This window comes from Triticum aestivum, chromosome 4D (assembly GCF_018294505.1).
Source record: "Triticum aestivum cultivar Chinese Spring chromosome 4D, IWGSC CS RefSeq v2.1, whole genome shotgun sequence".
Lineage (NCBI taxonomy): Eukaryota > Viridiplantae > Streptophyta > Magnoliopsida > Poales > Poaceae > Triticum > Triticum aestivum.
This window is the reverse complement of record NC_057805.1, coordinates 514,443,711-514,515,799: the sequence shown is the minus strand read 5'-3', so window position 1 is coordinate 514,515,799 and position 72,089 is coordinate 514,443,711. Positions and strand designations below refer to the sequence as shown.

General features: G+C 43.9%; 2 protein-coding genes across 6 annotated transcripts; one reads left to right on the top strand and one right to left on the bottom strand.

Annotated features, from left to right (window-relative positions):
• Positions 1-14,823: 14,823 nt before the first annotated feature.
• LOC123099227 (uncharacterized) lies at positions 14,824-17,089 on the bottom strand. The gene is made up of 2 exons (XM_044521399.1): positions 16,961-17,089; positions 14,824-15,618 (listed from the first exon to the last, which is right to left on the bottom strand). Exon 2 carries the CDS (start codon positions 15,560-15,562, stop codon positions 14,987-14,989), a length of 576 nt encoding a protein of 191 aa, XP_044377334.1. The 5' UTR covers positions 15,563-15,618; positions 16,961-17,089; the 3' UTR covers positions 14,824-14,986.
• Positions 17,090-20,228: 3,139 nt separating this feature from the next.
• LOC123099226 (uncharacterized) lies at positions 20,229-31,790 on the top strand. 5 transcript variants are annotated; one of them, XR_006448124.1, is made up of 9 exons: positions 20,233-20,562; positions 21,486-21,566; positions 21,753-21,947; positions 22,268-22,369; positions 22,439-22,627; positions 22,740-22,848; positions 23,701-25,491; positions 30,226-31,215; positions 31,284-31,790. XR_006448124.1 is itself a non-coding variant. In XM_044521398.1 (2 exons), the coding sequence occupies exons 1-2, from the start codon at positions 31,113-31,115 to the stop codon at positions 31,517-31,519; spliced, it is 339 nt and encodes a 112-aa protein (XP_044377333.1). In that variant the 5' UTR covers positions 30,960-31,112; the 3' UTR covers positions 31,520-31,790. The 5 variants fall into 5 exon arrangements, 1 of the variants encoding a protein (XP_044377333.1); XR_006448125.1 differs by having other exon boundaries at positions 21,748-21,947; positions 22,271-22,369; XR_006448123.1 differs by having other exon boundaries at positions 20,237-20,562; positions 21,748-21,947; positions 23,701-24,083.
• Positions 31,791-72,089: the final 40,299 nt, after the last annotated feature.

The following is a 72,089-nucleotide window of genomic DNA, read 5'->3' as shown; positions in this document are numbered from 1 at the left end:
CCGAAAAAGAGCGGCCTGGGAGCGAACCGGCGCTAGATTGGCCCCTGGGGCCGACCTAGCTCCCACCCAGGCCCCCAGGTGGCGTTCCCCAAGCTGCGGCAAATTCAAACTTGATCATTCCCGCTTACAAAAAAAGCCACATGCCGGCGATCACATCGGCCCAGTTCGGCGATCATCTTGCCATAGTTCGGCGGTTGAATGGAAAAGTCCGGCTTACAAAAAAGAGAGGTCGGGCTCGTCCTCTGGCGTCGTCGGCGCGGGGGTGCGCGGGCTAGGCGGTGTCGGAGCTGCTTCTATGCTGGGCGGCGTCGGCGCGGCTTCTGTGCTACTGGGCGTCGTGGAGGCATCATCGCTCGGGCTTGACGGAGTCGTCGGCGTGGGGCTGGGAGTTGGCGGCGCCGTCGACGGCAGCTGGTTCAGGATGAGGCCGTGCTCCGCCAAGTACCACGCCTTGACCGCCTCGTCGTTGCTCTGGAGCATGGCCGCCCCGCCCAGCAGGAAAGCCAGGTCGGTGTTCCTCTTCTTCGCGGCGACGTTCGTCCGGAGTAGGTCGAGCTTGACGGCACTGCTCGTCATCAACGCCGACCACCGCGCCTCGGTCTTCTCTTCACGTAAGGCGGCCCGGGCCTGTGCGTCGGCGAGGCAATGCTCAATGGACTCCTGCACGCGCGCGGTAGCCGAGTCCGCGTGTTTCCCCTTCTTGGCCCCCTTGTTGCCCTCGGGGCGCCCTTCGCATGCGCCCGGCGTCGGCGCGTCCGGCTTGTACATCTCCTTGTCCTTGGCGAGGGTGCTCCAGACATCCGCCCACTTGTCGCACTTCTCGATCCGTTTGAAGACGTGGAGGTATTTGAAATCTTGGTTGCTGCTGTCCTGCCGGAACATGCCGAACATCCGCACAAGCTTCGCCGAGGTACTACCAGTGAGTGGTGCGCGCCCGACGAAATGGAAAAGGAGAGGCCGGCGATCCATACCTGATCCTCGACGCTAGTGCCGCTCTCCGGGCGAGCCGCAATCTCCTCGATGATCCCATGCCATTTGTTACACGCCGATTGAATGAGCCCCCAATAGTTCGTCATTGCTTTCGCCCCGCGCTGCATGTACACGCCTTTGAAGTAGGGGTCGACGAATTTGCGCTCGTCGAACTCGGCCTTGATGCGGTCCCAATACGTGTCGATGCTCTAGTTCATGCCGGTGATCGGGTCGAGGCAGACGACTTTCCACGCTTCGGCGAGGCACTCGTCCTCCTTGGATGCCCACTTGATGCACGGCTCGCCGGTCCTGGTCGCCCCCTTTCTCTTCTTCCGTTTCCTCGTCGGAGTAGGCGCCGGTTCCTCCTCCTCCTCCTCCATGTCGTCGTCCATGCCGCCGTTGAGGTCCACTGTGTCGTCCTGGGTAGTAAAGCCGGGGACGCGGTGGCGGCGGCCGAGCCGGCCGTGATGATGTCGGCTTCGGTCGCGTCGGTGTCGCCGAGATGCGACGTGAAGGCTTGAGAGAACGTTGATGTTTTTTCCCTACAGTCCTTCACGTGAGGAGTGGGTTGGAAGTAAAAAGGGTGGAATGAAAGTAAGTGATTTTCCACTCCCATTTTTTTGTTTTATTTATATTTTCTCTTTTTCGTATCTTTTTCTTTTCCTTTTTTCTTATTTATTTATTTGTTTCGAAATCATGATTTTTTTCACTATGTCATCTATTCAATTTAAATGTCGTGCAAATATTGGTCGGGTTGTTTTGTCATGTGTGTCTCGTGTCGTGTTGTGCGTATTGTGTCTACTTATCGGTCTGCTCGTGTGTGTATCTTTTGTTGGGACGTTTTCACGACACGATCTAGGGGTCCTGTTTCGAATTGGTTTTGTTAATTCTCATTTAGATGGGAGTTAACAATGTCTCATTTAACTCATATTCCGTTGGATATACGTGCTCCCGAGTTGTGCCGTTGTCGTCGTGTCGTATTTTTTGTTTGCCCCTTGTAAAGCAGTGATGCCGGATACGACTTTTTTAGTGGGCCATTTTCTGTTTTTAGTGTGCCTTTTTAGAGCTATGTGTCTTTCTATTATCTGTCTTTATTTATTTTGGTTCAAGTGGGTAGCTACAGAAGAGATTTTTTCCCTTTCGAATTTGCTAAATCTCATCTTTTGTGATGTCTCATCTAACTCCATAACCGACCGATTTGTTTGCTTTAAGATTCACACAAACTTGATCATGCGCGCCGATGTCAGCTTGGTTTTTTGTCGCACGTCCTCTTTGCCCCATTTTGTTTTGTGTTGGCTTGTTCTCGTGTTTCTTTTTACACGAGTCCATATATGTTGTAGTTTGAGGGGTGTGACCCATTTCTCTTTTCTTCGTTTTCGCTATGCATTTTGATCTGGTGGAGAATTTGCAGAGTCCACCCTTCACTCGAAAATGGTCTCGTAAGTCCACCCTCGACTAGCAATGGGCATGTATTTTGTTTTTCATTACAGTTGCAAATCTACACTCGACTTGCAACTGGGTTCATAATTTGTTATTGTCCCAGTTGCATGTCCCCCTCCACTCGCAAATGGTCTCGTAGTTGTCCCAGTTGCAAGTCCACCCTCGACTAACAATGGACATGCATTTTTTTATTTCATTGAAGATGCAAATCTACACTCGACTCGCAACTGGCTCGTAGTTTGTTATTGTCGCAGTTGCAATTCCATTCTCGACTCACGAATAGTATTATAGTTTTGTGTAGCTGTCCTGGTTGCAAATCCATTCTTGACTCGCAACTAGGCCCGTAGTTTGTTTCATCTCAGTCGCTAGTCCACCCTCGACTCGCAACTTGTATCGTAGTTTTTTCTAGTTGTCCCAGTTGCAAGTGTACCCTTGACTTGCAACTCGTATTGTAGTTCAGTGTACTTGTCCCAGTTGCAAGTCCACTCTCGACTCGCAACTAGGACCATAGTTTGTTTTGTCTCAATTGCAAGCCCAGCCTTGACTTGCAGCTCGACATGTATTTTGTTTTTCCTCCCAGTTGCAGGTTCACCCTCGCTCGCAATTGTATTTTGTGGTTTGTTTTATCCCAATTGCAAGTCAATCCATGACTTGCGACTAGGCTCATAGTTGTTCCAGTTGCAGGCCCATCCTCGACTAGCAACTGAAGCATGTGTTTTTTGGTTTTTTCATCATAGTTGTAAGTCCACCCTTGACTCGCAGCTAGGCACATAGTTTGTTTATCCCAATTGCAAGTAGACTCTTGACTCACAACTAGGCTTGTAGTTTTGTAGTTGTCTCGGTTGCATGTCCACTCCCGATTCACAAATGTGCTCGTAGCTCTTCTAGTTGGATGTCCATCCCTCAACTAGAAATTGGGCATTTGTTTTGTTATCCCAGTTGCACATCCACGCTCGACTCGCAACTGGGCTTTTGTTTGTTATTGTCCCGGTTGCAAGTCCATCCTTGACTCGCAAATGGTATCATAGTTTTGTGTAATTGTCCTAGTCACAAGTCCGCCTTTGACTCACTACTAGGCCCATAGTTTTGTTTCATCCCAGTTGCAAGTCCACCCTTGACTCGCAACTCGGATCGTAGTATCCTAGTTGTCCCAGTTGCAAGTCCACCCTCGACTCGCAACTGGGCACATAGTTTGTTGTTGTCCCAGTTGTAACTGCGTCCAACCTCGATACGCAACCAGGCTCGACCAATATTTGTCCTAGTTGCAAGTCAACCCTCCACACGCAACTGGGGTTCCGATCCTTTTTTCTCCCATTTTTGCAAATCCACCCCCGACATGCAACTGGGGAGCCTATCTTTTTTGTACCAGTTGCAAGTCCAACCTCGATACGCCACTGATCCCAACCCATTTTTCTCCAAGTTGCAAGTCCACCCACAACACGAAAATGGGTTGCAACTCCACCTCCGATATGCAACTGAGGTGGAGCCTGCCTTTTTTCCTAGTTAAAAGTCCACCCTCGATACACAACTGGCCAAAAACCCTATTTTTGTATAGTTGCCAGTTCACCCTCAATAAACAGCGGGGCCCGACCCTTTTATGTACTAGTTGCAACTCCATCCCCGACATGAAATTGGGAGGGCCCGCCTTGTTTTTTTTGTTCTAGTTAAAAGTCCACCCTCAATACACAACTTGACCCAAAACCCCATATTTTCCCTAGTTGCAAGTCCACCCTTGACACACAACTGGGTGCCCTTATTTGTCCTAGTTGCCACTCGACCACCGACATGCAACTGGAGGAGGGGAATTTTATTGTCCAGTTACAAGTCCACTTTTGATACGTAATTGGGTCCCACTCTCAGTTGCAAGCCTACGCTCGAGACGCAACTCGGGGAGGGGTGACAATTCTTTTTTGTCCCTAGTTGCAACTCCACCCCCGACATGCATTTGCGGAACACGTCCTTTTTTGTCCCAATTGCAAGTCCACCCTCGATACGCAACTAGGCCCGGCCCAGCTTTGTCCTATTTTGCAAGTCCAATTATACACTTGACATGCAAGTGGGGCCCCATTGTTTTTTTACCCCAGTTGCAGGTCCACCCTCGATACACAACTTGGGGCCCGACCCATTTTTCTCCTAGTTGCAAGTCCATCCTCGATATGCAAACAGGGGGAGTTTTGTCCGAGTTGAACCTCCACCCTCGACATGCAATGGGGGCACATTTTTTTGTTCCAGTTGCAACTCCACCATCGACATGCAACTGGGGACCAACTCAATTTTGTCCTAGTTGCAAGTCCAACTACACCTCTAACATGCAATTGAGGGGCCACTTTTTTTCTTGTTCCAATTCCAAGTCCACCCTCAGTATGCAATTGTGTGTGTGGCCAATTTTGGCTCAGTTGCAACTCCTCCCTCAATACGCAACTGCCCGACCCGTTTTTGTCCCAGTTGCAAGTCCACCCTTGACACGCAACTAGGAGCCGACCATTTTTTGTCCAATTGCAACTCCACCCCCAACATGTAGTTGGAGGATCCTTATTTTTTATTGTCCCAGTTGCAAGTCCATCATCGACAAGCAACTGGGCCCAACCTTTTTTGTCTTAGTTACAAGTCTAACTTCACATATGACATGAAATTGATGGCCCGCCTTTTTTATAAGTTGCAAGTCTACCCTTAGTACGCAGCTGGTTTGTTCCTCTGTTGTTTGTTTTATCTTAAGGGATTTCATCATTAACCTGGTGTGTGTGACTGTGTGTGTGTGTGTCGAGGGTCCCCAATTGCATGTTGATAACAGACTCGCAACTAGTGTGTGTGTGTGTGTGTGTGTGTGTTTATTCATGGCCCCTAGTTGCAAGTTGACCATCAACTCGCAACTAGGGGGATGTGTGTGTGTGTGTCAAGGGACCCCAACTGCATGTCGATAACCGAATTACAACTAGACACACACACACAGAGAGAGAGAGAGAGAGTGTGTGTGTGTGTTTTATTCATGCCCCCCAGTTGCAAGTTGACCACCAACTCGCAACTAGGTGTGGTGTGTGTGTGTGTGTGTGTGTTTATTCGTGGCCCTAGTTGCAAGTCCACCATCAACTCGCAACTAGGGGATGTGTGTGTGTGTTGAGGGTCCCCAATTGCATGTCGATAACCGACTTGCAACTAGATAAAGAGAGAGAGAGAGAGTTTTATTCGTGGCCCCCAGTTGCAAGCTGACCACCAACTCGCAACTAGGGGATGTGTGTGTGTGTGCGCGCGCGCGCGTGCATGCGTGTGTGTGTGTGTGTGTGTCGAGGGTCCCCAATTGCATGTCGATAAACGACTTGCAACTAGGGTGTGTGTGTGTGTGTGGATGTCTTTTTTTCAAGGGGTCTCCAGTTGCATGTCAAGCATCGACTTGCAACTAGGGGGTGTGTGTTTGTTAACAACCCCCAGTTGCAAGTAGCCCTTCGACTCGCAACTAGGGTGTGTGCGTGTGTGTTTATTCGTGCCTTCCAGTTGCCACTTGACCATCAACTCACAACCAGGGGATGTGTGTGTGTCGAGGGTCCCCAATTGCATGTTGATAACCGACTCGCAACTAGGGTGTGTGTGTGTGTGTTTATTCGTGGCCCCCAGTTGCAAGTTAACCATCAAGTCGCAACTAGGGGGATGTGTGTGTGTGTGTGTCAAGGGTCCCCAATTACATGTCTATAACCGACTTGCAACTAGAGTGTGTGTGTGTCTTTTTGTCAAGGGGTCCCCAATTGCATGTCAAGCATCGACTCACAACTAGGGGGTATGTGTTTGTATGTGTGTTTTATTTGTGGCCCCCAGTTGCAAGTTGACCATCAACTCGCAACTAGGGGATGTGTGTGTGTGTGTGTGTGTGTCGAGGGTCCCCAATTGCATGTCGATAACCGACTTGCAACTACATGTGTGTGTGTCTTTTTGTCAAGGGATCCCCAGTTGCATGTTAAGCATCGACTCGCAACTAGGCGGTGTGTGTTTGTTGAGGACCCCAGTTGCAAGTTGCCCATCGACTCGCAACTAGTGTGTGTGTGTGTGTGTGTGTTTATTCGTGGCCCCCAGTTGCAAGTTGACCATCAACTCGCAACTAGGGGATGTGTGTGTCGAGGGTCCCCATTTGCATGTCGATAACCGACTTGCAACTAGAGGTGTGTGTGTGTATGTGTGTGTGTGTCTTTTTGTCAAGGGGTACCCAGTTGCATGTCAAGCATCGACTCGCAACTAGGGGGGTGTATTTGTTCAGGACCCAAGTTGCAAGTTGCCCAACGACTCGCAACTAGGTGTGTGTGTGTGTGTGTGTGTGTGTGTTTTCTTTGTGGCCCCCAATTGCAAGTTGACCATCCACTCGCAACTAGGGTATGTGTGTGTGTGTCAAGGGTCCCCAATTGCATGTCGATAACCGACTTGCAACTACAGTGTGTGTGTGTGTGTGTGTCTTTTTGTTAAGGGGTCCCCAGTTGCATGTCAAGCATCGACTCGCAACTAGGGGGTGCGTGTCTGTATGTGTGTTTTCTTTGTGGCCCCCAGTTGCAAGTTGACCATCAACTCGCAACTAGGGGATGTGTGTGTGTCGAGTGTCCCCAATTGCATGTCGATAATCGATTTTCAACTAGAGGTGTGTGTGTGTGTGTGAGCGTGTGTCCTTTTGTCAAGGGGTCCCCTGTTGCATGTCAAGCATCGACTCGCAACTAGCTAGGGGTGCGTGTTTTTTGAGGACCCCCAGTTGCAAGTTGCCCATCGACTCGCAAATAGGGGTGTATGTGTGTGTGTTTATTCGTGGCCCCCAGTTGCAAGTTGACCATCAACTCGCAACTAGGGGATGTGTGTGTGTGTGTCGAGGGTCCCCAATTTCATGTTGATAACCGACTTGCAAGTAGTGTGTGTGTGTGTGTGTCTTTTTGTCAAGGGGTCCCCAGCTGCATGTCAAGCATCGATGCGCAACTAGGGGGGTGTGTGTTTGTTGAAGACCCCCAGTTGCAAGTTGCCCATCGACTCACAACTAGGGTGTGTGTGTGTGTGTGTGTGTGTGTGTGTGTGTGTGTGTTTATTCGCGGCTGGCAGTTGAAGGTTGACCATCAACTCGCAACTAGGGGGTTGTGCGTGTGGGTGTCGAGGGTCCCCAATTGCATGTTTATAATTGACTTGCAAGTAGGGAGGTGTGTGTGTGTGTCTTTTTGTCAAGGGGTCCCCAATTGCATGTCAAGCATCGGCTCGCAACTAGCGGTGTGTGTGTTTGTTGACGACCCCCAGTTGCAAGTTGCCCATCGATTCGCAATTAGGGTGTGTGTGTGTGTGTGTGTGTGTGTTTATTCATGGCCCCCTGTTGCAAGTTGACCATCAACTCGCAACTAGGGGATGTGTGTGTGTGTGTCGAGGGTCCCAATTGCATGTTGATAACTCGGCTCGTAGTTCCGTATTATTACAGTTGCAAGTCTACCCTCGACTTCGCAACTAGACCCATAGTTTTGTTGTTATCCCAGTTGCAAGACCACCCTCTGACTCGCAACTGGGCCCGTAATTCTTTTCATCGCAGTTGCAAGTCGACTCTCGACACGCAACTGGTACCATGAATTTGTGTTGTTGTCCCAGTGACAAGGCGACCCTCGACTCACAACTAGACTCATAGTTTGTTTTACATCCCAGTTACAAGTCCATCCTCGATTCACAACTGGCGTGTAGTTTGTTTTTCATCCTAGTTGCAAGTCCACCATCGACTCGCAACTAGGCTTATAGTTGTCCCTGTTGCAAGTCCACCTGCGACTCGCAACTCGTCTCGTAGTTTTGTGTAGTTGTCCCATTTACAAGTCCAGCCTCGACCCGCAACTCGTCTCGTAGTTTGTTTTCATCCTACTTTGCAAGTCCACCTTCGGCTTGTAGACCTTTTTTTATTCTTCGCCCCAATTGCAAGTCCACCATTGACTTGAAATTGGGCTCCTATTTTTTTTGTCGCATTTACAAGTTCACATCTACTTGCAACTAGGGTGAGCGACCAATTTTTATTTGAGCTACAATTCCATCTTCAATACGCAAAATGTGAGCCCTCACCCTGACAGTTAATATTTTTTATTTTTTCTTTGTTCTCCCTATTTAGCTGCTCAACATTGTTTCATTTTTATTTTTTCCACCCAAACCATTTTTTTCAACTGTCCCACTTGTAAGCCCATTTTCGACCCTTTTTTAAGACATGCAACCGAGTGAGAGGGAACCAAGTTTTCATGTGTATTTTCTTTTGAAAAAGCCACCATTTATATGATATTTTGTTCCAGCCCATTGAGTTAGTTCCCCATCTTTCGTTGAAATCTCATAGTTGTATACAAATAAGACACATCCTTTTTGAGGCATATCCTTTTGTAGATAAGGCTAGTTTGTTCACCAATGCAACAATTGTTTGGGTTTTTCTAAATTTGTTTTGAATTTTGTAAAAATGATAGCATTTTCAAAAATTGTGTTCACCAATTCGAAAAATGTTCGCGTTTTTCAAAAATTGCATTCATCAATTAAAAAAAATCTAGAATTTAGAAAATATTGAGGTTTCCAAAAGTTGTTCAGAATTTTAATAGATGTTCTCATTCTCAAGTTTGTAAATTTACAAGTTGTAATAGTTATATGGGAATTTGTAAGTTTCATGGACATTTTTATAAGTTTCCACTCACATGACCCTCGCATGCCCAGCCTGGGAGAGACATACATTGCCGCCCGCCCGTGTACGTACATACATACGTACACTGATACACACGTGTGATTCTTCAAGGTATACATGCATGTCAAGCAGCGGCAGCATAATGCGTATCATGCACACAAAAAAGCTGTAGCGCAATGCGTGCATGAAGTGAAGCAGAGACAGTACAATGCGTACCATGCGAAAAAAAGGCGGCAGCACAACGCGTGTTGTTATCGTGAGCAGCGCAGCAGCGGGGCTCCAACGAGGCAACCACACACACACGTACTACTCCTCTACTCCATGGCGTATATGTGCCAGGCGGAAACAGAATTGTTTCAAACAAAAAGAAAAATAACAAACAAACAAAAAACAAGAAGAGTGGGTTTATGCTAGGATGAGGTGGCGTTGATGTCATACTTAGATGTGACATAGATGCGGCCTAGACAGACCCTAAGTTAATTTATTCCCGTTCTCAAAGTTAGCATATCCATGCATGTGATCTGGTGCCATGTATTGTTCCATGTTGGTAAGTTTATTCCCCCTCTCAAAGTTTCCATTGTGATTTAGTATTATGCATGATTTATTTGACTAATATTTGGTCATGCTAGAGCAGATAATAACTATCCAACCAGTTATAAAGGCGATGCAAAAAAAAAAAAACAGTTATAAAGTGGGGTTAGAAATTGTAAAGTATGTTAGCTAGATAATTCAAGCACTTTTCAGATTTATATTGAGAAATTATATATGTTCGGCAGATGGTTAAAACAAATAAATGTCATCAGCAATGAAGTGTTGTTCCAAAAAAAAGGCAATAAAGTGTTGTTTTTTTAGTGATACCAGTGTTGTTTCAACTCTCTTGCTAAGTTTCAGTATCAAGTACAAAACGTCCTAATGGATATAGTTCTCTTGGAAATTATGATGTGCTTATGGTAGTAAAAAGGTTGTCATAGTATACGCAGGTATGCTGTTCTACTTAATGTTTGTATTGCGGCTCTCATGCGTAAACTAAAACAGGAATATGTTTGATAATTGAAACTCACGCTGATGTTCTGTATTTTTCGTTTTTTTAGTGTATGTAGGAAGTTCCTGTAGATTGATGTGACCACATAATTCATGCAAATTCTCACGTGCCGGCCACCGCTGATTTCGTGCAATCTGGATGCCTCTCGACGCCGGATTTCTTCCCACTGCCCACCTTTTCACCATCGTACTGGTCCATAAAAGGGCTCGCCTTCTTCATCAATGGTTCGCATCTCGCTTCTACCGCTCACCCCTGCATAGTGCGCCCGTCTCTCAAATTTCATTTGCGCCCACGGCAGTTCTTCGTCGGAGGCCACTGCCAGGTCCCCATCTCTAGTAAGGTAAGGTAGATATAGCTTCCTATCGAGGTCGTTGTCAAAGGACCGAGGGCGTCCACAGCGCATGGTAGTTCACCAACATCGACAGTAATCCCGCAGGAGGCTACACCAGAATGATGTTTGCGACTTCTTACTGCAGTACGTTAGTATCCCGTATACGGGCCATTATATAGGGTGAACTGCATGTGGTTTTAATAAATAGTTTTATTAGAGGTGTGCCAATGTTTACCGCTCTGTTTGTGACCATGCATTTGCATGGTTGTAATAATAAATGTTGTCATATTCAATTCTTTTACATATTGTTATGCCTCTCTTTAATTGATAGCGAATAACTATTTATTACTCTATTGTTTGGACCATAGTCTACATTGTCGCGACTTATCGATGAGCGCGGCGACTAAGCTAGTATAAGCGAAGGGAGACTCGTCAATCGGAGAGAAGTCCGGCGGCCTCATCAAGCTGTCTCGCTCACTCCTAGTCCTAGGTCGTCAGAGCTGGACGACCGCCGGACCGGACCCAGGTACGCCGTCATGGCTGCTGCGAACGGCGACTCAGCCTCCATTCTCTGTGCCACGACGCCGACGATGCGCCACATGATGAAGATCCAAGGCTACTCGTGGATGAGGAAGAGCAACCCCAACAGCTTCTACCCCAGCGGCACCACCCCGGAAACCACCGGTTTCGTGTCTGTCAAGGCCGTCCTCGACGCCGCCATCAAGGCCGTGGTTGAGTTCGACATGCTCGACCACCATGCCAACCCGGTGCCGCGCTACGCTAGGACCAGCGGCGAGGTGCGCGACTTGGTGGGCGCCGACGCCTACTGGAGCTGCGACGACTTGGTCGAGAGGGCCGACCTGGAGCGCCACCTCCTCAAGGACGACTGCTTCACAGTCATCGAGGTCCTCGCATATATATGGTTATGAAATATGAATACGATCCGCCAAGGTCCGTCGTCGGTCAGGGCGTGGTGGTGCCCCCGTCTGATTGGCCTCACCACTTCCGTGGCCTCCTCCGGAGCGGCGAGGGCGCGGACGTGAGGTTCCGGGTCGGCGGGGAGACCTTCGCCGCGCACGGGTGCGTGCGTGCTCGCGGCACGGTCCACAGTCCTCAGGGCGGAGCTGTACGGCGCAATGAAAGAGAGTGGCGTGCAAATCGACGGCATGCGAGCAGATGTTTTCAGGCATCTGCTGCATTTCGTGTACACCGACTCGCTGCCAGAAGAAGAAGAAGAAGGGGATGGGGTCGCCATGGCTCAACATCTCATGGAGGCCGCGGACAGGTACGGCATGGAGAGGCTCAAGCTGGTTAATTTTGCGAGGATAGATTGTGCAGGCACATGCAGTGGCGGATTTTTTGAAAAGCTTTATAGCATAGGAAAAATGGTAAAAAAATATTAAGAAAAAATATATATTGTTGGCCCACCCTGGCTTATTGGGCTAGATCCGCTACTGGGCCGCACATGGACGTGAGCACCGTGGCAACCACGCTGAGCAGCATCACTGCCAAGGGCTCAAGGACGCGTGCTTTGACTTGCTCATCAACTCTCCCACCAAACTAGACGAGGCCATGGCGACATGTCTCCAGAAGCTGCCCTGCTCTGTTGAAGGAGTTGATGTCCAAGCTCGCCGCCCACTCTTCTACTCTCACTCACAAGGTAGCGCACTTGTCTGCCTGCCTACAAGAAGTACTAAAACCTCCAAGCACAAGAAGAGAAAGCTTTGCTGACGCTTATATTCTGTACTAACTACTAAGTACTCCCTGATAAGTGTCGTGCTTTTAGTTTAAATTTAAAACTAAAATCATGACACTTATTTTGGGACAAAGGGGTACATGAACATGAGATATGATAATTACTTCAGTACAACTTTTACACTAGTTGGCGTTTTTTGTGCCTCGATCTAACGGCGCACATACGTGGTACTCGAAAATACGCGGATGAAAGTACTCAAAAGTACTAATGACAAGGTGGGTGGGGACACCTTTTAATCTAGGGGCACTTTAGTCCTAGGAAAAATATGACAAGGTGGCCCTCTCGTCCAATGCAAAACCGCCGCCCCTCTCGTCCAATGCAAATGGCCACCGCCGTGAAACTTCCCCTCTTCCATCACCATTACAACCGCGGCCATCTCCTAGCCTTCTCCTCTTCTCACGGCCGCAACTTTGCTCTTCTCAGCTTTCACATCCACCCCCCTCTTCCATCCACGCAAAAACCTCGATGGAGCAGCAGATTGAGTAGATCGCCGGCGGCGACCAGGTCAAGATGAGAAGGTTGACGGAGATCCGTTCTTGGTTTCACAACACAAGTCAGATGCACTGGACGGCAATGGCCACTTTGAAGCGAATGACGAGTAGGGAGAAGGCAAAGCTCCCCCCCCCTTCCCCACCCGCACAACCGATGCACTTCGTCGAGATCCTCCTCTGGGCGATGGAGCAGGCCGATTCGTCCGGCCCGTGGACCAGGCGGAGGTGGTGGGCGTTCAAATCCAAGGTAGAGCATCCACTGGATCAGGAACCCACGGTGCACGAGGTGCCGTTGCAGATTGTGGAGCCTCCAACCGAGTCAGAGATGACTCCGAAGCGCAAGAGGAGGAGGACAATGGTCGCGACATCGCTTTCCCGCCGTTCTCCACGCTTCCCTCGCCGCTCTCCTCGTCTGAACGGCGGCCGTAGCTATGTTTAGGGGAAGATTGCTGAATTTCATTCATCATTACTTGCCACTTGCTTAATTTGATTCTCTGCAATATGTTCTTGCTACCGGTGTACTTGAATCCGTAGCCTCTGGATGGTAGCTTAGTTTGACCGACGAGGCTGCAATGAGTCTAGGCATATAGCACACTACTAGAAAAATAGCTATAGCCAATATGAACACTAATGGCGCACTATACATGTGGCGCGCCATGTGTAGATACGCCATTAGTAACCAAAACAGTAATGGCGCACCAGGTGAAAAGTGCGCCATTACTAAGTTTGACCAAGGTTTGACCCAGTCATACACATAGTAATGGCGCACTTTTAGTAATGGCGCACCTTTACAAAGTGCGTCATAACTATGTGTATGACTGGGTCAAACATTGGTCAAACTTAGTAATGGCGCACTTTGCATAGGTGCGTCATTACTATGTCAAACTTAGTAATGACGCACCTATACAAAGTGCGCCATTACTAACTTTGACCAAGTCATACACATAATAATGGCGCACTTTGTGAAGGTGCGCCATTACTAAATGCACCCCTCTGGGACCGCCTTTTCAGTTTTAAAAATAATAGAAAAAAATGATGGAAATGTCAAAAAATAAAAGAATATAAGTTTCCCATGTGATATGTGGTCTAGTTGTTGGGAAAATTTACAAATATGAATTTCGACTTTATTTGCAAAATCTCTCTGGAATTTAGTAAAATGGGCATAACTTTTGCATACGAATTCGGATTAAAAAGTTTTTTATATGAAAAATCATCTACTCGAAAAGTTACATCCGAATTCAACTGGGGGAACCCCGTTGAAGATTTTTAGAATCACCAAAAACCTAACAGAATAAAAGATACGGGGCTTTTAAGATCTAGAGGGTTTAGGGCATGTCAGGAGAAGGGGGAGGTGTGCGGAGAAAGGGCTGGTGACGGCAAGGTGGAGCAGCCTAATTTAGTTGAGGACTGCAGCGCGGCTCCCGGACCGCACGGTGGTGGAGCTCGTTGTGGCTAGGGTTGTTGCGCGGCGACCGGCGCAACTAGATCTGCGTGTCAGGAGAAGGGGGAGGTGGGCGGAGAAGGGGCTGGTGACGACAAGGTGGAGCAGCCTAGTTTAGTTGAGGACTGCGGCGCGGCTCCCGGACCGCACGGTGGTGGAGCTCGTCGTGGCTAGGGGACGACCGACGCAACTAGATCTGCGTGTCAGGAGAAGGGGGAGGTGGGCGGAGAAGGGGCTGGTGACAGCAACGTGAAGCAGCCTAGTTTAGTTGAGGACTGCGGCGCAACAAGAGGAAATGGAGATATGGAGGATGGAATGATGGCGCACGGTGGGGGCTAATCACATTTCAATTCAATTCAGCTTTAAGTACAAGGTGATGTTTTGTTTATGGTATTTGCAAAGCTTTAATCATGAACACTCACAGATCCCTCCGTTTCTAAATATACAAGTCTTTTAAGAGATTTCACTAGTAGAAAACTACATACGTTCTAAAGTATGTCTATATTCATCCGTATGTATGTAGTCTTTTAGTGAAACCTTTTAAAAGACTTATATTTGGGATTTCTTTTCTAACATACTATATTCTTCTGGCATATATTCCCCCAAAAGAGCGAATACCTCCATGTGACTGTACAGTAAAACACAGAATGGATGTTTCTCAAAAAAAGAAAAAAACTGAAAGTAATTGCAAGTTGTACCCTACTAGCACAGAATGAGAAAACACTACCCAAGATACATATCATTTAAAATCCATTAATAACACATCCAAACATAAAGGAGGGTCCAAGAAATACATCGCAACATTTGATTCTAAACTATTTGCCACGCCCCTAAGAAATACTACTCATCACAACAGCCTCGAGCTGGCTGATAAGTCTACTCATCGTCCTCATCAGGATCATAGAAACGAACCGGGGTCTCCAGCACATTGGTGACCAGATGGACCAGCAACAGGACACGCTCCTCAAGCCAGGCAATGTTACCATCACCTTTGAGTACAGCATCAGCAGTATCCTTTAGCATTATGCTCAGCTTTTTGACTCGGGCTAAGACCAGATCGTCCTCGGCAAGCAATACGCCCAAGGCTAACATAAAGCGCTTCCTCAGATCTAAGAGGATAACTGCTGAGTTCTTCATGAGTAGGAGGGCTTCCAGGGCGCCCTGTTCCAGCTTGGCTTCCTGAACCTTAAGCTGGGGTAACACATCATGCTCGAGCATTTGGATTTCCAGCGACAAGCGTGCCACGACCGAGAGGTTTTTCAGCTGCGGGCATCCCCAGAACACAAACTCCTTGATCAGCGGGCAGAGGAGTGCATACGACTCGCGCGCTATGCGCACCGACTCCAGAGAGACAAGATCCACACCCATTATGCCTTCGGGGTGGCCCAGCTCATCGGAGCGGGCCTGCAGGTCTTGGATTTGGGCATGGGAGTGGATTTCGTAGAGCATCATTTCCTTTTGGCGGCGAAGAAGGCTGCAGCAGCAGAACAGTTGGTTGCTGCTACCAGCTGGCACAGACAGCACAAACAGAGGAGGATTTAATGTCAGGAAGAGACCATACAGCACCAATCCAAGCTTCTACTTAATTAGTTAGGACAGCATATATATATTTGCATTGTGCGACAGAATAGTTATTAATATGAAGTGAAAGCAATTCAACCATGTACTATACTGATAGGCAACTAAACAAAATGAATGAATACACTCAATCACCCAAAACAGAAAAATAATTAACAGAGGGAATATATATAATTTGGTTCAAAGTGCCATAGAGATGCCATCATTCATTGTATTATTGTGAGCAAGAAAATTGCATCTCCAGAATTAATGCCTCACCATCAAAGGAAACAATAAACTAAACAGCAGGGAAATAAAAAATTGCATCCCATGTGCAAGGGCATAGTGAGGACAGAAAACCAAACCAGCATTTACAGAACTCCTCAAGAAGAAGACTAGAGATTGGTTGGTTGGCAAAAGATACATCATCATTGGCAAATATTAGTATCACATAAAATAAATAAACTTCCAAACAACAGAGCTGGAAAGCAGCACATATGACTACAGGTTAAGTGCTGCCTGTGCATAAATATTTTAGGATCCCAAAAAATATTGTTACCTATCCAAACAGAGCTAGAACATGAATATGCAACAAATCTACTACGCTCAAACACAGTTGATAAAACAAAAAATTAAACATTCTGGCATAAACTGAAATCGAACAACATAGCATGAATTCCATCCAAATTAATATTCGTTTTCTAGCTTGATTTTGTTGTTTTTCGTCCTAATTCGAAATTTCCCCACCAAAAATAGCCCCAATTTTTTTTGTGATTTGTTGGCATGATGAAGTTTTGTTGATTTTGATCCATGGATTTGCTTGGTTTCGAGTGGATCTAGCATTTCCTCAAGTTTCCCCATCTTTCATACACAAAATCCCTCGGATTTTGCCCCCGAAATCATCAATTTCCGCCCAAAATCGCGACAGGCACAGTTGAAGAATTCATACACCATTTGAGAAACCAAAATCTGACCACAACCAACCAAGCAAACCCTAACTAAAACGTCAGATTGATTCCTTATTACGGATAATCGAACCCTAGCTAGGTGGTGTTACCAAACAAACAAACCCTAACTAATTAAATCCTACTATCCTAGTCGAGGTAGGGTTCCTCATACGAATGAATACTCAAAGCCAGGCAGGAAAGGATACAAGACCAACCACAATCGGAACGAGCAACTCCGGAGGCGGAGGGAGACCACGCTGGCTGGATCCGAGACCTACGAACCAGCGCCGCGCCTACCAACCAATCGTAACTCCAAGCTGATCGGGATGTACAAGCATGTGCTCACCTCGGGCAGGGATCTGATCTGGAGAGGAGGACGAGGCGTCGGTTGATGTGAGATTGGGTCGATAGACAGGTTGCGGGGAACGGCGGCGAGGCGATGGAGTGCGGGGGAGAGACGGAGGCGGGCGGCTTTTATAGGAGGGCAAGAGGGGTTCGGGGGTAAAAAGCACAGAGCCGTGCCTGGCCCGTTTAACCCAGGCCGTGCCGTGCCGTGCCGGGCCGGGCCGGCCCATTTGACCAGGTTTGATTGTGTATCCGCCTCGCATTTTCTGATTTTTACCAATTTATTAATAGTAGCAAAAATGCCCGTGCGTGGAAGTATTGGACATATAGTTTATTGCATGGTTACTTATATTTGTATCATGATATTTATTTATTTAACTAACACATCATGTTTTTCAATTTGTCTTCAAATCACCCGTGAGATTTACATATGTATCCACTAATGCATCATGTGTTTCATCAGTTTATCTTGTCTGCATGACACCCTCATTCAACTTTGGATCAAATATTTCTTTCTTTTAATAAAAACTGAGACATCCCTCGATTTTTTTGAAATTAAAAAAAAAAGAACAAAAAAAATTCTAGACCTAGCTAGAGTACCAAACCAAAAATAAAACAAGAAAACTTGCGACATATACACACAAACAGAAAAAAAACATTCAAGGATATTGGCTTATGGGTCCAGTGAGATTGTAAATTGTTGTTTATACTTCCCTAGATAGTAAATACTCAAACACATGCTTTGTCACACACATTCTCAACCACCGGATTAACATCTCTAGAAGCTTCAGATGGGCCCTACGTGTCATAAGGCCCAGTTCCATAAAGCTAAGCCCACGTCGATCTTTATAGCGAGTCCAACTTTCATTATTACATTAAAAAAATGAAAACTCCATCTTTATCCTTTCACCTAAACTGCTTCGGCAGATTTTCCATCTCTAGCTAGCGCCGCTCATCCGTCGTGCAATCTTCGCCCATCGTTTGGCGCTGGTTTGCATCCCTGCTATCTCCCAACTTACCAACCGGGGCACAGGATCACCAAGGCCACTGTCATAGATCAACTTCGTCGCACGGACATCCGAGCTCTCGTTCGCACTGCAAGAGCTAATACAAGGCTCCTGTGGTGGCCAAAATTGAAGACCGTTTGGTTAGAGCAAATGTGAACTCGTAGCTTCATTAAGAATGAAGACTGTTTGAATGCAAATTGCTCTTTAAAAACTATTTTGTTCAATAATTCTCATGTAAATAACTATTTTACAAAGATAAACCAACTATTTTTAAAATAAAAACATTGCAAAACCAAATTAAATCATTACTGTCTCATGATTACTCTCTTACACGCTCGTGAGTTGGAGATGGCCAAGCATCCACTACAAGAAATGTGTTAATCCATGACAGATTTCTGATGACGTTCTCAGGAACCGTCATGATTGATGACGGATTCTTCCTGTTCGTCATGAAATCCGTCACAGATTAATGTGACGAGAACAAACCGAGCGACAATGGCGCCCTTATGATGAACCGTCACGAGTCGACCAGTAGTACACCAAACATACCGTCATGGATGGCTCATGCTGCTGTGTCACACGTGTTCGACCCACATATGTAAGCCTTAGTTTTTCTAAAGTTGTTGAATCATCACGGGCGGCCTTCTGGTGTTTTTTTAGGAAAACGGAGTGTTGATGTTGCTGCATGTCCTGACGTAGCTTTTTTTAGGGGGAAAAAGGACTGCTGCTGTAGTGTTGTCTCGAGGTTGGGCTGCTCTAAGTCCTTCTTTAGAGAAAAACGTGATGGGCCTTCTGGTGCTTTATTCACGAAAACGGAATGCTGCTGATGCGTGTCCCGACGTTGCTCTTTTTGGCAAATCCTATTTCCCGTTGCAGGCGCCCGTCAATGTGTATTCTGTAAACGGGCCCCTGCAGCGCCCCGCACTGGGCCGTCCCGTTACTGTGTACTTTATTCCACAAAAAATAAGTGTGCCCTCGCGACTCGAACCAGAGACCTCCTGCACTGAGGTTCGATAGTATAACCATCCTGCCACACAACAAGATCTAATAAGCTTCAACCTTTTCTTTCAATTATTATTTACTTTTCCTTTTTATTTTTCCTTTTTTCATTTTTCCATTTTTCGTTATCTGTTATTTCTTTTCTTCTTCTTCCTGGTTTCTTCCCTCATTGATTTTCGTTTTTTTCTTTTCTAAAATATGTGAACATTTTCAAAATCGATGATGTATTTTTTCAAGTTTGATGAACTATTCTTTTCAAAATCTATGAACTTTTTTCTTTTTTCCTGAATTATTTTTAACAATTGATGATGTTGTTTCAAGTTCGATGACCTTTTTTCAAATTTGATGAACTTTTTTCAAAATCTATGAATTGTTTTCAAATTCAACGAACATTTTTCAAATTGGATGAACTTTTCTTAAATTGGATGACCTTTTTTTCCAAAAATGATGAACTTTTTTAAGTTTTGTGATTTTTTTTTAAATGATGAACTTTTTCCGAATTGGTGAACTTTTTTTCGAATTTTTGATGAACATTTTTCAATTTTTTGTGCATTTCTTTTAAAAAAATTGATGAACTTTTTTCAAAATCGTTGAAATTTTCTTTAATAGGGCAACGTTTTTTTGCATGTTCATGAACCTTGTCTGAAATTTGTGAAGTTTCATTTTTCTTATAGAAAATCATATATGAGCGGCTATGAAAGTTTTTTCAAGTGTTAGCGCTGCATTTTGTCAGTTGCAAAGACATGCCCTAGTGGTTAGCTGGACAAATGTAGGTAGTGCAGGTCACGAGTTTGAATTGTCGCTGTAACGTAATTTTTGGAATGTTTTTCACTCATTTTTTATCACCATTTTGTGCGGTGCCCCTTCGTGGGCTAGCCCAGGTCGCGCTGTAGCGAGCGTCGCTTCTCCTAATTGGCGCTCGCTTTTTAGAGGGGAAAGGACTACTGCTGCTGTGTCGTCCCGACGTTGGGCCGCGCTAAGTATATTTTTACTGAGAGAAAAACTGTGTGATTTCTTTAAATTAAAAAAAGGAAAAACTCCCAGAAGGCATTGAACTAGGGGACCTCACGCTTATATACCTAGGTCGCTACCGCTAGAGCATATCTATCTTCCTAAATCCTAAAAAGTGGTCGGGTGCTCGTTTGCTCGCGCGAGCACACACCCTGAGAGCCGTCCGATCGCAACACGCACGCGGGATCGTGACCCAGGGGTTTTTTTGTCGGAGAAGATTTGTCGGCTCGGCGTCCTTCTTACGACAACCATCAACCTGGGGAGGGCCCACCACTACACCCACTCCTCGGTGTTGTTCCCCCAATCCCTTCTCCCCCGCACATCTCGCTCGGCCGTCGTGGGTTGCATCGCCGCCGCAGAAATTGGAGCGCCCGCCGGCTGCCGCACAGGTCGCGGGTGGTGGTTGAGCGCGCGCGCGGGGCGGAGGCGCGAGAGGCTGTGGTGGTGCGCGCGGGGACTGCAGAAGAGAGGCGGAGCGGGTGAAGGTCGCAGCGGTGCTCTGTCTCCAGTCCGCCAAGGGGTGCGGGGTGAAGGTCGCCGGCGACGCTGCGTTTCCGGCGAGGGGACTTGCCACGGAGTTTCTGAGGTAAGAATCACGTTGTTCCCCGCCCTTTTTTCACGATTCCATTTCTGCTCGGGGATAGGGGTGGCCCTAGTTCGTTGATGCGTTTAGGATTCATGGGCACAGGGAGGGGGAGAGGTGATCATGCGCGCAGAGAGGGGAGGCCCTAGTTCATTGTTGTCCCTTCCCAAACATTTTTCCGAGCCCAGTGGGCGGATCCGTTGTGTGCATCTCGTGTTAATTCAGTCGAATCGAGTATGTGATTTGCCTGAGATTTGTGTAGGAGTTGCCTGACTCATGTCTATTTTTCATGTTAATTCAGTTGCTTGGAGATTTGGGGATTTTGCCTGAGATTTGTGTAGGAGTTGCCTGACTCATGTTAATTTGAGTTGCTACGAGATTGTGTAGATTTTTTGTTGTTGGTGGGATTGAGAGTTGCTTCAAGTTTGTTAGGGGTTGCCTAACTACGTTAATTGAGTTGCCGAATCTAGAGAGGCTGGGGAGTTTGGGGAGTCTTCGGACAAGAGTGCCCATGTTAATTTGAGTTGCCAATATGATGTGGATTTTTGGCAGGTTAATTCATGTTGTGTGAGGTTATTTTTTTGGTGTAGAAATTTGCCATAAGTCAATATATGAGTTGCCTTGACTTTGTGATCCATAATTCATGGTAATTCATATTGTGTTTGCTAAAGTGTTGAGTACCAGGGGGTGGGGTGTGGGTGTCTGGTCTGTTTTGTCACTTTTTTATTTGTTGCTTAAGTCATTTTTAGATTTTGGGATTGAGGTAGGATGGCACATCAGCAAGCTCTAGCAAGTTTTTGAGCCATGAAACAGGCAAATATAGTGCTATAAGTAGACAAGTTTTCATCAAGCAGAAGAAATTGTATATGTGGCTAATAATTTTTATATTTTTTTCATTTCCCTGATATCCTTTTGTGTTTTTGCAGCATCAACAATGTCTGAGACAAGCAAAAAAAAGTGACGGTCAGGTCGCACAAGCAACCCAACAGGGTGTAGATGAAATAGAGGTAACCGCTTTTTCTCGGGCTGAAATAAAACAGGTGGCAGGGGTGGCACAGGGGCGGTGTTGTTCCTTTTTTTACTGGTGTTTTTTCAAGATGAATATGGGGGTGGGACGGGGCGGTGGTGTTGTCATGTTCGAGTTATGCGTCTATATTTTACTAAGCAAACAAGCATCATTTTTTTCAGCGCAGGTACGCCCACCACAGCAACAAAACACGCCGGTAATTGTCTACAAGTGTATGCGCACTAAAGAGATCATCTATCGCGGGAAGCACCCATCAGACATAGATAGTAATACCAGTGCACCAGATGCTGATTTAGAAGGCAAGGATATCATGCAAGAGGAGGAATCGAAGCCAAAACGGCAGAGGACAGGCGAAAACGAGGTAAATATGCGTGCACTTAGTAGTTTCCACCGCCCCTTTTTTTTGCTAAGGCTGGATGATCATGAGTTTTCCAAGTTATGTATCATGTGATGTGAATGCGTGGCAACTTAGTAAAAAAAATCTCGAAAGCATCATGCGTAAGCAAGTTCAGTATTGGAGGCCTCGGATGAGTGCTGTTTTTGTTATTTTTTGGTGCGCATTGGAAGGCTATTTGCCTGGTTTTTTGGTTTTACTTGCTTGGAATTGGTATGTGAGTTGCCAGTATCCGAGAGACGATATCCAGAAAGTCATCTGAATGCACTCTTTTTCGTTTTGTGTAGTAGGAACTAATGGATGGATCAAGCAAAAAGGGCATTCAAGAAGATCATCATGCAGTTAATCGTGATGCTGATCCCTCGCATGCTATTGAATATCATCAAGAGGTGTGTCAGAAAAAAGATTCAATAAACTTGTTGTGTGTTCTTTTAACTCATTGCGTGTTCTTTTTGCAGGGCTAGAGAAGCACACCCTTTATTGGGTACCAGCATCGGGGAAGAAAGGAGATTGCTGCCCGTGGCAAACGTCCGCTAGACATCAACAACAATCTGAGTGTTTCCACAGATGGTGATGAAAATGTTGAGAAAAACACTGCTGTGGAACAACCACCAAAATCAAAACGTCAAAAGACCGGATCTAACGAGGTAATACACAGTCGCTTCACTTTTGATCAACATTTGCCCAAGTTCTGCTGTCAAGTTGCCTAACTGTCTAGGAAATACACATGTTTCATCTGTTGTTGTATTTTTCTTCTAGGATAAGAGAAACAGGGCATCGCCTGCAAGGCTTTTCAAGCTGAATAAACTTCTTGTACCTGTTCAACAAGGCCAAGCTCAAGTCACTTTCAGTCAATTTCTGACACCAGGTACCATAAATCCATCTCTATATGAAAACAGTTGTTGCATAGTAGTAATCCTTTCTTGCCTAACATTATTTTTCTTCAACCAGCTTTTTTTACATTCATTCCTTTCTTGCTTAATCATGACATGTAAGTTGCCTAAACATATCACCAAAGTTGCCGAAAACACATGAAAATTTGCTTCAGAAGAATACCCATGCCAGTTTCATGTTTGATTCACAATACTACTGAATTTGCACAAAACAAGCCCTAAAAATTTGCTTGCCATTGTTTTCTTGCAAGCAGTTTTTTTACACATCATTTTCGTCCTTTGCTTAAACATAACATGTATGTTGCCTAAAACATAGCACTTAACTGGCTAAAAACATCTGGAGTTTTGCTTCATAATAACCATACCGGTATTTCTTGCTTCACATTTGTCCTAATTTTGCCCAAACAAACCCTCAAACTTGCCTACCATTATTTTCCTTCAACCAGCCCTTTTTTACATTGACTCCCTACCCTTTTTGCTTAATCTTAACATGTAAGTTGCCTAACCATAACACTTAACTTGCTTAAAACAACCAGTCGTTGCACAACACTCCTGGATTTGTCCAAATAGGGCTTGAAGCTTGCCGAAACATCTACACACACACCTTTCTTACGATCTACAGTTGCTCAAAACAGGCCAAGCAAGTTGCTTTACCAGTAAACATACTTGTGTTTCTACCAACTTATTAAGCAGAACAACAAACCCATCAAAGCAATTAGGCAAAAAATCTAACATTTGCAGCAATTAATTAACAGCACCTGTGCAACTTTGTATTTCTGTTTTTTCATCCAGTACAATGCTCTTACACATTTTTTTTCAAACTACAGCCTTATACAGATCATGGGGAAAGAGAAAGGGAGGCATGTGTTCTTCAGTAACCCAGGGGACAGGGATGAAAGAAGCACACAACCATGGGGAAAAGTGAAAGCTAAATCTGACCTTTTTCTGTGCTTCTTCTACCCTTAGTCAATATGAATTGCCTGGAGAACAAATCCTAAACCAACCACCATTGGAGGACTGTGGAGAGTTTTCTGGATCTGGGAGTTGTCCCTTTGTGGCTTGGGAGAGAGAAGAAGATGGGGCTGGGCGATTTGGTGGGGAGAAAAGGAGACGCCCAGGGGGGTGGAGGAGGGAAACACGTGGGGGAGGGAGGATCAGGTGAGTTCCGCGGCTCGATGGTTGGGTGCCAGGAATCGGGAGCGGGGGCCAGGTACTTTCCTATTCTGGATAGGAGGGACAGAAAATTACTATTTTGGGAGGGCTGCCAGGGAACGCTAGGGAGCAGCCGGCTGCTCCTAGACACGTCCATCTATCTTTATGTTAAATGCCTTTTTAAGATCTTACTTACAGATAAAACTAGCAAAGTTGTTTAGTATAAAAAAAGGTGATTGAACGGGGATTTGAACCACGTAGCACTAATCTCTACGTTCCAACAAGCCAAGTTCTTACATACAACGAGCCAAGTTTTTTTTTTCAAGATTTTTATAGTACTTTTCACGTGTAGGCAACAATATGTTTTTTTTTTCTTTTGCGAAAAGACAACAATAGTTATGTACTGTACAACTTAATGTCAATGTATAGCAAACATTTATGAAATCTCCTAAGAAAATTGTGCCCATCTTATGAATCAATAACATTGTTCCATGTCCATTTGGAAGAATTGTCTACCATATTTTGATATTATTATCATTTTTTCTAATAGGTTGCAACTAGAAGTGAAGTTATCCCTAAGTATCTTTTGACATTTTTGTCTATTTCTTGGATATGAGCTAAAAAAACATAATTCCTTAAATATCTTTTTTGAAATGTTTAAACCTTATTTGACTTACATATACAACAAATTGCACTACCTCCAGTAAGCACACATAAATTTATTTAAACCATAGAAAATTTAAATCATCTAAAAAATTATTGAAACTCCTACAAACGAAAATATATTTATTATAGTACATGTGACAATTTTATAGGGGTATGCCACATATTTTAATTAAAAAAAAGAACACCACATTAATGGAACTCGAACCTGAGACATAAATTTTAAGTGGTTAGCACCTTCGAACTTGGCAACTTGTATTTAAAAAAATGGTTAACATTTTTTTGAGAAATAAATTCAGACATCTATTTTGAAAAAAATTGTCATGTATTTAAAAAGTGTTATACATGTATAAAAATGTGGCAAATTTGACAATTTTGACCTCGAGACGAAATCAATTCACAGAATGAACTGCCCGTGAAACTATTTCACTCCCCTGACCTTTTTGTGTAGCGCCCGCTACGACGGCGCCACACTCTACGGTGCAGCGCCTAGCTCGGGGGCGTTGCACGCCAGTCCACCGTGGCAGCCCCTGGGCCCGCATCCAGCAGTGCAGCGCCTCCGAGCTAGGCGCCACACGTGTAATGTGCAGCACCTCCGAGCTAGGCGCCACACATTTAAAGTGCAACGCCCAGCTCATAGGCGCTGCACTGTGACTTATCCAGCCACTTGGCTGCCCCCCCACTCCTCCCACCCCACACACTCAACCCGAGCTTTGGCCCCTCTCCTCCTCTCAAATCCTCTCCCAAATCTTGCATATTCGAAGAATTTGTCCGTGGATTTCGAAGTCAAACCCTCCCTCAAGGTAATCTTCTCCGAACCCCTTGTTTTGATCCAAGTAATGTTATCAAATTGCTCATTTTTTGCTAGTTTGGGAAACCCTAGTTTTGTTTGGATCTAGAGATTTGCATGGAGATGTGAGATGTTTGTTTGCCAATTTTCCTATGATTAGGCTTTGTTAGTATGTTAGAGTTATTCTTATGGGTGTTCTTATGTTGGTGCTAGGGTTAGGTTTAGGGCTAGGGTTAGGGTTAGGGTTATGGTTAGAGTTAGGTTGTTGTTTGATATATATTTTAGGGTTTGTATTCCGTGTTAATCCTTGGTACTCATGGAAGCAATGTTACGTTGTGTTGTTTGAATGCTTATAGGGATGGGAAGAACATGTGTGTTTGTTCATCATGGGGACAAAGACGCATTCTTGAAAGGCAATATTGAACCTGACCCGGATGAGCTTGACATGGTGTTTGATAGTAGTCCTAGCTATGCGAAGCTCTTGCAACAAGTGAGGAAAGATTTAAATTGGATGGACCCTAGTGATATCGTTGAGTTGGAGGGAAGGCATAATGTAGGTTTTGGAATGCACATCCGTTGGAAGACAATGCGTGTCAACTCGAAGCAACGTTGGGTTGCATACAAGGAAACGGTGGCCGAATCACTTGACAAGGCTCTTGAGTTATTTGCAACGAAGAAGGTTGATTCAAGTTTGCATTTGGACTTGAACCGGAACCCCTCCCCTTTGGTTGATAGTAGCCCCCCACCCTTGAAGCGAGATGAAATTGTTGAACCTCTTTTGACCCAAGAAGTGGGGCCAACATTGAGTCCGTTTACAAACAACCAAGATGAAGCTTTGCAAGAGGACAATGATGAGTATGCGGACGATGACAATGAAGTTGATCTCCATGACAACAATGTGGGTGATCTCGACAAATATCATTTGCAAGAGACAATGGACCATTCCATCCCTTTTTCCCGTGCATATGCATCGGACTCGGATGACGATGGTCCCGATGAACAAGTTGATGCGGAGGGGTTCACGGTGAAGGAGGCCGAAGCTTTCGAGAAGGTATTCGGTCGGGATCATTGGACTACATTGTTCAAGGATGTTAGTCTCGCGTATGAAGCCGTGGTAGATGGTGGCCAATGTGTATCTCTTGGGGTTAGGCCAAGCTCTCACCGTGATTTGGGAGACGACAAGAACCGGATTGCTAAAGGGTCTAAGTTCGAAACCTTGTTGGAATTGAAGATGTGGCTCGACAACTACTCGGTTACGCATTATCGTCCACACAAGGTGGTGAACTCGGACGTCAATGTGCGCTACACGGTTGCATGTGCAAGTGAAGATGAAATATGTCCGTGGATTGTGCGTGCAAGACCATGGAAAGGAGGTCCAACTTGGCATGTAGTGAGTTGTGTGCCAACTCACATGTGCCAAGGAAAAAGGGTGGATGGCAAGATCGTGTCCCAAGACCACAAACAACTCACGTCCGAGTTCATCGCTTACAGGCTCTCTCCAACTCAATATCCACACTTCCAACAATGAGCGTCCAACATGTCATTGATCTTGTGAAATCCATCTTTCATTACAAGGTGAAGTACGGCAAGGCATGGAAGGCGAAGCAAGCCGCATTTAAGATGTTGTATGGTACTTGGGAGGAAGCATACAACTGAATCCCTAGGTTGTTGTTAGCCATGGCCACAACAAACCCGGGCATGGTTCATGTGGTCAAGCCTCATGGGCACCAAACAACGGTTCATGAAGGAAGGAAAGTCTGAGTATTTGGCCGTGCATTTTGGGCGTTCGAGCAATGCGTGAGGGCTTTCGAACACTGTAGGCCGGTCATCGCCATTGATGGCACGTTCTTGACCGGACAACGACATGTAGACTCGAGCATATGTCTTGACCGTGTCCTCATTAGCATCCTCAGGGCAAGTACCAAAGTGAAATGTAATCCACGTGAAAGGGGCACCGGCTGCGACTCTTTCCTTCTTCTTGCCTTCTACTTCTGGTTCCCGAGGCTCCGGAGGAACCATACCGATAAGGGCATGCATCTGCTCGCGCCACCCATCAGAATCGGTGCTCATACATAGAGGATTCCCATCGATAGGAAGACCGGTGATCATAGCTATATCCTGGAGCGTCACGGTCATCTCCCCGGTCCGAAGATGGAAACTGTGTGTCTCCGGCCTCCAATGATCAATAAGCGCGGTGAGTGCTGGAGCATTGTTGGGTGGCGTCGACCGGCTGACCAACTGAATGAAATGGAGAAGTCATGTCTCCCTTACATACGGTGTGTACCACTCGTCATAGCGCATCCACCCAAGGTTGACCCCGTGAGACCGAAGCTTCAGAGGTGCAAGCTCCTACAAACAAACAAACAAATCATTACATATGGGGGATTTGTGTTTGAAAAAAACATGAAATTCATAACACCGGCAACTTTCATTATTACCCGCTGCTCCACCGACATAGCGTACGACCGGTGTTGTTTCTCCCAGTGATCATCGAGAAGCCAAACCATCCTAACAATTTGAAAGAAAGCTTTCTTGTCAACACGATTATCTTTTGAATACAAATAAACTAAAGTACGGCTACTAGATGCAAAATTCAAAGCATATGTATCCGAAGCATTCTTGCCAATACAAATATAATTTCAATAAACTAAACTAGGCCTACTTCATGCAAGATTCAATACAAATATCTTTTCCATATAAATAACATGTCAACCTATGTATCCAAACTATATAAATAACATGTCAACCTATGTATCCAAACCACATTCTAATCTAACAAGGGTTCCCCAAATCTAATACATGCAAGATTCAAACAAAAGTTCCCCAAATCTAATACATGCAAGATTCAAACAAGGGTTCCCCAAATCTCCGAAATAGCATACATTCTATGGATAGAAAGAAGGGGATCGGAGAAAAGTACCTTCTAGGATGGATTGGTGAAGGAATCCACGGGCCAAATCGTCAGATCTGAAGATTTTTGAAGAGGGGATTGAGAGGGGGAGAGGAGCCAGCCGCTGCAACGATGCTTCTGTAACTGCTGAAGAATGGGGTGGGTGGGGGAGGCCTAGCGCGCAGCGGCTGCATCTAAGTCAATGTGCAACGCCCGAGGGCTAGGCGCTGCACTGCTGGATGCGGGCCCAGGGGCTGCCACGGTGGACTGGCGTGCAACGCCCCCGAGCTAGGCGCTGCACCGTAGGGTGTGGCGCCGTTGTGGCGGGCGCTACACAAAAGGGTCAGGGGAATGAAATAGTTTCACGGGCAGTTCATTCTGTGAATTGATTTCGTCCAGAGGTCAAAATTGTCAAATTTGCCTAAAAATGTTGCATGTGCATACAAAAAATGTACAATGTCTATTGGATAAAGTACACATGTATTTTTCTAAAATAAAATGAAATTGAATAAAAATAAAATTTTAAAATAAAAAAGAACAGAAAACAAAAACCAAAAAATGATGAAAATTGTGCAAAGAAAACCAATAATAAAAACGCAAAGAAAACCTTGAGTTTTTTTGGAGCAAAACAAAAACCGTGAGCTTGGCCTGGGAATTAATTGAATCAGAATCTTTTTCAATAAATAAAGTGCACAAATTGATTTAAATAAAAAAGATACAAATTATCGGTAAGAGTAGGAAATTAACTTTTATAGCTATAAATTAATTTAATACCAAAATATTAAGAAATGATTTCATTTGATATTATTTTTACGTCTGTTTGCTATATTTCTAGGCGTTTAATGAATATAACTTGACTTTGAGATGCAAATGTGTGCAATAATGGCCAGAAATGCATAGTAGAAGAGTGTGAGAATGGCAGGAGCTACAAATCCATGTCAACTTTTCTCCACTCTATTTTTATACTTGGTTATTTTCTATTACTTATTCTAAATCTATGTCAAAATTTGGCATCTTTCCGAATCTGTTTGCTACATTTTAGCCATTAAGTGCATTTCTACACATTTAACAAATATAATTCAAATTTGAATTCAAGTGGTAAAAGGTTGGGAAAATTGGGTTGAAAAAACATACTCATGTTCCCGAGTCTATGTTTAGGCCTTATACAAGAAAATGAAATCAATTCGAAACACGAGGGTGCCAAGACTCCGCCCCAAACATGGAGTTTTCTGTTTTTTAATTTCAAGGGTGCCAAGACTCAATCCTGAACTCAATGCGCACCGTCGCCGTGGTGGCAGTGGCCATGGCGGACGTGGCCGAAACGACAGTGGGCGCGACGAGGCGTCCGACGGTCGTGGCCAGCACCCTTGGGTGGGGTACTTTGACCCCATGGGGTGCGTCGTTCCCACCCCCTCGTGCGCCCTGGGTGCCCCCAAACTCTGCAGGCATCCTCGGGTCCCGACTTGGTGCGTCAACGCAGGCGTACCCGGTCATGTACTCTGGCACGCATCCTGCTCCGTACGCCGCCCCTTCGTACGCCCCCCTCCATACGTCGCGTTTCCCCCAACGCTAAAGTGGATAATGGACACATGAGTTGCGTCTCACGTCACCGGGGACTCAGGTAGCCTCACCTTGTCTCGTTCCCCATTAGCGTCTTATTCTCGTTCCATAATAGTCGGTAATGAGGCCTGCCTTCCTGTTGTTGCCATCGGTAGCGCTCTCCTCCCCACTCGCCCATTTCATCTTTCCAAAATCCTTCTCTTGCCTAATATTGTTAAGAACCTTATTTTAGTCCGACAATTTACTCGTGAAAACCTTGTTTCTGTGAAATTTGACCATGCTGGTTTTTCCGTGAAGGATCTGGTCAACAAGGCCCTTCTTTTGAGGTGCAATAGTGGAGGTGATCTCTATCCGTTTTCAAGCAATAATGGCCGCTCCTCTCCGATGGTCCTCACCGTCCAGCCGTCCAACTTGTCGCAGACTTGGCCACCCCAGCTCATCTACTTTAGCTCATTTTCCCCTTGATTTCTTAGACTCATGTAATAAAGATGTCCATGACTCCATGCTTTGTACTGCATGCTAGCTTGGCAAATATACTCGCCTCCCCTTCCCCACCTCTACATCGTTCGCCACCGCGCCTTTTCAATTAGTCCACTGCGATTTATGGACATCGCCAGTTGTTAGCTTTTCCGGTTATAATTATTACCTTGTCATATTGGATGATTTTTCACATTATTCATGGACATTTCTTTGCGAGCCAAATCTGATACGTCTCGAGCATGGAGTTTTGTTTTTTAATTTTGAAATGCAACCTAACTCCAAAAAGCATGAAAGTTCATGTTGGAAAAAATGTTAAGACGTTTGTCTTCAAATAAAGTACAAAAGAAATAGATTCCATTTCATTTATCCATGTCCAAGAACGAATTAAATTTAGTAAAATAAAACTAAAATAAGGAAAAAAAAGCCACAAAAATAGTAGTACGTACGTCGGATTTGAACAAGGACCTCATTTACATTTCTAACGCCACAAAACTACAGTTTTAATCTAAACACACACCGGCCTTTTTATAGTAGTAGAAGATATTTTCTAGCATGCTGCCTTCTGATTGGCTGAACCAGACCTCCCACGGATCACGCCTCTCCACCGTCCATCCTTAGTTGATTCAACGGTGCCCGCTCCTTCTACTCTCTATCTGTGCTTTCCCTGATTCTTATCCTCTCACAGCCACACGAACGAGAGCTCCATGACAGCAGCAGCCGCGCCCGAGGAAATCCACAGCTCGCAGCCATCGGACGTCGCCGTCCGCGCGGAGTGCCGCCGCCCGAACCTCCCACCACAGCACGCCGGTGAGCCGCGCCTTGCGCCGCCTCTCTCTCTCCTATGTTCTCCTCTCTAATCTCGCTCCTCCTTGCAGCAATGGAGGCCGACCGCCCATGGCATCGCCCGAGCTCACCTCCCAGCAGTCATTCTCCTTTGAATTCGTCGGGATCCGGCTGGATCCGGACGCCAGCGCCCCGTTCCTACCTCCCCGCCTCGCTTGGGTCGTCGGCCAGCTCGACGATGTCAGACTGCTCGCGGGATCCAGCGCCACCGCTGGCTGGCCACTTCCTCCTGGAGGAGACGCCCCCACATCGGCGCCTCCCCATATGAGCAGCAGCAGCGAATGCCTCGCTAAGGGCATCTCTGGTGGTGTTTTTTATAAATTGTTTTAAAGAAGTTTGCCAGATCTGTGACTGAAAAACAATGGCGTTGAACTCCGATTGACGTCCCGCGAAGGCTGGCGGCGCTTGATGTGGTGGCTGGAGAATATCTCTGGGCAAAACAGTAGGCCAGATCTAGGGGGGGAAAATCTGTAATTCCAAGTTTTTGATTGTGTATTTCTTCCTTTTGGTAAAAATAAAATTTAGTTATCTAGTATGTTTATGCAATTTTCCTTTTTATCTACTGTATAAGGTAATGAGCATATATAATAAAAAAACTTACTGACTCAAAGTTTCCATTGACCAAGAGAAACAAAACAAGAGTTTAGATCACTAAAGTAGTTAATGAACTAAAGAGGATAAGGATGTGTGTTGTGTGGCAGACGCGTTGCCGTTGAGGGAGCTGGAGCGCAAGCCCGAGCGGTTCTTCATCCGCATGCACCATCACCGGCCAGCTGCAGACCTTGCTGGGCATCTCGTTGCAGCAGCAGGAGATCCTGTCCAAGGCACTCGCTCGTCCGACGAGATGAGATATACACCTGGGGCAGCGGGACACACCAGGGGGCGTAGAGGCGGTGCGGGCGGTTCGGCGAGAAGCTGGTGCGGATCGAGAGCCCCTTGCTCGAGAAGCTGGTGCGGATCGAGAGCCCCTTGCTCGAGAACCGGATCGGCCCGGCTAACTTTTTTGAAACTTTTATTGGATCAAAACAGAGTTACATCATCCACTAGGCCCTTTACAATGAAGGCCGGCGGCTCCTCAATCCACACGGAAGGTGGATCCGACACCGCTTGCCTAGCTAAAACATGAGCGACAGAGTTTGTCTTTTTAGGGCAGTGAACAAAAGACACCGAAGTATAACCTATGATAAGGACCAGACAATCCGAATAGATCGCAGCTGCGCCCGATGCCGTAAAACCACCATTGTTCATGGTATCAATCACCTCAAGGCAGTCGGACTCCACAATGAGCTTGGTGATCCCCATCCGCTGCGCTAACAAGATGCCATGCCGTAGTGCGTGTGCTTCCGCCGTCCCTACATCAGCAACATGCTCCAGCCTCTCATTTGAAGCTGCGATGAAACCACCTCTGCAGTCCCGTAGCACAGCTCCTACAGCTCCCTGGAGGTCATCTGCATGAAAAGCTGCATCTGCATTTAACTTGACAAAATCCTCTTGCGGTTTCCTCCATCCAAAGGATCTTACTACCGCGTTCTTCTTCGTAGCCTTGAGGAGCACATAAAATATAGTCCAACGCTGCCGAGCCCGCCTGTCTGTATCACACGCCTCCTCCACGAACCCGTCAAGATTCAGACATCTCCAGACTTCGGCTGCCCTAGGGCAAGTGAAGAGAGCGTGCATAATATCTTCGCATCCACCCACACACATAGGACAGCTGTCCGACGTATCAATATGGCGATTTGCCAATACCCCATAACATGGTATGAATCTGTGTAAGACCTTCCAAGCATGGATCTTAATCTTAACTGGGGCGGGCGAAGACCAGAGCTTCTTCCACACCGGATAACGCTGAGATGGCTCCCCCTCTGTTCGTTCATACCAACGTGCAAATTGATGTTGCCACTCCACATGATAAGCTGATCGGACCGAGAAGGCGAAGTTCCTTGTAAACCGCCAGGCCACAAAATCTTCCATCATCCCATGTGGTGCCAGCGGTATGGCAAGAATCCTATGCGCATCGACCGGCCAAAATACATCATTTATCAATTGTTCATCCCATAAACCAGTGACAGGATCAATCAACTTCGAAACCTTAGACAGAAGGGTCCCTCCTCGTGGTGTAGTGACACGGCCATCGGCACTCGATTGTATCCACGAATCAGCCCAAAGTGTTCACTTGTGATCCATCACCTATGCGCCATATAGCCCCTCTCCTGAATGTATTAATACCGGACATATACTCTGCCATGTATACGAGCTTCCACTTTTCACCTTGGCATCCAGTAGTTTTCCATCCAGATAATATTTGGCTCTCAAAACCTGAGAACAAAGAGAATCAGGGTTCTCAGGCAGCCTCCAAACTTGTTTAGCAAGGAGAGCTAAGTTAAAACTGTGTAGATCCCTGAATTCCAAACCTCCCCTTTCTTTCGGTATACACACTTTCCACCACGCTGCCCAATGGATACGCTTATGGTTGTCGTCATCTCCCCACCAGTATTTCGATATAGCATCCGTCATTCCTTTGCAAATTTTCTTTGGAATTTTGAATACAAACATCGCGAACACCGGCATGGCCTGGGCAACAACCTTAATTAGTGTTTCTTTCCCCCCTGTGGAAAGCAGCTTCTCCTTCCACCCTATCATCACCTGATTTACTCTGTCGATGAGAACTCAAAAGAATCACTCCTGTCCGTTCCCACCATGGATGGTAGCCCAAGATATTTATCGTTAAGGGCTTCCGTGTTAATATTCAGTTGTTGACATATCACAACTTTCTCCTCCACCGGGGTGTTTGGACTGAAGTATATACTAGATTTCGCCTCACTGACCAACTGTCCGGAGCTCGTACAGTAATCGTCCAACACCCTTCGGAGGCACGCCGCATTTGGGCCATCTGCTCTCATAAGAATTAAGGAGTCGTCCGCGAAGAGCAGATGAGAAATCTGTGGTGCCTCCCTACACACCTTGACCCATATCAATGTGCCATTGTTCTCTTCCACCTGCAACATGTTAGATAGCGCCTCCGCACAGATTAGAAACAGGTAGGGGGACAAGGGGTCCCCTTGTCGCAGCCCACGTGTTGGCGCAAAAACGTCAGTGCTCTCAGAGTTGTATCTGACATTATACGACACGGATGATACACACTCCATGATCAATTCTGTCCACTGTTCCGCAAACCCAAGCCTTTGCATCATCCTCTTAAGAAAACACCATTCTACTCGGTCATATGCCTTATGCATATCGAGTTTCACCGCACATAAGCCAGACTTGCCTTTCTTCCTCTTTATAGTGTTCACACACTCGTATGCAATGAGTATGTTGTCCGTGATCAATCTTCCCGGAACGAAAGCGCTCTGCGTGGGACCAATGATCTCCGGAAGTATCACTTTAAGACGAGAAGCAAGCATTTTGGAGATGATTTTGTAGACCACGTTACACAAGCTAATCGGCCTAAACTGTGAGACACTTGTGGGGTTCTCAACCTTTGGGATCAGCACTATAGTAGTACTATTCCACCCTTCTGGGATAGTGCGTGTGTTAATTGCCCCCAGAACTTCTCCCACTAGATCATCCTTTAACATGTTCCAGAACCTCTTATAAAAAGCCGCATGAAGTCCATCTGGTCCTGGTGTCTTAAAATCACCTATACTGAACACAGCCTTGTGTACATCCTCCTCCGTGAAGGGCGCCAGTAAGGCCTCATTCATTTGAGTTGTAACTCTCGGCGTCACATCCCGAAAAACCTCTCCATTAGGGGCTCAACCTGGGAAGAAAACAAGTTAGTGAAATAGGTTTTAATTATCTCAGCTATCTCCTGTTGTCCTTCCTGCATCACTCCATTCTCGTCTTTCAGTCCCTTAATCATGTTCCTCTTCTTCCTTGCCGAAGCATACATATGGAAGAAATAAGTATTCCGATCACCATGCTTCAGCCAGTTAGCTCTTCCTCTCTGGACCCATGCAATTTCTTCCTGCTCCAATAGATTTTCAATCACCAGCAGTATCTCCTTCTGTCTATCAAGTGCTACATCAGTAGCCGGCCCTCTTCTCAGTTCTTCCAACTCCTTTTTTAGTTTCGCCATTCGCTTTTGAGCTCCTTTGAGGGTCTCTCTGTCCCATTTATGCAGCTCCTCATGAACTGAGTCCACCTTTTGTTTGAACGGCCCTAGACCTAGCAATAATGTTTGCTGCCAGGCCGTGCGAACCACCTCCTCCACCGTCTCCTCCTTTAACCACCTCCCCTCAAATCTCTTCACCGGCCGTAGGGGTCGGTTCGTTTCTTTATAGAACTCAATATCTATCACCAAGAGACGATGATCAGATTTTGTCATTTCACCATTCATGACACCAATATTAGGAAAGATCAAATTCCACCGTGAGTTACAGGCAGCTCTATCCAACCTTTCCTTTATCCTCCCTCTACTCCATGTATATGCGTCTCCCGTTGCACCCAGATCTGCCAACTCGCACTCTGACAGGACATCCCTGAATGCTTGCATACATCTTTGCTCCTTTGGTGCTCCTCCTTCCTTTTCATGGGAGAATAAGATTTCGTTGAAATCGCTAAAAACTATCCATGGCTCATCCATCCTCTCCTGTAGCACACGAAGATATTCCCATGATTTATGTTTATTCTCCTTTGCCGGCTCTCCATAAAATCCAGTACACCGCCACTTTCTTCCATCATCCACCATTACGTCAACGAAGTTGGCTGTAACATCATTTTTTGTCACAGTCACTCCAGATTTCCACATCATCAGCAAACCTCCCGCTCTCCCATCACTCGGGTCAACCAGCCTCTCCTGGAACCCTAGCCTCCTCATCAGCCGCTCTGCCCCTGCGTCAGACAGATGTGCTTCTGACAGAAAGAGCACATCCGGTTTGTAGCACCTCTGGACCTCCAGAAGTGCTCTAACTGCCCGGGACTGATGCATCCCGCGGCAGTTCCACCCTAGGAGAATCATTAGGCCTGGCGGTCCTCCACCCGGGAGGCCGCCAATGTTGCCAAGTCCATTGATGTTGTTTCTTCTGCTTTGTGACGCTTTGACTCCTGTGAGGTGTTGTCCTTATCTTCCCGCCCTCCTCTTTGGTGTCCTGCTTAATTCCCCTACACGTACGCTACTCTACCCCAACACGTCGGACGACAAGGGCATCTCCACCATATGATCCATCCATCCTCCGTGCATGTTGCCTGCGCCATGCATGCGTCGAGCTACGACGAACTACCCTTCTCTACGTACCCTTCTGTACGTGTCTGTGTGTATCAGTATGGTTATGACATTCGGACACACCATTACACTGTGGTGTTCCAGGTGGCATGAGTAGTGAAACTATTTCACATTGTTTTAACTGAAGGCCAAACTCGTTAACTCAAATATTTTATTTCTGTGATCATATCGTAGAAACTCTTATTTTCTTGTTATGATGATTCTCCACTTCACTCTGAGATTCGTTGAACTTTTCAAATGTTTCAGACTTGTATTTCATCAAGTAGATATACCCATATCTGCTCAAATCATCTGTGAAGGTCAGAAAATAACGATACCCGCCGCGAGCCTCAACACTCATCGGACCGCATACATCAGTATGTATTATTTCCAATAAGTCAGTTGCTCACTCCATTGTTCTGGAGAACGGAGTTTTAGTCATCTTGCCCATAAGGCATGGTTCGCTAGCATCAAGTGATTCGTAACCAAGTGATTCCAAAATCCCATCAGCATGGAGTTTCTTCATGCGCTTTACACCAATATGACCTAAACGGCAGTGCCACAAATAAGTTGCACTATCATTATTAACTTTGCATCTTTTGGCTTCAATATTATGAATATGTGTATCACTACGATCGAGATCCAACAAACCAATTTCGTTGGTGTGTATGACCATAGAAGGTTTTATTCATGTAAACAGAACAACAATTGTTCTCTAACTTAAATGAATAACCGTATTGCAATAAACATGATCAAATCATATTCATGCTCAACGCAAACACCAAATAACACTTATTTAGGTTCAACACAAATCCAGAAAGTATAGGGAGTGTGCGATGATGATCATATCAATCTTGGAACCACTTCCAACACACATCGTCACTTCACCCTTAACTAGTCTCTGTTTATTCTGCAACTCCCGTTTTGAGTTACTAATCTTAGCAACTGAACTAGTATCAAATACTGAGGGGTTGCTATAAACACTAGTAAAGTACACACCAATAACATGTATATCAAATATACCTTTGTTCACTTTGCCATCCTTCTTATCCGCCAAATACTTGGGGCAGTTCCGCTTCCAGTGACCAGTCCCTTTGCAGTAGAAGCACTCAGTCTCAGGCTTAGGTCCAGACTTGGGTTTCTTCACTTGAGCAGCAACTTGCTTGCCGTTCTTCTTTGAAGTTCCCCTTCTTCCCTTTGCCCTTTTTCTTGAAACTAGTGGTCTTGTCAACCATCAACACTTGATGCTTTTCTTGATTTCTACCTTCGTCGATTTCAGCATCACGAAGAGCTTGGGAATCATTTCCGTTATCCCTTGCATATTATAGTTCATCATGAAGTTCTAGTAACTTGGTGATAGTGACTAGAGAACTCTGTCAATCACTATCTTATCTGGAAGATTAACTCCCACTTGATTCAAGTGATTGTAGTACTCAGACATTCTGAGCACATGCTCACTAGCTGAGCAATTCTCCTCCATCTTGTAGGCAAAGTACTGTCAGAGGTCAAATACATCTCGACATGGGCATGAGTATGAAATACCAATTTCAACTCTTGGAACATCTTATTGTTGGGGAACGTAGCAGAAATTCAAAATTTTCTACGCATCACCAAGATCAATCTATGGAGTAATCTAGCAACGAGGGGAAGGGGAGTGCATCTACATACCATTGTAGATCGCGATGCGGAAGCGTTGCAAGAACGTGGATGAGGGAGTCGTACTCGTAGCGATTCAGATCGCGGTTGATTCTGATCTAAGCACCGAAGAACGGTGCCTCCGCGTTCAACACACGTGCAGCCCGGTGACGTCTCCCACGCCTTGATCCAGCAAGGAGAGAGGGAGAGGTTGGGAAAGACTCCGTCTAGCAGCAGCACGACGGCGTGGTGGTGGTGGAGGAGCGTGGCAATCCTGCAGGGCTTCGCCAAGCACCGCGGGAGAGGAGGAGGGAGAGAGGTAGGGCTGCGCCAAGAGAGAGACCATCTCGTGTGTATGGCAGCCCCAAAACCTCAAGTATATATAGGGGAAGGGGAGGGGCTGCGCCCCCATCTAGGGTTCCCTCCCCAGGGGTGGCGGCAGCCCCCAAACCCATCTAGGGTGCGGCCAAGGGGAGGAGAGGGGGCGCCACTAGGGTGGGCCTTAAGGCCCATCTGGACCTAGGGTTTGCCCCCTCCCACTCTCCCATGCGCCTTGGGCCTTGGTGGGGGGGGGGGGCGCACCAGCCCACCTGGGGCTGGTCCCCTCCCACACTTGGCCCACGCAGCCTTCTGGGGCTGGTGGCCCCACTTGGTGGACCCCCGGGACCCTCCCGGTGGTCCCGGTACATTACCGATAGCACCCGAGACCTTTCCGGTGACCAAAACAGGACTTCCCATATATAAATCTTTACCTCCGGACCATTCCGGAACTCCTCGTGACGTCCGGGATCTCATCCGGGACTCCGAACAACATTCGGTAACCACGTACATACTTTCCCTATAACCCTAGCGTCATCGAACCTTAAGTGTGTAGACCCTACGGGTTCGGGAACCATGCAGACATGACCGAGACGTTCTTCGGCCAATAACCAACAGCGGGATCTGGATACCCATGTTGGCTCCCACATGTTCCACGATGATCTCATCGGATGAACCACGATGTCGGGGATTCAATCAATCCCGTATGCAATTCCCTTTGTCTATTGGTATGTTACTTGCCCAAGATTCGATCGTCGGTATCCCTATACCTTGTTCAATCTCATTACCGGCAAGTCTCTTTACTCGTTCCGTAACTCACATCATCCCGTGATCAACTCCTTGGTCACATTGTGCACATTATGATGATGTCCTACCGAGTGGGCCCAGAGATACCTCTCCGTTTACACGGAGTGACAAATCCCAGTCTCGATTCGTGCCAACCCAACAGACACTTTCAGAGATACCTGTAGTGCACCTTTATAGCCACCCAGTTACGTTGTGACGTTTGGTACACCCAAAGCATTCCTACGGTATCCGGGAGTTGCACAATCTCATGGTCTAAGGAAATGATACTTGACATTAGAAAAGCTCTGAGCAAACGAACTATACGATCTTGTGCTAGGCTTAGGATTGGGTCTTGTCCATCACATCATTCTCCTAATGATGTGATCCCGTTATCAACGACATCCAATGTCCATGGTCAGGAAACCGTAACCATCTATTGATCAACGAGCTAGTCAACTAGAGGCTTACTAGGGACATGGTGTTGTCTATGTATCCACACATGTATCTGAGTTTCCTATCAATACAATTCTAGCATGGATAATAAACGATTATCATGAACTAGGAAATATAATAATAACCAATTTATTATTGCCTCTAGGGCATATTTCCAACAGTCTCCCACTTGCACTAGAGTCAATAATCTAGTTCACATCACCATGTGATTAACACTCACAGGTCACATCACCATGTGACCAACATCCAAAGAGTTTACTAGAGTCAACAATCTAGTTCACATCACTATGTGATTAACACTCAATGAGTTCTGGTTTGATCATGTTATGCTTGTGAGAGAGGTTATTAGTCAACGGGTCTGAACCTTTCAGATCCGTGTGTGCTTTACGAATATCTATGTCATCTTGTGGATGCTACCACGCGCTACTTGGAGCCATTTCAAATAACTGCTCTACTATACGAATCCGGTTTACTACTCAGAGTCATCCGGATTAGTGTCAAAGTTCGCATCGACGTAACCCTTTACGACGAACTCCTTTTCACCTCCATAATCGAGAAAATTTCTTAGTCCACTAGATACTAAGGATAAGTTCGACCGCTGTCATGTGATCCATTCCCGGATCACTATTGTACCCCTTGACCAACTCATGGCAAGGCACACTTCATGTGCGGTACACAGCATAGCATACTGTAGAGCCTACGTCTAAAGCATAGGGGACGACCTTCGTCCTTTCTCTCTCTTCTGCTGTGGTCAGGTCTTGAGTCTTACTCAATACTCACACCTTGTAACACAGCCAAGAACTCCTTCTTTGCTGATCTATTTTGAACTCTTTCAAAATCATGTCAAGGTGTGCGTTCTTTGAAAGTATCATCAGGCGTCTTGATCTATCTCTATAGATCTTGATGCCCAATATGTAAGCAGCTTTATCCAGGTTTTCCTTTGAAAAACTCCTTTCAAACAACCCTTTATGCTTTCCAGAAATTTTACATCATTTCGGATCAACAATATGTCATTCACATATACTTATCAGAAATGTTGTAGCGCTCCCACTCACTTTATTGTAAATACAAGTTTCTAACAAACTTTGTATAAACCCAAAAACTTTGATAACTCCATCAAAGCGTATATTCTGACTCCGAGATGCTAGCTCTAATCCATGGAAGGATCGCTGGAGCTAGCATACATTTTAGCATCCTTAGGATCGACAAAACCTTTCTGATTGTATCACATACAACCTTTCCTTACGAAAACTGGTAAGGAAACTTGTTTTGACATCCATCTGCCAGATTTCATAAATGCAGCTAATGCTAACATGATTCCGACGGACTTAAGCATCGCTACGGATGGGAAAATCTCATCGTAGTCAACTCCTTGAACTAGTGGAAATACTCTTTGCCACAAGTCGAGCTTCATAGACGGTAACATTACCGTTCACGTCCGTCTTCTTCTCAAAGTTCCATTTATCTCGGATTTCATGGCTTCTAACCATTTGTCGGAATATGGGCCCACCATCGCTTCTCCACAGCTCATAGGTTCATTGTTGTCCAACAACATGACTTCCAAGACAGGATTATGCATTACTCTGAAGTAGTACGCATCCTCGTCGTCCTACGAGGTTTGGTAGTGACTTGATCCGAAGTTTCATGATCACTATCATAAGCTTCCACTTCAATTGGTGTAGGTGCCACAGGAACAACTTCCTGTGCCCTGCTACACACTAGTTGAAGTGACGGTTCAATGACCTTATCAAGTCTCCACCATCCTCCCACTCAATTCTTTCGAGAGAAACTTTTCCTCGAGAAAGGACCCGTTTCTAGAAGCAACTACTTTTGCTTCCAGATCTGAAATAGGAGGTATACCCAACTGTTTTGGGTATTCTATGAAGATGCGTTTATCCGCTTTGGGTTCGAGCTTATCAGCCTGAAATTTTTCACATAAGCATCGCAGCCCCAAACTTTTAAGAAACGACAACTTAGGTTTCTATAAACGGTGTCGTCTCAACGGAATTGTGTGGTGCCCCTTTTAAAGTGAATGTGGTTGTCTCTAATGCCTAACCCATAAATGATAGTGGTAATTCGATAAGAGACATCATGGTATGCACCATATCCAATAGGGTGCAGTTATGATGTTCGGACACACCATCACACTATGGTGTTCCAGGCGGTATTAATTGTGAAACACTTTCCACAATGTCTTAATTGTGTGCCAAACTCGTAACTCAGATACTCATCTCTATGATCATATCACAGACATTTTGTCCTCTTGTCACGACGATCTTCAACTTCACTCTGAAATTACTTGAACCTTTCAATAATTCAGACTTGTGTTTGATCAAGTAAATACACTCAGCATCTACTCAAATCATCTGTGAAGTAAGAACATAACGATATCCACTGCATGCCTCAACACTCATTGGACTGCATACATCAAAATGTATTACTTCCAATAAGTTGCTCTTCTTGTTCCATCTTACTGAAAACGAGGCCTTTCAGTCATCTTGCCCATGTGGTATGATTTGCATGTCTCAAGTGATTCAAAATCAAGTGAGTCCAAACGATCCATCTGCATGGAGTTTCTTCATGCATATATACCAATAGACATGGTACGCATGTCTCAATCTTTTCAAAAACGACTGAGTCCAAAGATCCATCTACATGGAGCTTCTTCATGCGTTCTATACCAATATGACTCAAATGGCAGTGCCACAAGTATGTGGAACTATCATTACTATTTTATATCTTTTGGCACGAACATGTGTATCACTACGATCGAGATTCATTTTAGGTGCAAGACCATTGAAGGTATTATTCAAATAAACAGAGTAACCATTATTCTCTTTAAATGAATAACCGTATTGCGATAAACATAATCCAATCATGCTCAACGCAAACACCAAATCTCGATGGTAGAGTGAGCATGCGATGCTTGATCACATCAACCTTGGAAACACTTCCAACACACATCGTCATCTCACCTTTAGCCAGTCTCCATTTATTCCGCAGCTTTTATTTCGAGTTACTTAGCAACCGAACCGGTATCTAATACCCTGGTGCTGCTAGGAGTACTAGTAAAGTACACATTCATATAATGTATATCCAATATACTTCTGTCGACCTTGCCTGCCTTCTCATCTACCAAGTATCTAGGGTAGTTCCGCTTCAGTGACCGTTCCCCTCATTTCAGAAGCACTTAGTCTCGGGTTTGGGTTCAACCTTGGGATTCTTCACTAGAGCAGCAAATGATTTGTTGTTTCATGAAGTATCCCTTTTGCCCTTGCCCTTCTAGAAACTAGTGGTTTTACTAACCATCAACAATTGATGCTCCTTCTTGATTTCTACTTTCGCGGTGTCAAACATCGCGAATAGCTCAAGGATCATCATAACTATCCCTGATATGTTATAGTTCATCACGAAGCTCTACTAGCTTGGTGGCAGTGACTATGGAGAACCATCACTATCTCATCTGGAAGACTAACTCCCACTCGATTCAAGCGATTGCAGTACTCAGACAATCTGAGCACATGCTCAACGATTGAGCTTTTCTCCCTTGGTTTGCAGGCTTAAGAAACTTGTCAGAGGTCTCATACCTCTTGACGTGGGCACTAGTCTGAAATCCCAATTTCAGTCTTCGGAACATCTCATATGTTCTGCGACGTTTCAAAACCGTCTCTGGTGCCACAATTCTAAACCGTTAGCATTACGCACTGAACTATCACGTAGTTATCAAAACGTGTATGTCAGATGTTCCGCAACATCTACAGACGACGCTGAGGTTCAGCACACCGAGCGGTGCATTAAGGACATAAGCCTTCTGTGCAGCAATGAGGACAATCCTCAGTTTATGGACCCAGTCCGCATAATTGCTACTACCAACTTTCAACTAAATTTTCTCTAGGAACATATCTTAAACAGTAGAACTAAAGCGTATGACATAATTTGCAAAGACCTTTTGACTATGTTCATGATAATGAAGTTCATCTGATTATTGAATGAACTCCCACTCAGATAGACATCCCTCTAGTCATCTAAGTGATACATGATCCGAGTCAAACTAGGCCGTGTCCGATCATCACGTGAGACGGACTAGTTATCATCGGTGAACATCTCCATGTTGATCGTATCTGCTATACGACTCATGTTCGACCTTTCGGTCTCTTGTGTTCCGAGGCCATGTCTGTACATGCTAGGCTCGTCAAGTCAACCTAAGTGTTTCGCATGTGTTCCGAGGCCATGTCTGTACATGCTAGGCTCGTCAACACCCGTTGTATTCGAATGTTAGAATCTATCACACCCGATCATCACGTGGTGCTTCGAAACAACGAACCTTTGCAACGGTGCACAGTTAGGGGGAACACGTCTCTTGAAATTTTAGTGAGGGATCATCTTACTTACTACCGTCGTTCTAAGCAAATAAGATGCATAACATGATAAACATCACATGCAACCAAATAGTGACATGATATGGCCAATATCATTTTGCTCCTTTGATCTCCATCTTCGGGGCACCATGATCATCTTTGTCACCGGCATGACACCATGATCTCCATCATCATGATCTCCATCATTGTGTCTTCATGAAGTTGTCACGCCAATGATTACTTCTACTTCTATGGCTAACGCGCTTAGCAATAAAGTAAAGTAATTTACATGGCGTTATTCAATGACACGCAGGTCATACAAAAAAATAAAGACAACTCCTATGGCTCCTGCCGGTTGTCATACTCATCGACATGCAAGTCGTGACTCCTATTACAAGAATATGATCAATCTCATACATCACATATATCATTCATCACATCTTCTGGCCATATCACATCACATAGCACATGCTGCAAAAACAAGTTAGACGTCCTCGAATTGTTGTTGCAAGTTTTTACGTGGCTTGTATAGGTTTCTAGCAAGAACGTTTCTTACCTACGTAAAACCACAACGTGATATGCCAATTTCTATTTACCCTTCATAATGACCCTTTTCATCGAATCCGTTCCGACTAAAGTGGGAGAGACAGACACCCGCTAGCCACCTTATGCAACTAGTGCATGTCAGTCGGTGGAACCTGTCTCACGTAAGCGTACGTGTAAGGTCGGTCCGGGCCGCTTCATCCCACAATGCCGCCGAAACAAGATAAGACTAGTAGCGGCAAGAAGAATTGGCAACATCTACGCCCACAACTGCTTTGTGTTCTACTCGTGCATAGAAACTACGCATAAACCTGGCTCTGATACCACTGTTGTGGAACGTAGCAGAAATTCAAAATTTTCTACGCATCACCAAGATCAATCTATGGAGTAATCTAGCAACGAGGGGAAGGGGAGTGCATCTACATACCATTGTAGATCGCGATGCGGAAGCGTTGCAAGAACGCGGATGAGGGAGTCGTACTCGTAGCGATTCAGATCGCGGTTGATTTCTGATCTAAGCACCGAAGAACGGTGCCTCCGTGTTCAACACACGTGCAGCCCGGTGACGTCTCCCACGCCTTGATCCAGCAAGGAGAGAGGGAGAGGTTGGGGAAGACTCCGTCCAGCAGCAGCACGACGGCGTGGTGGTGGTGGAGGAGCGTGGCAATCCTGCAGGGCTTCGCCAAGCACCGTGGGAGAGGAGGAGGGAGAGAGGTAGGGCTGCGCCAAGAGAGAGACCATCTCGTGTGTATGACAGCCCCAAAACCTCAAGTATATATAGGGGAAGGGGAGGGGCTGCGCCCCCATCTAGGGTTCCCTCCCCAGGGTGGCGGCAGCCCCCAAACCCATCTAGGGTGCGGCCAAGGGGAGGAGAGGGGGGGGCGCCACTAGGGCGGGCCTTAAGGCCCATCTGGACCTAGGGTTTGCCCCCTCCCACTCTCCCATGCTCCTTGGGCCTTGGTGGGGGGGGGGGGCGCACCAGCCCACCTGGGGCTGGTCCCCTCCCACACTTGGCCCACGCAGCCTTCTAGGGCTGGTGGCCCCACTTGGTGGACCCCCGGGACCCTCCCGGTGGTCCCGGTACATTACCGATAGCACCCGAAACCTTTCCGGTGACCAAAACAGGACTTCCCATATATAAATCTTTACCTCCGGACCATTCCGGAACTCCTCGTGATGTCCGGGATCTCATCCGGGACTCCGAACAACATTCGGTAACCACGTACATACTTTCCCTATAACCCTAGCGTCATCGAACCTTAAGTGTGTAGACCCTACGGGTTCGGGAACCATGCAGACATGACCGAGACGTTCTCCGGCCAATAACCAACAGCGGGATCTGGATACCCATGTTGGCTCCCACATGTTCCACGATGATCTCATCGGATGAACCACGATGTCGGGGATTCAATCAATCCCGTATGCAATTCCCTTTGTCTATCGGTATGTTACTTGCCCAAGATTCGATCGTCGGTATCCCTATACCTTGTTCAATTTCGTTACCGGCAAGTCTCTTTACTCGTTCCGTAACTCACATCATCCCGTGATCAACTCCTTGGTCACATTGTGCACATTATGATGATGTCCTACCGAGTGGGCCCAGAGATACCTCTCCGTTTACACGGAGTGACAAATCCCAGTCACGATTCGTGCCAACCCAACAGACACTTTCAGAGATACCTGTAGTGCACCTTTATAGCCACCCAGTTACGTTGTGACGTTTGGTACACCCAAAGCATTCCTACGGTATCCGGGAGTTGCACAATCTCATGGTCTAAGGAAATGATACTTGACATTAGAAAAGCTCTGAGCAAACGAACTATACGATCTTGTGCTAGGCTTAGGATTGGGTCTTGTCCATCACATCATTCTCCTAATGATGTGATCCCGTTATCAACGACATCCAATGTCCATGGTCAGGAAACTGTAACCATCTATTGATCAACGAGCTAGTCAACTAGAGGCTTACTAGGGACATGGTGTTGTGTATGTATCCACACATGTATCTGAGTTTTCTATCAATACAATTCTAGCATGGATAATAAACGATTATCATGAACAAGGAAATATAATAATAACCTATTTATTATTGCCTCTAGGGCATATTTCCAACACTTATATGCTCCGTGGCGTTTCAAAACATTTTTAAAGTCCCGGTTCTAAGCCGTAAAGCATGGTGCACTAAACTATCAAGTAGTCATCATACCGAGCTTTTGTCAAACGTTCATAACGTCTGCATCTGCTCCTGCAATAGGTCTGTCACCTAGCGCTGCATCAAGGACATAATTCTTCTGTGCAGCAATGAGGAAAATCCTCAGATCACGGACTAAGTCCGCATCATTGCTACTATCATCTTTCAACTTAGTTTTCTCTAGGAGCATATCAAAAATAAACGGGGAACTAAATTGCGAGCTATTGATCTACAACATAGATATGCAAATACTACCAGGACTAAGTTCATGATAAATTAAAGTTCAATTAATCATATTACTTAAGAACTTCCACTTAGATAGACATCCCTCTAATCATCTAAGTGATCACGTGATCCAAATCAACTAAACCATAACCGATCATCACATGAAATGGAGTAGTTTTCAATGGTGAACATCACTATGGTGATCATATCTACTATATGATTCACGCTCGACCTTTCGGTCTCAGTGTTCCGAGGCCATATCTGCATATGCTAGGCTCGTCAAGTTTAACCTGAGTATTTTGCGTGTGCAAAACTGGCTTGCACCCGTTGTAGATGGACGTAGAGTTTATCACACCCGATCATCACTTGGTGTCTGGGCACGACGAACTTTGGCAACAGTGCATACTCAGGGAGAACAATTTTATCTTGAAATTTAGTGAGAGATCATCTTATAATGCTATCGTCAATCAAAAGCAAAATAAGATGCACGTACGCTACTGTGAGGTGTTGTCCTTCTCTTCCCGCCCTCCTCTTTGGTGTCCTGCTTAATTCCCCTACACGTACGCTACTCTATCCCAACACGTCGGACGACAAGGGCATCTCCACCATATGATCCATCCATCCTCCGTGCATGTTGCCTGCGCCATGCATGCGTCGAGCTATGACGAACTACCCTTCTCTACGTACCCTTCTGTACGTGTCTGTGTGTATCAGTATGGTTGTGCTAGTAGTACGTACGTACTCGTACCACCGAATAAGTTCACATCAATGTGTACCATGCATTCTTTATCATGGTATTACGTGTCCTATTTATATCATAAAATTCATAGTACAAGCACCGTAAAAACGGGTCTAACATAGCAGAAAAGACAACAGAAAGCTAACTTTTGCATAAAGGAACACCAATCAAGGAAGGAAAATACAATCAAGACTAAAGAATCCTCAAAGCTTGACACCAACGCCTCTGGCACCACCACACACCAACCACCAAATGAAAAAATGACGGATAACCTTCTCACCCGAGCTCGAAGCGGCTCCATCACTGATATGCAACTTTGCTGACCTCCAAGGTGGCTCACCAAAGGTAAAACCATTACCGTTGAACGAATCAGGCCGGGGCAACACCAAGGACACAACATCGAACTCCAGATCTGGCACCCCCGCATGACTAAGACGTCGGAGGAGGAAATCATACCTACCATCCATGTTTAAATTTTTTATTCATGATTAATGATTTTTTCAAGTTTTTGACCATATTTTGAATATGTGTTCAACATATTTCCAATACATGGACTTTATTATTATTTTGAAGTAATTTTCTGTTTCAAAAATGAATAAAAGAAAAGAAAAAAAGAAAAAGAAAAACCAGGATCCACGCTCCCGAACTAACGGCTGCTAGGGCGCCCCTATATCTCGCATTCAGCGAGATGGTAGGAACCCGCGCTAAAAGGTGGCGCGGCTTGGGCCTGAACAAGCGCGCGGGAACAACAACCTTCTTTTTTATAGTTTGTTGTTTTCTTTTTTTACTTTTATTTATACTAGTAAATATCCTAAAGAAATATATTACAAAGATCACTTACCATAAAACATTTTAAAAATATTAACCAAGGGTTTGAAAACTGTTAAATGTTTATAGAGAAAATGTTTATTATGAATACAAAAAATGCATGCAAAAAATGAAACGTGTATGAAACAATTTGATTGTGTATTTTAAAAAATTAACCAAACATTTGAAAAAAAGTTTAACAAGTGTCTCAAAAATGTTAATCAAACATTTGGAAAATGTGAAATGTGTATAGAAAAAATGTTGATCAGGTTTTATAAAAAATGATCAAAAATTAATAATGTATATAAAATTTAGTCAAGCATTTTAAAAAGTAACAAGTATTTGAAAATATTAATCAAGCATTTGAAAATTGTTAAATGTGTATAGAAAAAATGTGGACCGTGTATTAAGAAATGATTAAAAAATTGTCATGTATATAAAACTTTTATCAGCATTTGAAAAAAATATTGTATGAATATTTGAAATATTTTAATCAACAATTTTAAAAATGTTCAATGTATTTAGAAAAATATTATCCAGTTGTTCAAAAAATGTTGATATTGAATTTAAAATTATTCATCAAGAATTTGCAAAATGTTCAATGGGCATGGAAAAAATGTTGGCCATGTATTAGAAAATGTTAGGTTTATACTTGAAAATGTTAATGAAGCATTTGAAAAAGTGTTAAAGTGTGTACAAAAAAAATATTGACCATGTATTTAAAAAATATTAATCTTGTTTTTCAAAAATGTTGATCAAGCATGTGAAAAAAATGTGTATTGAAAAAATGTTGGCCATGTATTAAACAAATGTAAAATTTGTATTGTATTTCTAAAAACATGTATTAATAAAAATGTCGTTGACATATCAAAAAATGTTCCAGCAAAAAAAAGACATATCCAAAAATGGAGAATGAAAAACCAAAAGAAGCAAAGAAAATGAAAAAATAAAATTAAAAAGAAAAAAGTAAACCAAAGAAAAAAGAATATGAAAACCCCCGAAGAAACAAATGCAAAAGGAACGAAAAATACTAGAGAAGAAAACAGAAAAGAAACAAAAGTAAGAGAAAATGAAAAGAAAAAACCCAGAGAAAACCGTCTCGAATCGTCTCAAGTAGGTCGCGCCCCTACTACTTACCACGAAAGGGAAATGGGAGGCTAGCCGTGTCTGCCATGTCCCTGACTCCCTGGAGACCAGGGATCGATCCCTGAGTTCTTCCCTTTTCCTTCTCTTTTTCACGGATGGACCAGCCCGATTATTATAGAAGTTGCAGCGAGACATCCTACCATTGAATGCTAGATATTAGTCATCACACGCCTGCAACTTCTTGCGAACGGTGATCCACCTGGCCCATGTACGTGGAGATGCAGGTCAGGGCTTCTTTGAACTCACTGCAGGCCGCACATAGCCACGCGCCGAGGATACACGCCAAACAACACACACACACACACACACCCTGTTCAGTATTGGCCTGCTAATTACGGGCACCGGCAACAATATTTTACATTTCTTTTTTCATTTTTCTATGTGCCTTTTGTTTTCTGTTTGTACTGTTAATTTGTAAATATAAACATGTCCCACATTTAATAAAAAGGTCACAAATTCAGTAAAATATCAAATTTCAATAAAATGTTAACCTATTTCAAACAATGTTCACGAATTTAATTTTTGTACGAACTTCAAAAACTGTTCTTGAATTCCAAATATTTTTTGAAAGGAAAACATATTCATGATTTCAAAAGATGATCATTTTTATGAAACATATTCATGAATTAAAAAAATTTCATGAAAAGAAAATTTGAATATTTATCCAATTTTTTATTTAAATTTGAATATTTTTTATTTCTAGAATAGTTTTTCAAGAAATAAAAAATATTGATGAAATAAAATAATGTTCACAATTTCCTAACTCTTGCATCACAAAGAATGTTCATTAATTTTAAAATAATCTCAAAATTGTATAAAAAATTCCAGAAATAATAAGGTCGAACAATTTAAAAAACGTTCAGTATTCTTGAATTTCGAAAAACTATCACAAATTAATTTTTCCCACATTTCAAGAATGTTCATGAATTTCAAAAAAAGTGTTCCCAAAATCAACCAATGTCCATGAATTTCAAAACAATGTTCAAAAATTTGGAATTATATTTTTTGAATTTCAAATCAAGAAATAAAGAAGGGAAAAGGCTAAAAAAACCTGAAAAAATGCAAGACAAAGATGAAAAACCTCCGTCGACGAAGGAGAGAGGGGTAGCTGTCGCGGAGTGGATTTGTGTGGGAGGCACGCGCGTAGTGGACTTTGGGGAACTTTTCCCCAAACTTTCGTCGACGAGGGGTGACATAGAAAATGTATCAGAGGCGTTGGCAGAAAATCATCGCCATGGAGAATTATGATAGATGTCATCAGCGTTGGCCCAGAAATACCAACCAACCCCTAGTATATTTTTGTATATGTCATAGGTTTATGAATTTTAGAAAATGATAATGAAGTCAAGAGACGTTAAACTTTGACTCATGTGTTTCTATGACCATTGTAATCTTTGGTTAAAATATGAGAGTGTTACACATAGTTTGCGGCGTGGGTTGCTTAGAAAACTGATCCATGCATACCTTAAAAAAGGTCCCGATAACGCCCACACGTGTGGGCGTTAAAGGATTTGGCCACACGTTTTGTGTGGTATCTAAAGAACCAGTTCACAAGTCTGTGTGTGGGCAAAACAAGTAATGCCCATACGTCTGGTCTTTTGCCTTGCGGTCCTCTCACATGCATGCGTGTGGGCAAAATAGATAACGCCCACACGCCCGTACTCACGGTCCCGCACACTCCGCGTGACAGTCATCACGCGTCCCCGCAGTTGTCATGGTCCGGACCCTCTTTCATGTTCGTTTAACTGCAGTCGCCATGTTGCTAAACTACAGTTGCCATGCCTCACAACTACAGTTGCCATGGTTGCTCAACTGTAGTTGCCATCTCAGGTCAAGTGCTAGCTGTCACTTTTGGACAACTGCAGTTGTTGCCATGTATGGTCTGGTCTACTATAGTTGCCATGATTTGCAAACTTTAGGAGTTGCCACCTACTAACAATAGGCAGTTGCCATGTAGCACTACAAAAAAGGCATGGCAAAAAAATATGTTCGCGTAAAGAGAGAGTTGCCATCTGCTTACAAGCACGTTAGGGCAGTTGCCATGTACCCTGCAAAACACATGACAACTCGGGTAAAAGAGAATTGCCATCTTCTTACAAGCACGCTAGGGCAGTTGCCGTGTACCCTGCAAAAGACATGGCAACTCGGATAAAAGAGAGAAGGCAATTTTTCTTTTTAAAACGGCATTGTTTGATCTCAATCAAACAACTGCGAGGACATTCGCTGGGAGTTCTTTCCCAGCGAACGTTTGCGAGTTAGCATTACCCTCATTCTTTAGCTCGCTGTAAAAAATGAAGGAGAGGCTGGGCTGGCCCTCACCCCACTCGCGAGAGCAGAGGCAAGATTGGTCGTACAGTGCTACTAGTGGCACACGATTGATTGCGTGATCTTGCACAGCGCACACGGTGAGGAGCTCCAACGTATGTAGGATCATCATTTCCTTCTTCTCGAATGCTGGATCGTCGCATCTTGTAGTATCTACAGGTGAGGAACCAAGCTTGCTAGGTCCTTGAATTCCTTGCTTGGTCCACCGGTAGTACGTACGTGCACCTACTAAAGCATTGCTACCTGTGTAGAAAATCTAAATGGTACATGCAAATTTTTAAAGAAGTTATTTTAATCATTTTGACCCGTGTAGAAAAAACAAGTCGAATTTTACACTAAGCATTGCTACCCCATATGGCATGGAAATTTTCAAGCACACTTGCTACACTAATATGAGCATCTAAAAAAATGAGAATTTTAAAAATATATTACTATTTATATTGATCTTACTGTTCATTAGGGAGCATATGCTCCGAGAGCCAAAAAACCCGCGTCCAGTTTTTTTTCCCTCTAGTCACTCACGGATGGATCGATCTCACTATTCTCCGTAGGTGACGCATTGGCGCAGGTGCGTGCTGCGGCGCGGCTGGATTTGGCTCCAAGCGATGCTCCTTTATCAGCTACGTCAGCATGGTGCGCACGGCGCGGTGACTCAGTCCGCGGTAGGAGGCCTTGGATCCGGCCGGCCTTGGTTGGATCTGACTTGGCGGGCGGATTTGATGGCTGGACGCTTGCGGCGTCTTCGCGGTGCGGCTGGCTGCGGTGGCTCCTAGCCGTTCTGTTTTGGAGATTGTTGACAGAAATAGGTATGAACTGATTTGTTTGCTCTTGCATACAGAGAGAAATAGACCATACACAAACGAAGAGAATGCTGTCTCTGGTGCTAAGTTTGAGGAACTTCAACGAAGTATATCTGCGTTGCAGAGAAGAATGAGCTATATTTGTTAAAGTCATATAGTCGAGAAGATTTATGTGAAGAAATCGACCCCTCGAAAGTTTACTGCTGAAGCAAAGCTTTTGATTCGGTATTGTCGTTCGAAAAAATTGACTGCGGCGATGAAAATCGAAAATAAAGTGAAGACCTAGTATTCATTTCGTTGTTCTTCTTTCATTCTTTTGAGCCATAGGATCTCCGTACTATTAAGAGGGGTATAGATTCTCGATGCTTAGATCCGCTGTGATGCTTAGCCAAAACCTATGAGAAGTTGTGAGAGAAATCTCTTTGTGTTCCGAGCAAATACTTGCCAGCAAGAGACTGTGATCTTCTTCGCTGCGAAAGATTTGTCTCAGACCGAGGAGTTATCATTACTTGCTCCGCAAGCAATGTTACCATTGTGCTAAAATCCAAACGTTGGACTCGTGTCACTCGGCCATTTGCTGATCCCGAAGTCTAATTCAGTCATTTCCTATCTGGGAAGGCTGCGGCTATAAATAGCCACCCCGCTCCAACATTGTCTGTTTGCTGCTCCACTTGAGATTTCTGAGAAGATTGATTTGAGCAACCCCTCTCCGAGTGATTTGAGTTTAAGATCCACCGAGAGAAAATCAAGAGCCCAAACTTAGACAGTGGTTTAGCATCACAATAGTTCCGAGTAAGAGTTCTTGTACCTATTACTGTTGAGAGTTGCGCACTCTCTAGACGGATGGGGTTTGGCTCGAGTGTTGAAGAGTCGTTGTCTTCACCGAGCCAGATCTTCAGCAACCAAGAGTGATTTTGGTCGCGTGGAGATTGCCGACAAGGATCTACCATGAGTGAAATCAACCTGAGTCTGATCAGCTCTGCGTTGAAGGAGAATAGGGTGCAGATAGTTTATCTTCCGTGTTAAGTCACATCCCCTCCAACCAGACGTAGCCCTTTGGCAGAAGGGTGAACTGGTCTACCAAATCTTCCTGTCGTCATCGAGCACCACTGGTTCCATTTTCTTCACTGCAATACTTTCAGCGGTCATTATGTGTGCTCTATGATGATAGATATCTGATCTGTAACTCTCTGCTGCTTATCCTTCAACTTATCTCTCGCAGAGTTCTTTGTCATTCGTAGGCTGAGTTATTGTTCGTTATAATTATCCTTCGCACCTCTGCTCCAGTTCTTCGTTATGTTCTTAGTTCTGCTGGCATGTTGTATTACCATTGTCATCATTAAGCGTGTTGTAGCCTATGCTCGAATCATTATTACATCTTACCTTGAAGGTCTTGTTCCTCGGTAGCGAGCTTGATTGCACCCTTATCTACCGATCTTTAATTCCACTGCCATGTTTGGGATCAGTTCAAAACATTTGAAAGAATTTTTGAATCTCCCATTCACCCCCCTCTAGTCGATATACTCTCAGTCCTAAATTACACGTGAAACCGTCAAACCCCGATGTGTTTTTGACCAGCCCCAGTCCACGGCCGTCCGTCGCGCCGCTAGAGTGGCACCTCCTTTTTTTTGCGAAGAAGAGTGGCATCTCCCTTGACAGTGAGGTGCCACATTAGTGACGCGGACGAACGGTCGTGGACCGGGGCTAGTCAAATACGCCTCGATATACCGCGGCTTCACGTGTAAGCTAGACACTTGATTGTTACACACGTATTAGGGAGGCCAGACATCAAATTTACGCGGGAGGGGGGGTGGGGGTGGGCAGTCATGCGAATTAAGTTTAGGTTGTTTTTTAGTCAAAAATAATAATACCAATGACTAGGCTAGCCGCCGGTATCGAATTGTTGATCCATCATGTTGCTTGTGGCGAAGGCTTTCAAATAAGATCCATTTTAAACATGTTTTGACGAGTTTTTGAAATCTATTAGTTTCAACTGCTGAAACTTGGTTTGCGCGAACGACAAAATCACATGTTTCAGAAACTGGAACTTAAAATTTGGTGTGCCCTCGTGCGGAATCCAGCGACTCTGCGGATCACGAGATAAATCAGGTGGTCGAGCAAGATCCAACTAGTAAAACTTGATAGAACACAATTATAAATTTAGCAAGTTTCAAAACTATAACTTAAATCCTAAACCCGAAGCCCTAATCCCAGAACCTTTAAACCCTAAAAGCATATGATATTTGGTAAAACTTGATGAACCTTGGTAAAATTAATGTTACGATTACCAAGTTTCAATATTAGAAGCTTAGATTTTTTTTCTGAAAAAGTTGTCGAAATGTATTCAAAAATTGTTCTTGTTCGAAAGTTCTCGTCGCGATGAACATAAATACGCAAACGAAACTTACTTTGTATTTTCAGTTCAAAAGACATAGTAAATTGAATTTAGAAGCTAAAGATAAAGACACGGAAGGTGGGATGGATGGGCATGCTGTTAGGATTTAATTAATCCTATTAATCCTTGCTTTTCCTAATTGAGGCGGTTGTCTCATGTCCCTTCGGACGCACCCCTTCGGGGACTATATATATACTTCCTCCGTTCCTAAATATAAGTCTTTTTAGGCATTCCAAATGAAATACAACATACAGATGTATGTAGACATATTTTAAAGTGTAGATTCACTCATTTTACTCCGTCTGTAGTCATTTGTTGGAATTTCTAGAAAGACTTATATTTGGGAACGGAGGGAGTATATATATATATATATGTGTGTGTGTGTGTAATCCCATCATCAATGAGAACAATATTCACTTTTACATCTCTGTGTTTTGTCTCTCGTTCCTCTCTCTATCTCAATTCTAAACACGTTATCAGCACATAGACTCAACCACACACGAGCCTAAGATCCATACACGTTATCTTTAGACATAGGGGCTTTATGGCATTGTGGGAAACAAGTGCTCCTAGGAAAGCTAAGATCCATATGTGGCGCCTCATTCGAAATGGTTTAGCTGTTGGGTCGGAATTGTTTCGTCGTCGGATCAAACCGGGTGTTTTTTGTGCAGCATGTGGACGAGAGGAGACGGTGATGCATCGTTTTTGGACATGCCAGCATTCAGTCCAGGTCTGGAAGGAGTTGTGCTCGGAATTGGGAGCTGCGGTGGAGACCCCGCCGTGCCAGATTACCTCCCAGAGTGCAGTGGTCTTGTGGCTTTTGGGCTGGTTCGCCGGGGCGGCTGAGGAAGAAAAGGAAGTCATGATTCAGGCTGTTTACAGTCTGTGGCTAGCGAGAAATGAAGCGAGAGAGGAGAAGAGAATGGCGCCACCACATGAAATAGCGAAGGAGGTGAAGAGGCACACAGAGGAGTGGAGAATGGCGCATGAGAAGAGCAGATCGGCCCCCGAGCAGGTGGTAACACAGAATGGGAGCCACCAGAGGATGGGTGGATTAAGCTCAATGCTGACGGTGCGGTATCCAGGCATAACGACAAGGGGGGTGGCGGCGTGGTCCTGAGAGATCACCAAGGGGCTTACATAGTGGGGGCGTGCCAGCTCTACCCCCATATCACTAGTACAAAACATGGCTTTCGTCACAGGGCAATATTCACATTAGTCCCGGTTCGTGCGGCTAAGGCATTAGTCCCGGTTCACCTGGGCCCTTTAGTCCCGGTTGGTGCCACGAACCGGGACTAAAAGGTGCGATGCCCATTAGTACCGGTTGGTGGCACCAACCGGGACCAAAGGACATGTGCTGCCCGCGTCGCGGCCAAAGTTTAGTCCCACCTTGCTAGTTGAGAGAGCTCGAGAGTGGTTTATAAGCGCTGCTGCGCCCACCCTCTCGAGCTCCTCTCAATTGCAGGCTTTCGGGCCTAACCGTACACTGTGTGCCTGTGGGCCTACTGGGCCACCTGCGGGCCTGAATCCTGGCCCATGGTTGGGTTTCTAGTCGTATTCAGGCCGTGGTGGCCCAGTAGATGGCACTTTTTTTCTTTGTTGCTTTATTTATTTTATTTTGTTTCTACTTACAACAAAATACTTACTGTTGCTATTTTTATTTATTTTATTAAATTTTATTTTTTAATTCTTTTTGCTTTTAGGTCACAAAAATTATAAACTTTATGTTAGTGCCATTAGTTTTCAAATTTGAATTCTTTGATTTTGTTATTACTGTGTTTTATGATTCTATTCAAAAACAGATTTTGTTATTTTAGATTCTAACAAAAAAAACTTTATGATAATGCTTTTTGCTATTAAAATGTCTAACAAAAACATTCTTTATGAAAATTTTTTTTGCTATTAAAGGGCCCATCAAACTCTACCCCCCCCCCCCCCCCGACCGCCTTTTCAGTTTTAGAAAAAACAAAAGAAAATGATGGAAATGTCAAATAAAAAAAAGTTTCCCATATGATATGTGGTCTAGTTGTTGGGAAAATTAACAAATATGAATTTCGACTTTATTTGCAAAATCTCTCTGGAATTTCTTAAAATGGGCATAACTTTTGCATACGAACTCGGATAAAAAAGTTTTTTATATGAAAAATCATCTACTCGAAAAGTTACATCCGAATTTAACCGAGGGAACCCCGTTAAACATTTTCAAAATCCTGAAAAATCTAACAGAAAAAAGATACGGGGCTTTTAAGATCTGGAGAGGCAAAAAAATTTAATTTTTTTCAAATTGTGGTCAAACTGTGGTCAAACAATGGTCAAACTAATTATTCTAGAATATTAGTGTTACTAAATAATTATTTCAGGTTTTTTGAATTTTGGTCAAATCTGGTCAAACTGTGGTCAAACAGTGATCAAACAGTGGTCAAACAGTGGTCAAACTAATTATTCCAGAAATATTAGTGTTACTAAATAATTATTGTTTTTTAAAACAATAGTTTCAAACTCAAACAGTAAAATGTGTCACTTCATGCTCAAGCTAAATTCCTGAGGGTTAATAGAATTGACATCTTACTATTGTCAGGAAAACAACAAATGCAGACTTGGAAACGAGGGAGAATAGAACTCGGAAGTTAAGCGTGGTCAGGCTGGAGTAGTGAGAGGATGGGTGACCGTCCGGGAAGTTAGATGATTTGAAATGATGAGGGGTGATTAGAGATTAGATGATAAATTGAGCAGTGATGAGGGGTGGTGATTAGAGATTAGAGGTTAAAATAATTCAGAAATTTGAAAATAAAAAAAAATAAAAAAAATTCGCAAATTTTTTTTCAAAAAAAAATTCATAAAATTTCCTTTAGTCCCGGTTGGTAACACCAACCGGGACTAAAGGTGGAGCTCCAGGCTGCGTCCACGTGGACGGCCTTTAGTCCCGGTTCGTGTAAGAACCGGGACTAAAGGGGGGAGGCATTAATAACGACTCTTTAGTCCCGGTTCAAAAACCGGGACTATAGGCCCTTACCAACCGGGACAAAAGCCCCCTTTTCTACTAGTGTATCAGTGATCCAGAGGCGGTGGAAGTCTTGGCGTGCAGGAAGGCGATTCAGATGGCGTTGGAGAGACAGATACCGAGAGTGCATGTGGAGCTTGACAGCAAGTCGGTGGTGCAGATGATAAATCAAACTACTCGGAACCTGTCTGCCGTTGGACCGTGGATTCAGGAGATCAAGGAGATGCTTAACTCGTTTGCGGAGTACAAAGCGTCGTGGGTTCGTCGTACCGGGAATAAGGCCGCGCATAAGTTTGCTAGGGTAGGTGTAGAAGATGAAATAAGTAGAGTGTGGGTGAACTCTCCACCAGATTTTGTCCTTGATGTAATTTCAGACGAGATCCCGAACTTCGTTTAGTTAATAAAGCGGCATGATTCCCCCCAAAAAAAAAACCCACACACGAGCCTTTGCTGTCGCCGGCGGCATCATGCTACAACAGCAAGACGGCACAACGGCCAGGCGATGCAGCCTTCCGCAACGTGATCCAGATAGGCGAATTAGAGCGCGCAACGCGCAGCGGCTTTGCTACAGCCGCAGTACGCGCCGGCGCATCATGTCGCATGCATAGGCATGCATGCATCCGTTGAAAAAATCGATCAGGAGAAGGCCAATTTGGTTTTTCATTTTGAGATTAGCATCAGCGATCCACTCATCCTGTCTCTTCAGAACGGAGAGCAATCTTCTTTTTGCATCACAGGATATCACCGAGAATGGGTTGAACTTTTACTTGATTGAGAGATAAAAGAAGACGGTGGTGATTTTTGGCTTGGCCCTGGATCGCTGCGGATTGCGACTCCCTGCGGCATCATCAGTTCCTCGACGGGAGGCGCCAAGCGAGCGCAGCCACCCTTAGAGCAACTCTAACAGACCCCGTAAAACGCAGGCCCGCAAAATGCGTATGTAGTTCGTGCAAAACAGCTTTTGCGGGCCGGCGCGGTCTGGCACAGATGCAGACCCCCAAACGGACCCGTAAAAAAGTATATTCACGGAATATGCTTTTTTTACGGGTCGGCTATGCGGGTTCTGCTCTTTGCGCCGCACGACGGCGTGTTGAGGGAGAGTTTCGTCAGCACGACGGCGTGGTGACGATGATGATGTTCTACCGACGCAGGGCTTCGCCTAAGCACCGCTACAGTATTATCGAGGTGGACTATGGTGGAGGGGGGCACCGCGCACGGCTAAAAGATCAAATCAATTGTTGTGTCTCCAAGGGGTGCCCCTCTCCCCGTATAAAAAGGAGTGGAGGAGGGGGAGGGCCGGCCTAGCTATGGCGCGCCCTAGGAGGACTCCTACTCCCACCGGGAGTAGGATTCCCCCCCTTCCAAGTAGTAGGAGTAGGAGTCAAGGAAAGGGGAGAGAAAAGAGAAGGAAGGAGGGGGCGCAGCCCCTCCCCCTAGTCCAATTCGGACTAGGCCTGGGGGGGGGGGGGCGCAGCCTCTTCTCTCTCTTTCCCCTAAAGCCCAATAAGGCCCATATACTCCCCGGCGAATTCCCGTAACTCTCCGGTACTCCGAAAAATACCTGAATCACTCGGAACCTTTCCGATGTCCGAATATAGTCGTCCAATATATCGATCTTTACGTCTCGACCATTTCGAGACTCCTCGTCATGTCCCCGATCTCATCCGGGACTCCGAACTACCTTCGGTACATCAAAACACATAAACTCATAATATAACCGTCATCGAACTTTAAGCGTGCGGACCCTACGGGTTCGAGAACAATGTAGACATGACCGAGACACGTCTCCGGTCAATAACCAATAGCGGAACCTGGATGCTCATATTGGGTCCCACATATTCTACGAAGATCTTTATCGGTCAGACCGCATAACAACATACGTTGTTCCCTTTGTCATCGGTATGTTACTTGCCCGAGATTCGATTGTCGGTATCTCAATACCTAGTTCAATCCCGTTACCGGCAAGTCTCTTTACTCGTTCCGTAATACATCATCCCGCAACTAACTCATTAGTTACAATGCTTGCAAGGCTTATAGTGATGTGCATTACTGAGTGGGCCCAGAGATACCTCTCTGACAATCGGAGTGACAAATCCTAATCTCGAAATACGCCAACCCAACAAGTACCTTCGGAGACACCTGTAGAGCACCTTTATAATCACCCAGTTACGTTGTGACGTTTGGTAGCACACAAAGTGTTCCTCCGGTAAACGGGAGTTGCATAATCTCATAGTCATAGGAACATGTATAAGTCATGAAGAAAGCAATAGCAACATACTAAACGATCAAGTGCTAAGCTAACGGAATGGGTCAAGTCAATCACATCATTCTCCTAATGATGTGATCTCGTTAATCAAATGACAACTCATGTCTATGGTTAGGAAACATAACCATCTTTAATTAACGAGCTAGTCAAGTAGAGGCATACTAGTGACACTTTGTTTGTCTATGTATTCACACATGTATTATGTTTCCGGTTAATACAATTCTAGCATGAATAATAAACATTTATCATGATATAAGAAAATAAATAATAACTTTATTATTGCCTCTAGGGCATATTTCCTTCAGTCTCCCACTTGCACTAGAGTCAATAATCTAGTTCACATCATCATGTGATTTAATACCAATAGTTCACATCACCATGTGATTAACACCCATAGTTCACATCATCATGTGACCAACACCCAAAGGGTTTACTAGAGTGAATAATCTAGTTCACATCGCTATGTGATTAACACCCAAAGAGTACTAAGGTGTGATCATGTTTTGCTTGTGAGAGAAGTTTAGTCACACTACTAGGGAAAAGCCTAGCAGCAGCGCGGGTTTTGGGCCTATTAGTAGCGCGGGGGCCGGCGCTACAGCTAACGTATAGCAGTAGCGCGGGTGCCACCCGCGCTACTACTACGTCCGTTAGTAGTAGCGTGGGTAAAAACCCGCGCTACTACTAACCCGTGCTTTGAAAAAAAATTGAATTTTTTTTCAATTTTTTTGCCCGAATTTTCGGGTTTCTGAATTATTTTAACCTCTAATCTCTAATCACCCCTCATCGCTGCTCAATTTAATCTCTAATCACACCTCATCATTCCAAATCATCTAACTTCCCGAACGGTCACCCCTCCTCTCACTACTCCAGCCTGAGCACGCTTAACTTTCGGGTTCTATTCTCCCTCGATTCCAAGTCTGCACTTGTTGTTTTCCTGACAATAGTAAGATGTCAATCCTATTAACCCTCGGGAGTTTAGCTTGAGCATGAAGTCACACATTTCACTGTTTGAGTTTAAAAACTATTGTTCTAAAAAACAATAATTATTTAGTAACACTAATATTTCTTGAATAAGTAGTTTGACCATAGTTTGACCACAGTTTCACCAGATTTGACCAAAATTCCAAAAAACTGAAATAATTATTTAGTAACACTAATATTCTTGAATAATTATTTAGTAACACTAATACTTCTTGAATAAGTAGTTTGACCACAGTTTGACCAAAATTAAAAAAACTGAAATTTGAGCATAACTTTTTTTCCTTTTAGAATTTGAGGATTCTAAAAATTTGCAAACAGGCCGTAGGCGGTCTCCATCGGATGCGGATTTTCGTGCTGAACATTTTGATATATTATACTTTTTTTCTGACATCGTATGCAAAAGTTATAGCCGTTTAACATTTTCCCTACACTTTTTACAAAACATGTCCAAATTTAAGTTTTTAAATTTTCCTAACTAGTAGATGTAGTAACATAACTACATCTCAAAGGATTTTAATTTTTGAAGTTTTTGTCATTTTCTTTTGCTTTTTACAAAACCGAAAAGGCGATCCACAGGGGGGATAGAGTTTCAAAATGGGACCTTTAGTAGTAGCGAGGGTTTTTACCCCTCGCTACTACTATGGCATGTCCCGGAGGGGCACGGTTGAGACCTCTTAGTAGTAGCGAGGGGTAAAAACTTAGTAGTAGCGCGGGTTTATAACCCTCGCTACTACTATGGCATGGCCTAGGGGCACGGTAGATACCGCTTAGTAGTAGCGAGGGTTAAAAACCAGCGCTACTGCTATCAACTTAGTAGTAGCGAGGGTTAAAAACCCGCGCTACTAGTAAGTAGCACTAGCGAGGGGTATAAACCCGCGCTGCTAGTAAGCGTCTGTGTATAAGCTTTTCCCTAGTAGTGTCAACGGGTCTGTCACATTCAGATCCGTATGTATTTTCTAAATTTCTATGTCAACAATGCTCTGCACGGAGCTACTCTAGCTAATTGCTCCCACTTTCAATATGTATCCAGATTGAGACTTAGAGTCATCTGGATCAGTGTCAAAATTTGCATCGACGTAACCCTTTACGACGAACCTTTTTGTCACCTCCATAATCGAGAAACATATCCTTATTCCACTAAGGATAATTTTGACCGCCGTCCTGTGATCTACTCCTAGATCACTATTGTACTCCCTTGCCAAAATCAGTGTAGGGTATACAATAGATCTGGTACACAGCATGGCATACTTTATAGAACCTATGGCTAAGGCATAGGGAATGACTTTCATTCTCTTTCTATCTTCTGCCGTGGTCGGGCTTTGAGTCTTACTCAATTTCACACCTTGTAACATAGGCAAGAACTCTTTCTTTGACTGTTCCATTTTGAACTACTTCAAAATCTTGTCAAGGTATGTACTCATTGAAAAACTTATCAAGCGTCTTGATCTATCTCTATAGATCTTGATGCTTAATATGTAAGCAGCTTCACCGAGGTCTTTCTTTGAAAAACTCCTTTCAAACACTCCTTTATGCTTTGCAGAATAATTCTACATTATTTCCAATCAACAATATGTCATTCACATATATTTATCAGAAATGCTGTAGTGCTCCCACTCACTTTCTTGTAAATACAGGCTTCACCACAAGTCTGTATAAAACTATATCCTTTGATCAACTTATCAAAGCGTATATTCCAACTCCGAGATGCTTGCACCAGTCCATAGATGGATCGCTGGAGCTTGCATATTTTGTTAGCACCTTTAGGATTGACAAAACCTTTTGGTTGCATCATATACAACTCTTCTTTAATAAATCCATTAAGGAATGCAGTTTTGTTTATCCATTTGCCAGATTTCATAAAATGCGGCAATTGCTAACATGATTCGGACAGACTTAAGCATAGATACGATTGAGAAACTCTCATCGTAGTCAACACCTTGAACTTGTCGAAAACCTTTTGCGACAATTCTAGCTTTGTAGATAGTAACACTACTATCAACGTCCGTCTTCCTCTTGAAGATCCATTTATTTTCTATAGCTTGCCGATCATCGGGCAAGTCAACCAAAGTCCATACTTTGTTCTCAAACATGGATCCCATCTCAGATTTCATGGCCTCGAGCCATTTCGCGGAATCTGGGCTCATCATCGCTTCCTCATAGTTCGTAGGTTCGTCATGGTCAAGTAACATGACCTCCAGAACAGGATTACCGTACCACTCTGGTGCGGACCTCACTCTGGTTTACCTACGAGGTTCGGTAGTAACTTGATCTGAAGTTACATGATCATCATCATTAGCTTCCTCATTAATTGGTGTAGTAGTCACAGGAACAGATTTCTGTGATGAACTACTTTCCAATAAGGGAGCAGGTACAGTTACCTCATCAAGTTCTACTTTCCTCCCACTCACTTCTTTCGAGAGAAACTCCTTCTCTAGAAAGGATCCATTCTCAGCAACAAATATCTTGCCTTCGGATCTGTGATAGAAGGTGTACCCAACAGTTTCTTTTGGGTATCCTATGAATATTTACTTCTCCGATTTGGGTTCGAGCTTATCATGTTGAAACTTTTTCACATAAGCATCGCAGTCCCAAACTTTAAGAAATGACAGCTTAGGTTTCTCGCCAAACCACAGTTCATACGGTGTCATCTCCACGGATTTAGATGGTGCCCTATTTAACGTGAATGTAGCTGTCTCTAATGCATAACCCCAAAACGATAGTGGTAGATCGGTAAGAGACATCATAGATCGCACCATATCTAATAAAGTACGGTTATGACGTTCGGACACACCATTACACTGTGGTGTTCCAGGTGGCGTGAGTAGTGAAACTATTTCACATTGTTTTAACTGAAGGCCAAACTCGTTAACTCAAATATTTTATTTCTGCGATCATATCGTAGAAACTTTTATTTTCTTGTTACGATGATTCTCCACTTCACTCTGAAATTCGTTGAACTTTTCAAATGTTTCAGACTTGTATTTCATCAAGTAGATATACCCATATCTGCTCAAATCATCTGTGAAGGTCAGAAAATAACGATACCCGCCGCGAGCCTCAACACTCATCGGACCGCATACATCAGTATGTATTATTTCCAATAAGTCAGTTGCTCACTCCATTGTTCCGGAGAACGGAGTTTTAGTCATCTTGCCCATAAGGCATGGTTCGCTAGCATCAAGTGATTCATAACCAAGTGATTCCAAAATCCCATCAGCATGGAGTTTCTTCATGCGCTTTACACCAATATGACCTAAACGGCAGTGCCACAAATAAGTTGCACTATCATTATTAACTTTGCATCTTTTGGCTTCAATATTATGAATATGTGTATCACTACGATCGAGATCCAACAAACCATTTTCGTTGGTGTGTATGACCATAGAAGGTTTTATTCATGTAAACAGAACAACAATTGTTCTCTAACTTAAATGAATAACCGTATTGCAATAAACATGATCAAATCATATTCATGCTCAACGCAAACACCAAATAACACTTATTTAGGTTCAACACAAATCCAGAAAGTATAGGGAGTGTGCGATGATGATCATATCAATCTTGGAACCACTTCCAACACACATCGTCACTTCACCCTTAACTAGTCTCTGTTTATTCTGCAACTCCCGTTTCGAGTTACTAATCTTAGCAACTGAACTAGTATCAAATACTGAGGGGTTGCTATAAACACTAGTAAAGTACACATCAATAACATGTATATCAAATATACCTTTTTCACTTTGCCATCCTTCTTATCCGCCAAATACTTGGGGCAGTTCCGCTTCCAGTGACCAGTCCCTTTGCAGTAGAAGCACTCAGTCTCAGGCTTAGGTCCAGACTTGGGTTTCTTCACTTGAGCAGCAACTTGCTTGCCGTTCTTCTTTGAAGTTCCCCTTCTTCCCTTTGCCCTTTTTCTTGAAACTAGTGGTCTTGTCAACCATCAACACTTGATGCTTTTCTTGATTTCTACCTTCGTCGATTTCAGCATCACGAAGAGCTTGGGAATCATTTCCGTTATCCCTTGCATATTATAGTTCATCATGAAGTTCTAGTAACTTGGTGATAGTGACTAGAGAACTCTGTCAATCACTATCTTATCTGGAAGATTAACTCCCACTTGATTCAAGTGATTGTAGTACTCAGACATTCTGAGCACATGCTCACTAGCTGAGCAATTCTCCTCCATCTTGTAGGCAAAGTACTGTCAGAGGTCAAATACCTCTCGACATGGGCATGAGTATGAAATACCAATTTCAACTCTTGGAACATCTTATATGCTCCGTGGCGTTTCAAAACATTTTTGAAGTCCCGGTTCTAAGCCGTAAAGCATGGTGCACTAAACTATCAAGTAGTCATCATACCGAGCTTTTGTCAAACGTTCATAACGTCTGCATCTGCTCCTGCAATAGGTCTGTCACCTAGCGCTGCATCAAGGACATAATTCTTCTGTGCAGCAATGAGGAAAATCCTCAGATCACGGACTAAGTCCGCATCATTGCTACTATCATCTTTCAACTTAGTTTTCTCTAGGAACATATCAAAAATAAACGGGGAACTAAATCGCGAGCTATTGATCTACAACATAGATATGCAAATACTACCAGGACTAAGTTCATGATAAATTAAAGTTCAATTAATCATATTACTTAAGAACTTCCACTTAGATAGACATCCCTCTAATCATCTAAGTGATCACGTGATCCAAATCAACTAAACCATAACCGATCATCACATGAAATGGAGTAGTTTTCAATGGTGAACATCACTATGTTGATCATATCTACTATATGATTCACGCTCGACCTTTCGGTCTCAGTGTTCCGAGGCCATATCTGCATATGCTTGGCTCGTCAAGTTTAACCTAAGTATTCTGCGTGTGCAAAACTGGCTTGCATCCGTTGTAGATGGACGTAGAGCTTATCACACCCGATTATCACTTGGTGTCTGGGCACGACGAACTTTGGCAACAGTGCATACTCAGGGAGAACAATTTTATCTTGAAATTTAGTGAGAGATCATCTTATAATGCTACCGTCAATCAAAAGCAAAATAAGATGCACGTACGCTACTGTGAGGTGTTGTCCTTCTCTTCCCGCCCTCCTCTTTGGTGTCCTGCTTAATTCCCCTACACGTACGCTACTCTATCCCAACACGTCGGACGACAAGGGCATCTCCACCATATGATCCATCCATCCTCCGTGCATGTTGCCTGCGCCATGCATGCGTCGAGCTACGACGAACTACCCTTCTCTACGTACCCTTCTGTACGTGTCTGTGTGTATCAGTATGGTTGTGCTAGTAGTACGTACGTACTCGTACCACCGAATAAGTTCACATCAATGTGTACCATGCATTCTTTATCATGGTATTACGTGTCCTATTTATATCATAAAATTCATAGTACAAGCACCGTAAAAACGGGTCTAACATAGCAGAAAAAACAACAGAAAGCTAACTTTTGCATAAAGGAACACCAATCAAGGAAGGAAAATACAATCAAGACTGAAGAATCCTCAAAGCTTGACACCAACGCCTCTGGCACCACCACACACCAACCACCAAATGAAAAAAAATGACAGATAACCTTCTCACCCGAGCTCGAAGCGGCTCCATCACTGATATGCAACTTTGCTGACCTCCAAGGTGGCTCACCAAAGGCAAAACCATTACCGTTGAACGAATCAGGCCGGGGCAACACCAAGGACACAACATCGAACTCCAGATCTGGCACCCCCGCATGACTAAGACGTCGGAGGAGGAAATCATACCTACCATCCATGTTTAAATTTTTTATTCATGATTAATGATTTTTTCAAGTTTTTGACCATATTTTGAATATGTGTTCAACATATTTTCGAATACATGGACTTTATTATTATTTTGAAGTAATTTTCTGTTTCAAAAATGAATAAAAGAAAAGAAAAAAAGAAAAAGAAAAACCAGGATGCACGCTCCCGAACTAACGGCTGCTAGGGCGCCCCTATATCTCGCATTCAGCGAGATGGTAGGAACCCGCACTAAAAGGTGGCGCGGCTTGGGCCTGAACAAGCGCGCGGGAACAACAACCTTCTTTTTTATAGTTTGTTGTTTTCGTTTTTTACTTTTATTTATACTATTAAATATCCTAAAGAAATATATTACAAAGATCACTTACCATAAAACATTTTAAAAATATTAACCAAGGGTTTGAAAACTGTTAAATGTTTATAGAGAAAATGTTTATTATGAATACAAAAAATGCATGCAAAAAATGAAACGTGTATGCAACAATTTGATTTTGTATTTAAAAAAATTAACCAAGCATTTGAAAAAAAGTTTAACAAGTGTTTCAAAAATGTTAATCAAACATTTGGAAAATGTGAAATGTGTATAGAAAAAATGTTGATCAGGTTTTATAAAAAATGTTCAAAAAATTAATCATGTATATAAAATTTTAATCAAGCATTTTAAAAAGTAACAAGTATTTGAAAATATTAATCAAGCATTTGAAAATTGTTAAATGTGTATAGAAAAAATGTGGACTGTGTATGAAGAAATGATTAAAAAATTATCATGTATATAAAACTGTTATCAGCATTTGAAAAAAATATTGTACGAATATTTGAAATATTTCAATCAACAATTTTAAAAATGTTCAATGTATTTAGAAAAATATTATCCAGTTGTTCAAAAAATGTTGATATTGAATTTAAAATTATTCATCAAGAATTTGCAAAATGTTCAATGGGCATGGAAATTTTTTTGGCCATGTATTAGAAAATGTTAGGTTTATACTTGAAAATGTTAATGAAGCATTTGAAAAAGTGTTAAAGTGTGTACAAAAAAAATATTGACCATGTATTTAAAAAATATTAATCTTGTTTTTCAAAAATGTTGATCAAGCATGTGAAAAAAATGTGTATTGAAAAAATGTTGACCATGTATTAAACAAATGTAAAATTTGTATTGAATTTCTAAAAACATGTATTAATAAAAATGTCGTTGACATATCAAAAAAGTTCCAGCAAAAAAAAGACATATCCAAAAATGGAGAATGAAAAACCAAAAGAAGCAAAGAAAATGAAAAACTAAAATTAAAAAGAAAAAAGTAAACCAAAGAAAAAAGAATATGAAAAACCCCGAAGAAACAAATGCAAAAGGAATGAAAAATACTAGAGAAGAAAATAGAAAAGAAACAAAAGTAAGAGAAAATGAAAAGAAAAAACCCAGAGAAAACCGTCTCGAATCGTCTCAAGTAGGTCGCGCCCCTACTACTTACCACGAAAGGGAAATGGGAGGCTAGCCGTGTCTGCCATGTCCCTGACTCCCTAGAGACCAGGGATCGATCCCTGAGTTCTTCCCTTTTCCTTCTCTTTTTCACGGATGGACCAGCCCGATTATTATAGAAGTTTTAGCAAGACATCCTACCATTGAATGCTAGATATTAGTCGTCACGCGCCTGCAACTGCTTGCGAACGGTGATCCACCTGGCCCATGTACGTGGAGATGCAGGTCAGGCCTTCTTTGAACTCACTGCAGGCCGCACATAGCCACGCGCCGAGGATACACGCCAAACAACACAGACACCAAAGTTGGGTGGTCTCAATAGAACACCTGGGTCCAAGGATATTTGGTTTTGGAAGGGCACTGCCAAGGGATACTCACCAAAGTTGTTTTACTCACATACTTTTGCATCAGAATCCTTCAACCCTTTGACAGCTTGGATCTGGAAGTCCTCCTGTACAATGAAAATCAAAGTTTTTGCTTGGATGCTTATTATGGACAGGTTGAACACCAAGGACATGGTGGATAGGAGGCATTGGCATTTGGAGGATGGAGTAAATTGTGTCCTTTGCCCTTTGCAGACTAGGGAAACAAGAGATCATCTGTTCTTTAATTGCAACTTTAGTGTCAGAGTTTGGAACTATCTGCAAATTGACTGGTCATCTGGTGACTCCATGGTTAATTTGGTTATTAATGCTAGCAGGAGTTTTAGGAAGCCCTTCTTCACTGAAGTGGTGTTCATTGCTTGTTGGAATATCTGGATCATCAGGAACGCTAAGGTCTTCAGGCATGAGAGAGCTAGATTCAATAAATGGAGAAGTGCATTCATCCATGACATCAGCTTAATGCAATATAGAGTGAAAGCTGCCTACAAAGATGATCTCCTCTGCTGGATTTCATTTCTGCCACCTTGAGGCCAATAGTCTGTAACTCTTAACTTGTTAATTCTCCTTCTTCCCCTAGCATACTTTGATTACCTCTTGTAATCCCCCTTTTGCTTGTACTGGCTCTCTTTTTATCAATAAAGTTTTGATATGCTGTGGGGGTTTCCCCTACAGTTCCCATTAAAAAAAACAACACACACACACACACACCCTGTTCAGTATTGGCCTGCTAATTACGGGCACCGGCAACAATATTTTACATTTCTTTTTTCATTTTTCTATGTCCCTTTTGTGTTCTATTTCTACTGTTAATTTGTAAATATAAACATGTCCCACATTTAATAAAAAGGTCACAAATTCAGAAAAATATCAAATTTCAATAAAATGTTAACCTATTTCAAACAATGTTCACGAATTTAATTTTTGTACGAACTTCAAAAACTGTTCTTGAATTCCAAATATTTTTTGAAAGGAAAACATATTCATGATTTCAAAAGATGATCATTTTTATGAAACATATTCATGAATTTAAAAAATTTCATGAAAAGAAAATTTGAATATTTATCCAATTTTTTATTTAAATTTGAATATTTTTTATTTCTAGAATAGTTTTTCAAGAAATAAAAAATATTGATGAAATAAAATAATGTTCACAATTTCCTAACTCTTGCATCACAAAGAATGTTCATTAATTTTAAAATAATCTCAAAATTGTATAAGAAATTCCAGAAATAATAAGGTCGAACAATTTAAAAAACGTTCAGTATTCTTGAATTTCGAAAAACTATCACAAATTAATTTTTCCCACATTTCAAGAATGTTCATGAATTTCAAAAAAAGTGTTCGCAAAATCAACCAGTGTCCATGAATTTCAAAACAATGTTCAAAAATTTGGAATTATATTTTTTGAATTTCAAATCAGAAAAATAAAGAAGGGAAAAGGCTAAAAAACCTGAAAAAATTGCAAGACAAAGAAGAAAAACCTCCGTCGACGAAGGAGAGAGGGGTAGCTGTCGCGGAGTGGATTTGTGTGGGAGGCACGCGCGTAGTGGACTTTGGGGAACTTTTCCCCAAACTTTCGTCGACGAGGGGTGACATAGAAAATGTATCAGAGGCATTGGCAGAAAATCATCGCCATGGAGAATTATGATAGATGTCATCAGCGTTGGCCCAGAAATACCAACCAACCCCCAGTATATTTTTGTATATGTCATAGGTTTATGAATTTTAGAAAATGATAATGAAGTCAAGAGACGTTAAACTTTGACTCATGTGTTTCTATGACCATTATAATCTTTGGTTAAAATATGAGAGTGTTACACATAGTTTGCGGTGTGGGTTGCTTAGAAAACTGATCCATGCATACCTTAAAAAAGGTCCCGATAACGCCCACACGTGTGGGCGTTAAAGGATTTGGCCACACGTCTTGTGTGGTATCTAAGAACCAGTCCACACGTCTGTGTGTGGGCAAAACAAGTAATGCCCATACGTCTGGTCTTTTGCCTTGCGGTCCTCTCACATGAATGCGTGTGGGCAAAATAGATAACGCCCACACGCCCGTACTCACGGTCCCGCACACTCCGCGTGACAGTCATCACGCGTCCCCGCAGTTGTCATGGTCCGGACCCTCTTTCATGTTCGTTTAACTGCAGTTGCCATGTTGCTAAACTACAGTTGCCATGCCTCACAACTACAGTTGCCATGGTTGCTCAACTGTAGTTGCCATCTCAGGTCAAGTGCCAGATGTCACTTTTGGACAACTGCAGTTGTTGCCATGTATGGTCTGGTCTACTATAGTTGCCATGATTTGCAAACTTTAGGAGTTGCCACCTACTAACAATAGGCAGTTGCCATGTAGCACTACAAAAAAGGCATGGCAAAAAAATATGTTCGCGTAAAGAGAGAGTTGCCATCTGCTTACAAGCACGTTAGGGCAGTTGCCATGTACCCTGCAAAACACATGACAACTCGGGTAAAAGAGAATTGCCATCTTCTTACAAGCACGCTAGGGCAGTTGCCATGTACCCTGCAAAAGACATGGCAACTCGGATAAAAGAGAGAAGGCAATGTTTCTTTTTAAAACGGCATTGTTTGATCTCAATCAAACAACTGCGAGGACATTCGCTGGGAGTTCTTTCCCAGCGAACGTTTGCGAGTTAGCATTACCCTGATTCTTTAGCTAGCTGTAAAAAATGAAGGAGAGGCTGGGCTGGCCCTCACCCCACTCGCGAGAGCAGAGGCAAGATTGGTCGTACGGTGCTACTAGTGGCAGACGATTGATTGCGTGATCTTGCACTGCGCACACGGTGAGGAGCTCCAACGTATGTAGGATCATCATTTCCTTCTTCTCGAATGCTGGATCGTCGCATCTTGTAGTATCTACAGGAGAGGAACCAAGCTTGCTAGGTCCTTGAATTCCTTGCTTGGTCCACCGGTAGTACGTACGTGCACCTACTAAAGCATTGCTACCCGTGTAGAAAATCTAAATGGTACATGCAAATTTTTAAAGAAGTTATTTT

Coding starts and splice junctions, on each gene's coding strand:
- LOC123099227 (XM_044521399.1), bottom strand. CDS start 15,562: ATGATGCTCTACGAAATCCACTCCCATGCCCAAATCCAAGACCTGCAG.
- LOC123099226 (XM_044521398.1), top strand. CDS start 31,113: ATGACAGCAGCAGCCGCGCCCGAGGAAATCCACAGCTCGCAGCCATCG. Junction 31,216..31,283: donor CCTCCCACCACAGCACGCCG/GTGAGCCGCGCC, acceptor TCCTCCTTGCAG/CAATGGAGGCCGACCGCCCA.